At 32.8% G+C, this 72089-nt stretch overlaps 4 protein-coding genes across 5 annotated transcripts; all 4 read left to right on the top strand.

Moving 5' to 3' along the window:
- The first annotated feature begins 27284 nt into the window (after window positions 1–27284).
- On the top strand, window positions 27285–42307 carry LOC139501314 (uncharacterized). Of its 2 annotated transcripts, none has more exons than XM_071290346.1 (5): window positions 27285–27380; window positions 32594–32720; window positions 35371–35479; window positions 36527–36663; window positions 41921–42301. In XM_071290346.1, the coding sequence occupies exons 1-5, from the start codon at window positions 27326–27328 to the stop codon at window positions 42219–42221; spliced, it is 729 nt and encodes a 242-aa protein (XP_071146447.1). In that variant the 5' UTR covers window positions 27285–27325; the 3' UTR covers window positions 42222–42301. The 2 variants fall into 2 exon arrangements, with proteins under 2 accessions (XP_071146447.1, XP_071146444.1); XM_071290343.1 differs by lacking the exon at window positions 27285–27380 and adding an exon at window positions 27387–27642 and having other exon boundaries at window positions 41921–42307.
- Window positions 42308–43249: 942 nt separating this feature from the next.
- On the top strand, window positions 43250–45644 carry LOC139501552 (uncharacterized). The gene is made up of 3 exons (XM_071290668.1): window positions 43250–43862; window positions 44787–44974; window positions 45550–45644. Exons 1-3 carry the CDS (start codon window positions 43409–43411, stop codon window positions 45634–45636), a joined length of 729 nt encoding a protein of 242 aa, XP_071146769.1. The 5' UTR covers window positions 43250–43408; the 3' UTR covers window positions 45637–45644.
- Window positions 45645–45676: 32 nt separating this feature from the next.
- LOC139500687 (uncharacterized) lies at window positions 45677–49867 on the top strand. The gene is made up of 4 exons (XM_071289483.1): window positions 45677–45864; window positions 46820–46990; window positions 47686–47770; window positions 48749–49867. The coding sequence occupies exons 1-4, from the start codon at window positions 45725–45727 to the stop codon at window positions 49799–49801; spliced, it is 1449 nt and encodes a 482-aa protein (XP_071145584.1). The 5' UTR covers window positions 45677–45724; the 3' UTR covers window positions 49802–49867.
- Window positions 49868–62668: 12801 nt separating this feature from the next.
- On the top strand, window positions 62669–65207 carry LOC139501703 (E3 ubiquitin-protein ligase MIB2-like). Its single transcript, XM_071290851.1, has 3 exons — window positions 62669–63011; window positions 64000–64154; window positions 64908–65207. The coding sequence occupies exons 1-3, from the start codon at window positions 62958–62960 to the stop codon at window positions 65044–65046; spliced, it is 348 nt and encodes a 115-aa protein (XP_071146952.1). The 5' UTR covers window positions 62669–62957; the 3' UTR covers window positions 65047–65207.
- The last annotated feature ends 6882 nt before the right edge of the window (window positions 65208–72089 follow it).

The following is a 72089-nucleotide window of genomic DNA, read 5'->3' as shown; positions in this document are numbered from 1 at the left end:
CAATGTGAAAACAATCTCTCAGTTTGTATGAAATAGACAATAATGAATGTAAATTGTAAACTATTTAAAAATCTGCCTCGCACACCTAGGTCATGGTACAGGAACCATAATTAATCAATTAATTACGCGGTCCATCAGATTGTCTTATTTTCCATTTTCTGCCAATAAGCGACACATATCTCTGTGTTAGCAATTTATTTATATAAAAATTTGTTAGAATTATCATTTTCAAAAGTAACCATTGTGATGATATAGTACATATGGCGTGGCGATCAACTAAATAGTTATCAAAGGTACCAGGATTATAATTTTGTACGCCAGACGCGCGTTTCGTCTACATAAGACTCATCAGTGACGCTCATATCAAAATATTGATAAAGCCAAACAAGTACAAAGTTGAAGAGCATTGAGGATCCAAAATTCCAAAAAGTTGTGCCAAATACGGCTAAGGTAATCTATGCCTGGAATCAGAAAATCCTTAGTTTTTTCAAAATTTAAAGTTTGGGAAACAGGAAATTTATAAAAATGACCACATTATTGATATTCATGTCAACACCGAAGTGTTGACTACTGGGTTGGTGATACCCTCGGGGACGAAACGTCCACCAGCAGTGGCATCGACCCAGTGGTGTAAATAGTTATCAAAGGTACCAGGATTATAATTTTGTACGCCAGACGTGCGTTTCGTCTACATAAGACTCATCAGTGACGCTCATATCAAAATATTTATAAAGCCAAACAAGTACAAAGTTGAGGAGCATTGAGGATTCAAAATTCCAAAAAGTTGTGCCAAATACGGCTAAGGTAATCTATGCCTGGAATCAGAAAATCCTTAGTTTTTTTCAAAAATTTAAAGTTTGGGAAACAGGAAATTTATACAAATGACTACATTATTGATAAAACTATATGAAGTGAATAAAGGTAACAGTGGTATACCGATGTTCGAAAAAGCATTTTAAATAAAAAGCTTATTAACAAACAAAACAAAACGATTTTTAAAAGATGATCTTGTATGATTGCCAATGTGACAACTATCCACTAGAATAAATGGATGGTTTATTGTAGTGCAACCTGCATATATACAATAGATACATATGCATTCTTAGTGATATAAAAATTTGACACACAACTCACAATTGCACATGATCTGCTGGAAGATGGTCACAACTAAAATAATTCAATGTTCGATCTTCATTCACGCGCAAGACCCATTCACAATATCAAGCTGAAGAAGGAACTCGTGTGTGACAATTAAAATGGAAAACTTAACTATAAAGGTCTGTTGAAAATGACAAGAATATACACAGCAAAAAATAACTGTCAAAACACCGAAAATACAAATTATGGAGCTCGGAGTATTCGCTATAACTGCAAGCAATTTCAAACCAATGATTTTTTTATAAATAAAGGCAACAGTAGTATACCGATGTTCAAAACTCATAAATCGATAGAAAAAAACAAATCCGGGTCACAAACCAAAACCGAGGGAAACGCATAAAATATAAGAGAATGACAACACAACATTAAAATGTAACACACACAGAAACGAACTAAGCATTAGACAAAATCCGATGAGAAAAACAAATTTAACATAAAAACTAAATACATGAATTTGTGATAGAACAATGTTATATCTGTGATTACAATATCAATCAAAGTATGTGCCTGTCCTAAGCCAGAAGCTGTAATTCTGTTGTTGTCGTTTGTTGCATTTGCTGTGTTACAATTTTGTTTTTTTATTCTTTTTTGTACATTGATAAGACCGTTAGTTTTTCTACTTTGAATTATTTAACATTTCCTATATCTAATACTAACATGTTACCCAAACATGTGTTGCGCCTGTCCCACGTCAGGTGTAAGTAATTCAGTAGTTGTCGTTTGCTGCTGTTTTGTATTTCGTAAATTTTTTGTACATTAATAGGCAGTTAGTTTTCATGTTTGAATTGTTTTACAATTGTCATTTCGGGTCATTCATATAGCTTTGCGATATGGGCCTGTTGAAGTAAAACCATCCAAACGGGAAAACAAACGGTCTAATCTATATAAAAAACGAGAAACGAGAAACATTTATGAACCACATCAATAAACGACAACCACTGAACATCAGGTTTGTGACTAAGGACACTACTCTGTGACGTGATACCGTATCGCGGGGTGTACATTTTCGCTTATTTTCGCGGATAGAACAAAATCGCCAATTTAAAAGTGCACATGCAAAGGTATTGAAAAAAGTTTTGAATCTGCCAAAATAATAATCGCCAAAATATTTCGAATACCTTATTTAATGAAAATCGCCAAATTTGACTCCTGTGAAAATAACCAGATATACGATATTTCAGGCAGAATATAGAAAGGAGTAGATACCTGAATGAATAAATAACAACAGAAATTCGTATCTTGTGAAAGGGAACAACAGAAGATGAAAGATTACTTTAGTAGACCATTCTGTCCTTGAAAACTGTAAAAAGGTCAGTTATCAATGATTTTAATCATTAAGATACAATTGTATCAAGCATTCTTCGGAGATAACAATGAATAATTTATCATGTTAATGACGACTAAAAATAGTTATCTTATAAAGTTTATATCAAATATAACATCTGCACTAATACAAAATGTAGATCCATTACTAAATCAATGTCACATCTGAAATTTGAAATAATTGACATTTATATATCTCTTTGTCCAAATCTAGCTGGATATCTTCAAAGAATAATATCAACATTATTTTCTTTTATTAGTCTTTGTTCAATTGAAATTCAATTTAAAGTTGAAACAAATGCAAATTTTAACTTTTAACATTCTCAATTTCCATTCTCAATTCTATTATTAATGTGATGTAGAAAAGATAACACTTGAGGTCACAGTTCATCAGAAGTGTTGCATACATATCCTACTCAGTTAAGACGGACTTGCTATATGCAGATGTACCTTTGACGTCGAACTGTAACTTTTTTTTTCAAATGGGACAAAATGAGAAGCGAAAAATGATAAGTCGAAGAAAACCTTAAATATGCAGTTGAAGAGAGACAACTAATTTGTTTAAATTGATTATTGCAAAGAATGCACAAATTACTGCTGTTAAAATACAACGATTTACTTTAAGTTTATATTTGCTTGCACTGCTACATTGATTTTCATTTTAGTGATTTGAAATATAGAAGGTCATCGACTTCGTGTTCCTGTCTAAATTATAAAGTTATTGCTTGTTATGTCATGTCATTGCGCTTATTTTGATTTTTTGCTGGCCCTTTTATTTGAGACTTTCTGATTTTAATATATACTTTTACATTAAACTCTAATCGTGGTATCTATGATGAGTTTATTTCCTACTCAACATCCCACTTCCACCTCAATGTGTTGAGAACGAGGCAGTATAAGACGGAAGCTGTAATTCTATGATACATTACGTACAATTTACATTTTGACTCATGACTTGTGTTGACCTGTTTGTTGTAGCAAATGAATAAAAACTAAGTACCAAACTGTTTGCCCCCTCCCCACCAAGATGACTGGTAAATAGAGATATGGTAATCAATGACACAAAAGGGTAGCGGAAAATTGTATGTCGAAGAAAACTTAAATATGCAGTTAAAGAGAGACAACTACTTTGTGTAAATTCAGGGATTCCGCTGGCGGTCGTGCGAAAAAATAATAATTGTGGCGATTAAAATTTGTCATTTGCGAAAGTATTTGGCCAAAGAAATATATACAACGATTTATTTTCATCCATCCAGTTTATTTTCTTTTTTGTGAAGAAATCAATGCAAAAGGTTAGAAACAACCCCTCGAATGAGAGTAACCCTTCAATGTAATGACTACACTTTAAATGAGGGATCAATTTTAAGGGATAAAAGGTTTTGTTTTGTTGTAAAAACTACTTCTTAGTACAAAAGGGCACATATTTTTCTTTTGAAGAAACTTTCCCAAAAATTTGTATATCTTTCTGGTATTATAAGGTCAAACAAGATATGTCCAAGAATCTTGTGATATTCCGGGACTTACATCTTTTTTGAATGTTAAAAGTAAGTGGCCCCATCTTTTAAAAAAGTTGTTTAAAATATTTCCCCTTTTAAGTTAAAAAAAGATCTTTTTAAAAGTAAATGGTCAGTGTTTATTTATTACAATGTAGACTCTTAGATAAGTTTGAGAGAATAATCATAGACAACAATGAGGCAAACTCATCTTATTTAGGGGGAGGGGGTAGAACAATTTTTTATACGAAAAATATATGTATGTTACTTGGCGAAAAAAGAATAAAGTAGCGAAACATATATTGTTTTTTGGCGAAATAGGTGGCGAAAAAATAATTGACCCAGGAGAAACCCTGGTAAATTGATTATATTTAAAAAAAAATGGAAAGAATGCACGAATAACGGCTGTTAAAAAAACAACGATTTCACTTTAAAATAGCAAAATAACATTTTTTCTTACACAGCTGAATGGATTTTCAATCAAGTGATTTGGAAATATAGGAGGTCACCGGATACGTTTATTGTCTAAATTATTAGGTTATGGCTTGTTATGTCATATGTTTGTGCTTATTTCGATTTGGGGGACTTTTTATTTGAGACTTTCTAAATTTGATATATACTTTAACATAAAACTTCCTAGTCAAAATTCCACTTCCACCTCAACATGCTCAGTACGAGGCAGTATAAGACAGGAGGTATAATTTTATAAACAATCATGTACAACTTGCATGTATATTATAGCTCATGAATTTTATCTGTAAATTGTCGCGAATTAAAGAAAGTTTGGCACAAACTATCTTTATTCAAATTGTGTAGCCCCCTCCCCCTCGAAGATGGCTGGGGAATAGGGCTGTTGCCATCAATGAAACAAAAGGGTAGAGGAAAACATTTTTTTTTTATTTTGATAGATGTTTTTTGTGTTTTTTGTTTTGTATATGTTTGTTTGTCTAGAGATTGTAACACAGTGATGACTGCTGTAACACATACTTTGACTATTTTGACGATTATGTCTGTTTTGTTCACGCATCGTTGTAAAAATAACGGATTTTAAGCGACTGTCAGATTAGCGCTACAAAACCAGGTTCAATAGGTTGGACCGATTATTTCGTACACTGCTATCTTATTTTACATTGTGGTCATTATTATTCTTTTTAAGAAAACTTTGAGAACACCGTCTTCAGTTTTTTTGCAGGGACTTGCGTTGTCGGATGCTCTTACAGCACTATTCTCTTATGGATTAGAACCCTTTTTCAGAGATGTACAAATTGGAACAACAGTTATTTATTTTCAATTAAGCAAGTTACATCACTACAAGCTAATGATGATAGACCTTTTTCATTTATCATCCGTTTTATTGACAACAGCTTTAGGAATTCAAAAGTTCGTAGCTATCAAGTGGCCAATTTGGAGCTACATTAATGTTAAAAGGAGGGAAATGTTAAAAGTAGTTGTTGTGATGTTTGCTATTTCTGTCGGATTGCATATTCCTAAATTTCTTGTAGCAGATTTCAGACGGGGAAAATTTCGACGCAAACGAATGTAAAATATGTAGCAGCTAAATCAGAATCACTATTGAATTACACTTTTATATATTACTCTTCCATGACCGCAATATTTTTACTTTTAGCTTTTCACGTCTACATTTATCATATGGTCTCTTACACGTGAAAGAAATATTCAAAGCACTAGTAGTGAACATTTACAGAACATTAGAAGGAGATCATCTAGGTTGATTGCTGTTGTAACAGTGACGTTTCTCGTTATTGAGTTTCCTAGAATATGCATGTTTGGGATAATGCAGCTTTTTTCTGAGAAGGATTCGCATAGCAGTCAACTCCTTGTTGATCCAAGCACACACTTTATGATTTCAGTCTATGTAGTTTTTAAAATCGAGGATTATGATATAGACGTATTGTTCAAGCTGAAGCTGTTTATTGAAATGACAAGACTGTTGATAGTAATTGCATGGTTATCAAACTTTATAATATATGCTACAAAATGTATAATGAGTAAACAAATACGCTTGGATTCTGTAAAAATAGACACATCGTCTTTGAGCCAGCAGTGTCTACGTGCTTTGTATCTTTTCTTTTCACGTTTATTAAATGACTAATTGCACAGGATTAATCTACTTTTGCCTGTGATATTTAGAAGACAACGATAATAGGTTGTTGCACATCATACAACCAGCAAACCCGTCTACAAAAACAGAGATCGACTACTCGCCTTCCTTTCCTCCTGTTTGTTTTATTTGGCAAAGGACAAATAGAAAAATCCTATGTGACTACTCAGGGCGGACAGGGTTTGTTGTCGGATGATCCAGAGCCTGAGGGACAGACGAACTAAAACTGTAGAAATGATCTTTGACTGAATGATTTTGGGTTCTTCGCATTACTATACCGTCTACGTTTCGTAAGCAGGCTGAATTAGTTTTTTTTATTAAATTTGTCTTGATTTCATGACAACTTAGCCCAAGGCCAACTAGCACCACTCCATATTCGCTAGACAAGGGGGAACGATCCTCTCCGCTCCCACTTCCCCTTTACAGAGTAAGCCAATATGTGTTTCAACAATATTGCGCCACTTTTCGGTTAATTAAAGTCCCGCCCTTAATTTCCGAATACGTTATTCTTGACCAATGATAGCACTTGAACACTCTTTAATGTGAATGTGAAAACATGGTGAAGCAAGACATGAAAATATACGTTGACATTCCGACCACATATGTACAAGAAACATACACAGAAACTTCTACTAGATTATTAAATGAAACAACATTTTATTCATAAATATACAATAATTGCCATCAAACAAAGTCGGATAAAACAATAGTCAGAAAACTTGCTAAATTGAAGTTCAAAAATAAAGTAATTTCAAATGTAAAATAAAGTGTTTCTAGAGCTAGTCTTACAAGTGATCAAATCCTAAACTTGTCATTTAACAGGATAACTTTAACAAAGAAGGTGCACAAGAACTGAAGAAAAGTTGAATAAATGAATATTCTTAAAACATTATAAAAACATCGAGTTAAATACTAAAACAGCTAAATTAGCAATTCTTACTTGTATTTAAGTATGTTTAAACCAAATTAAACTTAAATACTAAATAGATAATGTCCAAATTAAGGGGAATTAACCTAGGCACATTAAGGCACATCTATTACACTATAAAACAAATATCTATAAATAATAAAGAGCCTGTGTCGCTCACCTTGGTATATGTGAATGTTAAACAAAGGACGCAGATAGATTCATGACAAAATTGTATTTTGGTGATGGTGATGTGTTTGTACATCTTACTTTACTGAACATTCTTGCTGCTTACAATTATCTCTATCTATAATGAACTTGACCAAGTAGTTTCAGTGGAAAATATTAGTAAAAAAACTTGCAAATTTTATGAAAATTTTTAAAAATTGACTATAAAAGACAATAACTCCTTTAGCTGTTTACAGGTTATCTCTATCTATAATAGTATTAAGGATAAAAACAGCAAAATTTCCTTAAAATTACCAATTTAGGGGCAGCAACCAGTTGTCCAATTCATCTGAAAATTTTAGAGCAGATAGATTTGGACTTGATAAACAATTTCTCCCACTGTCAGATTTGCTCTAAATGCTTTGGTTTTTAAGTTATAAGCCCAAAACTGCATTTCACCCCTATGTTCTATTTTTAGCCATGGCGGCCATCTTGATTGGTTGGCCGGGTCACTGGACACAATTTTTAAACTAAATACCCTAATCATGACTGTGGCCAAGTTTGATTTTATTTGGGTTAGTAGTTTCAGAGGAGAAGATTTTTGTAAAAGATAACTAAGATTTACGAAAAATGGTTAAAAATTGACTATAAAGGGCAATAACTCCTAAAGGGGTCAACTAACCATTTTGAACGTGTTGACTTATTTGTAAATCTTACTTTGCTGAACATTTTTTCTATTTACAGTCTATCTCTTTCTATAATAATATTCAAGAAAATAACCAAAAATAGCAAAAATTTCCTTAAAATTACCAATTCAGGGGCAGCAACCTAACAACGGGTTGTCCGATTCATCTGAAAAATTCAGGGCAGTTAGATCTTGACCTAATAAACAATTTTACCTTTTCAGATTTGCTCTAATTGCTTTTGTTTTTGAGTTATAAGCCAAAAACTGCATTTTACCCCTACGTTCTATTTTTAGCCATGGCGGCCTGGTTGGTTGGCCGGGTCACCGGACACAATTTTTTAACAAGATACCGTTATTATGATTTTGGCCATATTTGGTTAAATTTAGCCCAGTAGTTTTAGAGGAGAAGATTTTTGTAAAAGATAACTAAGATTTACGAAAAATGGTTAAAAATTGACTATAAAGGGCAATAACTCCTAAAGGGGTCAACTGACCATTTTGGACCTTTGACTTATTTGTAAATCTTACTTTGCTGAACATTTTTATCAATTTACAGTTTATCTCTATCCATAATAATATTTAAGATAATAACCAAAAATAGCAAAAATTTCCATAAAATTACCAATTCAGGGGCAGCAACCTAACAACGGGTTGTCTGATTCATCTGAAAATTTCAGGGCAGTTAGATCTTGACCTGATAAACAATTTTACCTTGTCAGATTTGCTCTAAATGCTTTGGTTTTTGATTTATAAGCCAAAAACTGCATTTTACCCCTATGTTCTATTGTTAGCCATGGCGGCCATGTTTTTTAATGAAATGGGAATTAAAACACAAACTTTATTCTAGATACCCTAGGAATCAATCAGATGAAGTTTGGTTTGAATTGGTTCAGTAGTTTCAGAGGATAAGATCTTTGAAATACTTTACGACGACGACGACGGACGGACGACGACGACGGACGACGACGGACGCCAAGTGATGGCAAAAGCTAAAAATGACTATAAAACAAATATTTATAAATAATACAAATACAAATTATGACGCAATAATGGATTAGATTATTATTCCATGTCAACTGAACAGTTGATTCATGTAAATAAACACCATTCATATAGCTGTGGAAATCTTGAATAACTAATTAAAAGTAAATTTTGTGTATTGATGTTGTTTTTGTTTACGGGTTGTAACAACTAACAGTATAACGATAATGAAAATCAAAACTAAATTAAAAAGATAACAAAGGACTGTTTGGTTGAACTAATCACATTATTACTTTATCTGATGAAAATTGAGACATAAATCACTAATTCCAAAATATCCCTCGGCTACTTTAAAAATTTTAACATCCTACTTTGTATTTAAATCTTGTAGTTATCCAAGTTTAGGTTTAGTATATACGGAAAAATAGTGTATTGGTGAAATGAACAACTAAAATTCAAACATTTTGATTGGATGAGGAAGAGTTATTGAGTTTAACATTGTAATGTGAATCTTCTTTAAAGTTTATTTGAACAAATCGACCAGAATGCCGCTAAGATAATTTTTGTGAGGATAAAAAGATTGAATAATTCAAAACGGATCCGATTTCAGGTATGATTGAATACTTTCATTGCACTTATTCCGGCCGTACGTTAAGGTTAATTCGTGTACGTGTAAAATAGCTACACACTAGTAATTTTGTAGGGGCCCTTTATTATTTTATAGCTTGTTGTTCGGTGTGAGCCAAAGCTCATTGTTGAAGGCCGTTTTTTTTTTACCTGTAATGGTTAATTCGTGTACATGTAAAATAGCTACACACTAGTAATTGTGTAGGGGCCCTTTATTATTTTATAGCTTGTTGTTCGGTGTGAGCCAAAGCTCATTGTTGAAGGCCGTTTTTTTGTTACCTTTAATGGTTTACTTTTTTTTAAATTGTTACGTGGATGGAGAGTTGTCTCATTGGCACTTGTATATATGCCTACAAGCTGTATTGATAGGGGGTAGGAGGGGTCCTGATCCCGAAATCCCGGGCTTAAAAACACGAAATCCCGAGGTCCCGAAATTCGACAAAAGGATTCCCGGATCCCGAAAGGGTCAATCCCGAAATCCCGAGCTTAAAGAAACACCCGATCCCGGAGTTCCGATAAAGATCCTATCCCCCCTCTGTATTGCTTTTAGAAATAAAGCTTTTGTATATAGTCTTCATAAAGACGAGGAGCTGATTGGTCAATTTAGAGTTAAGTATACTTAGGATGACGGAATACTATTCTTATCATATTTATAGGTTCTTGTTCTGATATGAAAGTTATATTTGCCACTGAAAGTTGGAACACAAATTCGTCAATGTATCCAGTAACTCTTTCACCGTCACCAGAGACATTTTTGTCTGTATTTAGGATTCTTACAAAATTCTGAGTAATGCCTATAAAGATGATCAGTTGAAATAAATGCCGACTACGCGGTATGGGCTTTGCTCATTATTGAAGATCGTACGGTGATCTATAATTGTTTATTTCTAAGTCATTTAGTTCCTTGTGGAGAGATGTCTCATTGCATGGCAATCATACTTAATCTTAAGCTGTACATTTCACTTGAATGCTAGTTTGATATACAATGGTAAATACATATTTTTGGGGTCTTGACATTTGTTTAAACAGTCCAAAGGATTGATTTAAAGAATATACAATCACGTTACAAAATCATGAAAAAAATAAAGATATTATTGTAGCGTGTGATTTTTAAGTGTGTACCACATTTTTTTAATGTTATTTCGAATAGACATAAACAATATTAAAACAAAACAGCAACAACCAGTCAGAAGACGCTTTTCTCATTATTGAAGGCCGCACAATGAATGTATTGCTTTCTAAAATATATTCTTATTTGAAGTCTTCTAGATATTTGGTTAAGTGGCAATTTATCCAATTTTCCTTATGTTTATATTAATGGTGTCGGAAGTCGGAAGTCGGAAGTCGGACGGACGAATGTCAATCATATAGAGTAAATTAAATGGCCGATGAAAAGGTAACAACCTAAAATCAATGATTTATTTCATTCGTGAATTTATATGACTCCATCTAGCAGGTGTTTTAATTACATTGATTTAAAAGTACAGTAGTCCATTTATACATTAATGTAACCAAGGGGTACAATCAAAATCACGTGATGGATATACACACACCGGAAGTTACAGTCGAACTCGCCGCTTAAAAGGTTAGAAGTTGCATTTTCTTGTTTATACCAAATAAATTTTGATTAATGAGTTGGCACACCGAATGTCGGATAGTATGTTGTTTTAAAATACACAATTGTTTTTGCTAGAAAGCGTACAGTTATTGCAAACACTTCGACACAGTTATCTGGTGAAATTTTGGAACTGTGTCGAAGTGTTAGCATTAACTGCACGCTTTCCAGCAAGGATAATTGTGTATTTCAAAACTATATTATATCCGACATTCGGTGCACTACCTTATCTATTAAATTTTATTGATATAAACAAAGAAATACGACTACTTATCTTTCAAGCGGTCTGCTCGACTGTTACTTCCGGTGTGTGTATATCCATCACGTGATTTTGATTGTACCCCTTGGTAACGGTCTTACAAATTTACGGATACTTAAGTTGTATTTCATAAATAATCATTGGTAATTTCATAAGAATTCTGAACTGACTATTACCCCGGTAATGTATCCCTTTCAAGTTGTTCGATGATAGAAAAACAGATCGAACGCTACTAAACATCGAACTGCATTTAATGTTTGCCGATTTGGAATACAGTTGTATATACTTCAAGCATGTCAGGTTTGTAAATCATGTTTTTATAAAAAAAAATCAACTTTAATTCTATCTCAAAATTAATAGTTGGACTTGTTGGTTTTCATTGGCTGGTTGTTGCTTAACGTCCAGTCGCTAGTATTTCATACATTTATAAGACCAGGACAAATTTTAAAATGCATGAATTTAGCTTAAACTCATTATAAAGAAGTTCATCAACATTATAAAAAATTAGAATGAAAATTACAACTATTGTTTCAATTTAGAAATGCACCGCCATGTGAAAGCGTGTTAATTAAGCTCGAGTGCGGGAAGTTGTGGATTCGAACCACGACACGGTTAAATGAACTTTAAAAACTTAAAATTTACTGCATCTCCGCCAACACGGTCAAACGAACTTTAAAAACTTAAAATTTACTGCATTTCCGCCAACACACAGCAATAACGAGTAAGAGAGTGCGGGAAGTTGTGGATTCGAACCACGACACGGTCAAACGAGTTTTAAAAACTTAAAATTTACCTCATCTCCGCCAACACGCAGCAATAACGAGTAAGAGCAAAGACTGGTCATTTGTTTCAAGATTAAACTTTTGTTAAATTGATGAGAAACATTTTTTAATAAATTGTTCTCATAATTCAAATATTTGATTAACATATTTTAATTACATTAACAGAGAAAGTAATTCATTTGCTAATCTCACTGACAATGACAAAGTCATATATATACTTAACCCATCAACACCAACACAAGTGAATAAACTAGGATCCTTTATAAATCAAAGTACTGAAGTACTGAACATCGGATGACCGCAGGTTCTTGTTGATGGTCAAAAGCGCAAGTCACAGAAACAGATCACATCTCTATACCTGAAACTTGGGTTAATTTACAGAGATATTTTTTTCTGATAGAAGTTCGTGCTTGGATGATGAATAAATGACAGGAAATTCAACCTCACCGTAATAACTATTATATTGTAGTGCAAGAAATCAGTATACCTTGGACTATTATACTTATATAATACTAGTAATAGTCGTAGAGAATACACTGGTTTGTTGTTATATATATTATTAATATTACGATTGCATGTATATATAATTTTCATCTATTTGTATATGATAATTGTATTCTACTATTATTATAGTGCAGTGCAAGTGCATGGTGGACACTCTTCTGTAAAAAAAAATCAAAGCCTTAAAGGCTGTAAAAGCAATTGCTGCCATGTTAATGTTTTGGGGACTTTTATTTTTCATCTACATATATAAGAATAAAACCTGACAGGACATGGTTGTCTAGTGAAAAGCAAGAAGGTTTTGACTTTATATCAATAAAAGACTTAAGCAGGAAATCAGTTTTAATATGTTTTATATTTCACAAGGAGACAACAAGTTTACCAGGCTAAAGGGGGTAATTATGGATTATCCCCTGGTAGTGTTTGTAACTGGGAAATAATTACTTTTATTTATTTAATTTTAACAATTTTCATAATTAATTTAAATTAACCATTCAGTTAAAACATTTCACCTTTCGAGACGCTAATGTTGAAAAATGGGACAGAAATAAAATAACTTACAAGACATATATAACATGTAAAAACTAAATATATATTTCAGCTTTCTAAAAATATTTTCATAGTGTTACTTTGACATCATTTCTTAAAACTGAGTCCCACACATAATTGTTCATTTGATATGTGTCATCCTCATGCGACACGCGAAGTTTTCAAGTCGCTAAATAGTCTTCTTGTCGCTTAATTTATTCTTCTTGTCCGTTCTTGACGCTTCTTGTCGCTAAAATTCTTCTTGTCGCTATTTTTAGATTACAGGTGGTCATTTACACTACACGTATAACCTGTGTAGTGATTTTTATTTTACGATAATTTATGAATGAACGATAATTTTATGAATGAACAAGAGCACCTGACCTCTTTCTGAAACACCAATTAAACATATAAAATCGTATTTATTAAGATATAATTCAGTCAAATTGTCACCACTAAATCAACAACTGAAATGATTCAATATTTTGTTGAAACATCGTACAACCGGAGAACAGAAATCGCAGGTATGAAAATGCACTTTTTTCACTGGTGTTGAAAACCCAAAACTAATTTGACTATAATTTATGAATGACGGAAATTTAAGCGATAACAATACATCGGAGTGACCTCAAGGTCATCCTCTGTAAAAAGTCAATGGAACTGAGGACAGGGGACCCTTTAACATGTTTAATATTTACCTGAATTTGTGTATATTTATTGAGTTACTTATTTATTGTCTTTATTGGTTTTTGTTGTTGTTATATGTCACAAACTGTATAGTTTATATGGCGATAAAACTTTGAATTGAATTGAATTGAATTGAATTGAATTGAATTGAATTGAATTGAATTGAATTGAATTGAATTGTTAAAAAAATACCGATGAAGTAACAGCTTAGGGTTTTTTTTTCGATTTTCTTGCGTAAAGAATTATTATTAATCTTTAGTTATTTTAATTAGTTTAAACAATATTTATTCAGATAAATCAACATTAAACGTTATTATACAAATGAAATTATATTAAGGATTTAGAAACAAGCATTAATTTTGCTTTTACAAATCGGTCTCCTTTATACAAAAATAATACACTTATTGGTCAATATATAGTAAATATAAATACAAGTATGCTCTGTAATAAATATATGAATATGAAAAAGATGGAAGAAGAAGGAAAAACCAGGGGCTCCGCAGGGCACAGTTTTATACGACCGCAGAGGTCGAACCCTGAACAGTTGGAGCAAGTATGGACACAACATTCAAGTTTGATACAGCTCTAAATTTGGATTGTGATCAAATTCTTGACATGATATGAGTTTCTGACACAAAACAAATGTCAAGATCTTACAAATCTATTATGCAATATTGTACAATTAATGATTACATGATTACTTCTTCAAACTTTTCAAAAATTTGGAATTTGAGGAATTTTGGAGAAAAAAAATGAAAACTACTACCACCCCTTTTTTTGTTGCAATAAGTCCAAAACCTGACAATTCTTTATACATTATTTACAAGTTGTGTAAGGAGGTAAATCCGAACATACCAAACATTGTATGTTAACTGTTTTTGAATTAACTTCCTCACACTGCTTTTAAATTGTCTTAATTGTCCATTGACCAGAAAAACATAGTTTCCCCCTTTTTTTTGCCCCTAATCTCCATTTTGTTGTCCCTAATTCCTAAACGTTTAGAGCCATAACCCCCAAAAGTCATTACTAACCAACCCCATATGGTATGGAAATTTGTGGTATAATTTCAGAGAGATTCATACACTTAAACACAAGTTATTGTTTGAGAACTACAAAAATGCTTATTTTTGGCCCCCTTTTTGACCCCTTATTCCTAAACAATTGGGATCAAAATCCTCAAAATCAATCTCAATCTTCCTTTAGTGGTATTTAACCTTCTTGTAAAAATTTAAAGAGATACATTCACTAAATCAAAAGTTATTGTCCGGAAACTAAATGTGTCATCGGACGACGCAGACCGACGACGACATGATACATGTACCATTATACGACGCAAACGTATAAAAATTAATGAGAATTTAAAAAAAAAAAAAAAAAAACATGAATCACTGTAATGTATACAGTGTGAAATGCTTAACATCAAGGGTTAAAAACGTTTACTTTTTTATCTTATATTTCTGCACCAAACTAAATAAAGACTATTTTGCTCATCTGAGAATACCGTTGATCCAAAAAGCAAAGTTTTTGTGTTAACTTGGATAGGAAGAACTGAAACAGAATCTGATAGTTCATGATGTCTTAAATTAGTGTATATAGGACAAGATAACGTGAAGTCATAATTTTTGTTTACATCACCACAACGACAATTTGGAGAGTCTCCTAAATTACGAACGAATAGGACACTGGTGAGAATTCAATGAACTTGAATCCATTCTTATCGAGCATGAAGAACTTGACCAAAACGATGTCCTATATAATAATACGCTGGGGTCTTGTTATTTTGGGTACTTATTTGTTTTTTGAATAATGATAGAGATTCACATTTTCGTATGTTTAAGTTCAGAGTGTTCCATAGTTTGTTGTTGCTGGGATGAAGTTTTGACTTGTGTAATATTATTTCTTTGTTTTGTATTATGATCATGCCTACTTCCTACTGAATCGGGCAATAAGTCTTGAGTTTTATTATTCAAAATTTTGTGATAATAAATAAGTATATGATTGCGTCGTCTTTCAGATAATTTTTCCCATCGAGGTTTAACATATAAATTGTTTATACTGGTAAGTGTAGTACCCCCCCCCCCCCCATCATTTTGTTAGTAATGTAGGTTCATTTTTACAAATAGTTATTTTTATTTTGAATACATAGGATTAGCAAAATTTGTATAGCAAATAGTAAAATAATAATAAATAGTCTAAGATTCCCATTTAGACTTGTTTTTTTGTACATTTGTGTCTACATGTTTCATCTCTGAACGTTTAAGGGAGTTCGCTTCTCAGTTTCAAAGTAATTAACTTTTTAAAATACTAGTTTATATAGATAAGGATTAATGAAGGAATCCAAAGAACAAAAAATATATATAGGTCACCGTGCTTGTTTTCGAGATATAAGCCATTGGAATTTTGGCGGGAAAATATTCTATCTTGACTTTTCATAGCTTTATCATTGACGAGTTGAAGTTCTCAAAAACTGTTAAAAAGTAATTAAAAGTTTATAAGACTTTTACAGATGGCTTATCATTATACATGTAAAAGATTTACCAAAAGAAAAATGGGGGTCACTGGGCAAATTTTTCCAAGTTATTCAAATGGATAAAACCAGAAAATTCCGAAAATCTGACAAAAAATCTAAAACATGACAAGCCAGCTTCCTTTGAACACACGCCTAGTTGATGCGACTACGTGAAGATTAATATTGATAACACCAGTGCCTGCAAGACACTTTTACAAGAGAGGAATAAGTTGATACAGATGAAATCATTGTCAATTTTCATACGATATAACCCGATTCCTACCCCCATGAGTTATGTTACATCTGGTTGAAATTGGTCAAACTGAGAGCGGCCGTATGTAAAGTTAAATAAACCGCAGCACTTTACCTGTTTTGTGTAAGTGTAAGTGTAAGTTAAAATATAAAAACATTGCGAGAACAAAAATTGAAAAACAATATGTTATATGCATGAAGCAAAAGAAAAACTATGCACATGTACATGGATTGAACAAATAGATTGGAGGGATAAGTATACACATGTCATCTCAAATTAAGTTGTGATTGCCTAATTGATTGTTTAATCGCTGAAGTGACAAGTACAATATATAGTTATAAGCATACAGTCACGTGACAATTACAATATATAGTTATAAGTATACAGTCACGTGACAATTACAATATATAGTTATAAGCATACAGTCACGTTTTAAGACAATTACAATATATAGTTATAAGCATACAGTCACGTGACAATTACAATATATAGTTATAAGCATACAGTCACGTGACAATTACAATATATAATTATAAGCATACAGTCACGTTTTAAGACAATTACAATATATAGTTATAAGCATACAGTCACGTTTTAAGCAGTGACAATTACAATATATAATTATAAGCATACAGTCACGTTTTAAGACAATTACAATATATAGTTATAAGCATACAGTCACGTTTTAAGCAGTGCAATTCGCTGTACGTGTTGTTTAAAGTTTGTTTGTATATGAGAAAGTGATATCTTCTTTTAAAAATTGTTTTAGGAGCGTGACAATGGTGAAGTTAGCCAAGTAAATTTCCTTGCCATGGATTTTAACATCATATAAAAAAGAAGATGTATAATAGACTACCGTCATAGTTTTACCATTCTCTACGGAAGTCTTTTAGGGCCATGGTAGTCTACTTTTTACAATTTGAGATAACAAATTATAAATTTGATATAACAAATTATTAATTTGATATAAGAAATAATTAATTTGATATAACAAATAAGTAAATTTGATATAACAAATTACCAATTTGATATAACAGATTTTCGATTTTGATATAACAAATTATTTATTTGATTTAACATATTATTAATGATATAACAAATTATTAATTTGATACAACAAATTATTAATTTGATTTTACAAATTGTAAATTTCTCTTCAAATAGTGTGATTTTATCATATATTAAATGATGATTAATTAAAAGTTGCATAACCCGAACTGGCGCATTTCGTGTATTAATTCATTGTTCATCTAACGTCCAGTGACAAATAAATAATGCATTTTCAAAAGTCAATTTACAGGTTTAATGTTTCTATTACCAACCCTCCTCCCCTCTCCCTTTAATTTGAGACAATTTTCGGGACTTGTTTCTCAATTTTGCATATGGGACCTGGTGCCTTAGATCAAACAAATATCAGAGAGAAAAAGGGGGGGGGGTCTATTTGATAACATTTATATTGCATATTTTCAAGTCAAAGCGAAACGAAGAGTTCTATTGAGATGTTGTTTTAAGGAACATAGGAACATGTAAGGATACAAAAATGCTTTTCCTTCTTCAAAAAACCCTGTCATGTTGTTTAATAATTTCAATAGGAAAATGTTTAATCCTGCTGCAAATGTTTGCACCTGTCCTATGTCAGGAATCCGAGGAACAGTAGTTTTCGTTTGTTTATGTAATTTATACGTGTTACTCGTTTCTCATTTTTTTGGTTTTCCAGTTTGAATGGTTTTACACTAGTACTTTTTGAAGGCCGTATACGTACATTGACCTATAACGGTTTACTTTTATAAATTGTTCTTTGGATAGAGAGTTGTCTCATTGGCACTTATACCACATCTTCCTATATCTATGAAATGATTTATTAAACATCCTTCAATTAATTCATCACTGCATTTGTCTTACATAAATTTGTTTCAACATACATATATATTTTTGATTTGGAATTTTATTATTAAAAGTAAAGAAACAATTACATGGGTGATATTTTGAATGATTGTGAATTTCAATTTCTGTTAAAAAAAAGTCCACACGAGTATAATCTAAGTGGGTCTCATTGGGGTCTAAGCGTGACGCGGGATTGCCGATTTTTTTGTAAGCGTGACATGTGAAAATCAAATTATTGTGCCGTGAAAACGGGAAATGAAGTCTAGCGGGACACGGGAAATTGCAAAAAAATGAGAATTGTTTACGTACATAGTGTAAGCGGGAAACGGGAATCTGACAAAACAGTAAACGGGATCCGGGATCAGAACCCCCCAATGAGACCCCCATCTAAGCACCTTAATAATGTTGTATATATAGAAGAAATTCAAATCATGACATTGTTTTAGCGTTTCACTTATATATGGTTTATGTCAAATAGAGAAGGGGGATAACCTTAATCCGTACATAAGTAATTTGACATATCAAATTTCCTTTTTAGTTATATCAAATTCATAAATTGTTATATCAAATAATTATAATATGTTATATATCAAATAATTATAATCTGTTATATCAAATTAATAATTTGTTATATCAAATTAATTAATAATTTGTTATATCAAATTAATAATTTGTTATATCAAATTAATAATTTGTTATATCAAATTAATAATTTGTTATATCAAATTCATAATTTGTTATTTCAAATTCATAATTTGTTATTTCAAATTCATAATTTGTTATTTCAAATTCATAATTTGTTATTTCAAATTCATAATTTGTTATATCAAATTGTAAAATGTAGACTAGCATGGCCCTAAGATGAAAGACTTCCGTAATTTTTTTTTTAGTAATTAATTTTACTATGAGAGTGTGTGTTGTGAACTTCAATACGTTTAAATTCGTCACGTGACAAATCATCTATCAAGTTAAGTTTTCCCGTGTAATTAACAGGACTGCGGATAAATTACAAATTAGAAGTAGTATGTACAAAAATTGTGTAACATCTTATTATAGTAAAATAAACAAATAAACAAAACAAACAAAACAAACAAACAAAAATCAAAAGGTCAATTGCAGACTATTTGACATCACTATATTTAGTCAGTGTACAGTTGTTTTTGCGAAATTCCGAAACAAGACTGTCAAAAAGTCTCAAGTCTGAATACATGTAGAAATTTGTATTTGAAGATACTATCTCTGCTAATTCCTTCGCTCGTCCTTCCACATATGTTATGAGTTGTGGTGGTGTGTACTCACGTCTGTTTTGTTTGTTGTAGTCTAGCCTATCAAGGAAGTCCATAGAACCAGGACAGTAGTATATCGACACAAAACGTAGGAACGCTGGCATTGTGTTAACAACATGGACTTGCATTTGATTGTCCTTTACATAAATTTTCCCATTAACTGTCCACGTGTGTCTTAGATGACGCTCAAAGCTAAGCTGTCTGGCTTTGTATGCAATGGCGTTCATCAGCTTGGCCAGGTCCTCATTAATTCTGACGTACTTGTATTTCATTTTCCCTTTTAGGAATTTTCTGCACCTGAGGATCCTCTTTTTAACATGATGATCCTTAATTTTGACAATTAAAGATGCTTTTCAAAACGCAATTACAGGGCGACGAACGGTTGGATAGCTTGACACTATTCAATGATAGGACAGTAACTTTTAAGGTAAACGTTATATTTTCTAAACCAATAATATTTCTTTTTCCAGGTGTGCATATACGACGATTTGTTTGATTCGTAAAACGGTACCACTAAAAGGAACGGATGAGGTGCACAACACCGATTAAACTAAGATATTCACACTTCGTAAAGAAAGTATACACGTGTTGTACAATTATGGATGAGATTTGCATTTGTAACGATGGAAACAATGAAACATGTGAACAAAGTTATTTATTTGTCCCATCTGCCTGGATAATCTTCACACAATTTAATTTGGCAGCTGAATGTGCTATAGTCAACACAATAGTTATTGTTATATTTTTACATCCTAAAAACAGAACGCCATCGACTATTTTGTTGTCAGCACTCGCCGCTACTGACTGTTTGACGGCAATTCTATCGCAGATACCATATTTTGTAGCATACATATTTCATTATGACGAACTCTTCGTTGACGAAGACGGATATTTCGGCGGATGGTTTTGGCCGGAAGTTTATTCCAGTTGCATTGTTTTTACACCACTTTCCAACATAGCGTTTGGATTCCATACGATATCCATTTGTCTAACGGTTATGCTGAACATTCAAAAGGTTGTTGCATTACAGTTTCCTTTTTGGACTATGCTCAACGTAGGAAATAAGACAACAGTATCCGTCATATGTTTAATATTTGTTGTTGTCGTTAGTATGTTTGCATGGGTTACTGTTTGTGACAGCAGAACGCTGTTTAAAGGAGAAGATGACGTATGCTGTTATAAAGATCCGTTGAACGCAAATGATATTGAAGGCTTTACTACAGCAACAAAGGTTTTTATGATAGTTGCTGTGCTTGTTGTTATCTTATGCACTGCATACATTTGTGTGAAACTTTGGACCGTTGGGAGAAATATTCAAAGGACCCGAAACCCGATTTCACAAAGAAAAACTCGCCGGTCTGCCTTAATTGTTGTCATTGTATCTGTAGTTTTCATTCTTTCTGAAGTATTAAATATTTTAAGGACAATCAATCAATCAAGACTGGTACCATTCGTCCTAATGATTGAAATGATTAATGATTCGTTCATTTTGTTAAGTTGGCAGATTGGATTTTCTTTCAATTTTGTAATTTATTTGATGATGAGCGGAAACTTGCGAAAAACATTGAAAACATTCTTCATTTCTTTATTCCAATGTAAAAATAAGACGCAACTACAAAATACAACTTCATGTGCTTCATGTGCTTCTATCAGTAACAATACGTCTACGCGCATTTAATTCCAGTTTCAATCCGAAACGATTTGTGGGATTCATTTTATATAAATAATTCTCCAGTAAATTTAAATAATTTATCAAGGTTATATACTTAATCCATTTTTGTTCATTTTTCATTATTTAGGAGATAACTGTATTGTATTTTAAGCTTGGCCTTCCCAAAACGTCCGCTAGGTAAACACAATTTGCGACAGTAAAATCAAGTTTTACGAAGGCCAAGCTTAAAGTACAATACAGTTATTTCCATTCTAATGCCACATTTAAAATAAATATCATTTAATAAATATTTTGGCTTAAAAATGCCATAAATGAAAAAGTCAGCGAAACTGTTACATCGTCTTTATCATCTAAACAATGAAACCTCATATGTGTACTCTGGATGTCAAACTTTTCGTACGCGTCCGAATGGTTTCAATATAGATAAAAAGAAGATTTTGAGGCTAAAAATGTGACTATCTTGTTTATTTTTTGAGATATTACATACCACAAAATAAATCGGAATTCAAAATGAACCATGGCAATGAGGTCAAGGTCAGATGAACAATGCCAGGCAGAAATGTTCAGCTTACAACCCTTCCATACACATACATGTATATAGTTGACCTATTGTTTATAGTATTAGAAAAACAGACAAAAACATGAAAACCTAACACTGAGCAATGCACCGTGAAAATGAGGTCAAGGTCAAATAAAACCTTCGAGACTGACATGCACATCATAAAATATTTCATTAAACCAAATAAAGTTGACCTATTGCATTTAGTATTAGAAAAAAAGACCAAAACTCAAACACTTAATAATGACCACTGAACCATAAAGAATGAGGTCAAAGTCAGATGACACCTGCCAGCTAGACATATACACCTTACAACTATTCCAAACACCAAATATAGTAGACCTATTGCATACGACATAAGACAAACAGACCAGATGACACCTGCCAGTTGGTCATGTACACCTTACAGTCCTCCCATACACCGAATATACTATACCTATTGCTTATAGTATCTGAGATATGGACTTGACCACCAAAACTTAACCTTGTTCATTGATCTCTGACGGGCATAAGGACCTTGCAAGGTACCAACATACCAAATATTATATTCATCCTATTACTCATAATGAGAGAGAAATTAACATTACAAAAAATCTGAACTTTTTTTCAAGTAGTCACGGAACCATGAAAATGAGGCCAAGGACAATGGACATGTGACAGACGGAATATCCGTTTCATGAGGCATCTATATACAAAGTATGAAGCATCCAGGTCTTCCACCTTCTTAAAAGCAAAACAATATAAAGCTTTTAAGAAGTTAGCTAACCACGCTGCCGTAGCCGCCGTAGCCGCCGCTGCAAGATCGCTATCCCTATGTCGAGCTTTCTACTACCTTCAAAAATACAAAGCTTTTAAGAAGTATGCAACGCCGCCATCACTATTTATATGTCGAGCTTTCTGCGACAAAAGGTTTGACAATTACATTTCAGGATTTGCACTTTACATACACTGATATAGACAAAATGACATATATCCTTAACCAAAGATCACACATTTAATCGTGGATCATTCTTAAAAAAATCTATAGAACTGAGGACAAATATATAATATGTTATTTTAGCTGTCTAAACCTCTCACTTGGAATAACCTTTTCACAGATGATTTCGGATATTTTCCTTATTTACAAATGTAGTAACACAATACTCTTCCCTTTTCACAAATGTGACCTACCGAATATAAGACTATTTACCGGATTTGTAATAACATAAGCAACACGACGGGTGCCTCGGGTGTGGAGCAGAATCTGCTTACGGAGCACCTGAGATCATCCCCAGTTTTTGATGTGGTTCGTGTTTCTTAGTCTATGTGTTCTATGTTGTATCTTCTGTACTATTATTTGTCTGTTTACTTTTAGCCATGGCGTTGTCAGTTTATTTTCAATCTATGAGTTAGACTGTCCCTCTGGTAACTGTCGTCCCTCTTTTATGCATATAATGTTCTTGTTGATATTGCTTGTTTTTAGATGTTATATTGTGTCACATAGAATTAAATTGTATCGACTACAGTATTTCAATGTAACACAAAATATGTATTTGACCGAGAATCTTTTAAGTTATTTTGTCAGACAAATAACAGTTCATAAAAGAAAACGAATTCGTCGTGCTGGTTACATCTCGCCTACGACGAAAATTATTGACTCAGATTAGATACATGTGTTGCGACAGTTATACAAGTGATAGGTTTGGGTAGCTATAAAACCGGGTTCAATCCGCCATTTTCTACATAAGAAAATGCCTGTACCAAGTCAGGAATCAAACTCCGAAACAGTGGTGACATCTGGCTACGCTTCTTTACAGAGAAAGGGAAGTATGACCCGAACGGTAACGCTGTATGGAGGTTGGTAAGGAACATGACAGTTGTTATCCATTCGTTTGATGTGTTTGAGCTTTTGATTTTGCCATTTGATTAGGGACTTTCTGTTTTGAATTTTCCTCGGAGTTCAGTATTTTTGTGATTTTACTTTTTCCTTGGAGACCGTTGTTTTCATCGTTATCAATAATGGTTAAGTTTTTTTTTTACTTAAGTCAATAAGATATGAACTATTTGTGACAGATCAATTATGATTTCTATAGAGGCATAATTTTCAGTTTAACGAGATACTGTCTCCTATGTCATGGTCCAAACTCATGTTCAATGTTAAGAGTCCTGCTTAAGTTAGTTTGATAGGAACACCTTGTGTTAATTTAATGATAATTTCTATAGAGTTGAATTACAACCAGTACATATTAAGGTGGTACCTAACACTACAGGGAGATAACTCTGTAAAATCAGTTAAACGTTTTAATTTCGTTGCGTTGTGAAGGCAATATTAAGCTTCTCACCGATCAAAATTAGTGGTTGTCAAACTGCTATATAACCAGTGTATTTTTTTATGATAAAACGGTTGGTTCAAATTTTTTGAAATTTTTTTTTTTGTCAAAGGGTCAAAGTAAATACTTTGTCAAAATTAAATTAATAGTAAAGGTGTTGGGTACCACCTTCATTTGACGATTATTTCGATGCCTTACTCCTAGGTCTTTACATTTCAATTTTAATGTTAACTTTTAAAAAAAAAAATTATGTAAACATAACGAGATGAGGTATGAGTGCCAATCAGACATGACTCAACAAAAAGTTATTTTTTAAATGAAGAGGATTTCAGCCATTTATACAGGCAACTGTACGGCCGTCAACAATACATTGAAGAGTGCACACACTGACATTTCTTGCATGCCTTCTTTGTTTTCCTGCGTTTTTTCTCTTTAAATTTTCCAAATTTAATCCTACCAACCCAATCCCTCTTCCCCACAAAAATCAATTGTTAGCTCCCCTACTTTTACATCGGACTCGGGCTGCTTTTAAACTGATTTTTTACTGTGCGAATCGCTGTGTTTGTTATTTTCAACTTTGGCTAGACGCCGCTAGAGGTACTGGGGTAAGGTTGAGAGTTCACAAAACATGTTTAACTCCTCCGCATTTTTGCACCTGTCTCAAGTCATTTTGTCTTGTATGAATTTTAATGTTAGTTCATTTGTATGTTTTGGATTTTCACTTTCACCGAGCTAGTACACATTTTGTTAATGGGCCAGCTGAAGCCCGCCTCTGAGTGCTGTGTTGAATATGCAGGTGGCTTTCGGCTGGTTTGTTTTTTTGCACTTTGGTGTATGTTGTCTCTTTGACAAATTCACCATTTCCATTCTCATTTATAAATCGGAATATGTAAAAGAGACGACAACCAGAACATTTTGCAACAACCGCCGGACAAAATGGATGGCTACTAAAATCCAATCTACTAGAAAAAAAAAGAATTATTACAGAAGAGTGTCCACCATGCACCTACACTACTATCATCATATTATAATAATAGTAAACTAGAATGATGTACAAATTGATGAACATTTTATATAACAGTTACTGTTATAAAAATATTAATATGATATAGAACAGCAAACAAGAGTATACTGATAACAAATAATTATATCATTTAATACAATACAAATAAGGCCGTTAGTTTTCTCGTTTGAATTGTTTTACATTGTCGTATCGGGGCCTTTTATAGCTGACTATGCGGTATGGGCTTTGCTCATTGTTGAAGGCCGTACGGTGACCTATAGTTGTTAATGTTTGTGTCATTTTGGTCTTTTGTGGATAGTTGTCTCATTGGCAATCATACGACATCTTCTTTTTTTTATATAGTTATTTTGACTCATTTGAAAGATATATAAAGTTAAAACATATACAGCTGATCTCCCTGAAAAATATTATCTCCCTATCATTTTTTATATACTGGACAACTAGTAATAAAATGTTTTTCATCTTCAACCAGATTTAGAGTACATTTCTTACAAAGCCTTTAGTATCTTTCTATATATAAAGTTGTATACTGTCTCTCACTCTATCTTGAGATCATGTGCACTGATTCGGATATTTTTTTTAACATGTATGGCACTTTTCAATTGAGAATTGTTTAAAGATGGATACATTTCTTTCGAAAAACATGTTTTGAGTTTGAAATAAGTATAACAAGCGATAAGGAATGTTATTTTGCGTTTGGATATCAGTCAAATACGAAAATCACGTGGTTAGAAATGCATGTGGCAACAATTAATACACTAAAATGCCCTCATGGTCATCCGATGTAAGAATGACGTAGAAGGCATTTAGAATCTGAACTATGTCACTGTTCGACCCTCAAAACTCATAAATACTGCAAAGCATTCAACGGAAGCCCGGAAAGTGCAAATGTTAAACAATTCAATCAAGAAATTAACGGGCTGATTTATGACACTTAAAACATCCATTGAAAGACACAAGACGATACAAAGTACTAAAAACCAATATAAACAAAAACGAGGCGAATTTGTTTTTTGAAGGGTTTTGGAGCCACTGAAGGCCCAAGAAGCTATAAAACAAACGATGCAAAATCATGCTATCTGGGTGTTACAAAGACCCTTTCTTAATCTGAAAATGCAAGTTTAGTTTTAACATTGTTTTGACAATATTTGGGTCTGAAAGCAAAATGTATAATTTCAGTGTAAGACTTAAGTTTCTAGGGACAACATCAAAAGACCAATGTGCATGATAAAGCAAAAATGGAATTCACATAGTTAAGTCTGTGGCTGCTGGTTTTATTTTTAAACTCATGATCAAGTTCATAACAAAATTACTATATTACAAAAGGAATGCAACACTAACAGAATACAGAAGGGCAATCAATGAACAAAAGACAAATAAATAAGAAACATTGATCCCGAAAAATCGGGGCTACGTCTGAGGGAAAACAGAACTTGCTTCTTGCAAGGCACTCGCCGTGGACACAATTATATGGAGACAAGCGTTTGGTTTTGAAATTTCTTACATGAGGCATTTGCCTCAATGTAGGTCCGGCCTGTTAAAATAAAAGTGAGGTAAGGTTTACTGAGACAATATACATCAAGTTAAATGAAACCAAATTTTCAGACAATGTCACATTTCAAGAATATTTTTTGGGGTGAAAAAGATGACTTTATGAAGAATCTGGTGCCATCTCATACTTTAGATTAGACCCTTGCTGAGTTATTTATTTTCAATACATTGCAAGTCATTAGACAGGTAATTTATTTTCAAACTACCACAGAACAAACCATTTATTTTCGTGATTATCAAGGCTGAGCTATTTATTTTCAAAATCCTCAAGCCCCCCCCCCCCCCCCCAAATATCAAATGGTCTTCCCCTTATAAGCCGTACAAAGGCATCAACAATAGGATAATCCGATTTACATTGAGAAACAATTGATTCTACACTTTCATTTGTCGAGAGACCTATACTATACAGGTTAATTACCGCCTGCACGTACCGGTCCTTGTTATGTCAACATTTCTAATAAATGTCAATAGTATTATCTACCCGACCATAAGAAAAGGTAATGTATAGGCACACAAAAATGTCTACCTGTTCAAAAGTGTGTATATATTTGACTTTTATTTCAAGTGTTAAAATTACTTTATCACTAACTTTAAACAATTCTACAAACTCTAAAGTGAATTGTGGTGCCGATATTTCTCACAAGGAATTCTGGGAGAAAGGAGATTTTCCTAATCCTCAAATTAATATTGATCTTTGTGGAAGACATTGTAAGACGTCATGGATCTGTGACCCTAATGCAGTTGTATCTTCTCAACAAGGTAAGATTTACTCACAACTTTTACTAAAAATAGTTTGGTAAACAGAGAAAGTAAAATTAACCGTCTGAAATACATGTATGGCGTTTGTTTCTTCTGCATGAACAGTCAACGGGTTCGCTTGAATACGTATTAATTTAACTTTTGGAACTATAAAAATATTATAACGTTGGAGACATCTATTTGACAACAATAGAGAATACTTTATCCTCAAACAACAGACACATACTAGGTGTACACATTTAAAACATAAGTAAATGAACGACCTTTAAACACATAGAGCACAACGTTTCGGGTCGTCTCTGCTACACGGCCGACACTCAAACCGAGAGTTTGGTCGGTTAATCTATATTGAGTATGCGGCTATATCGGCGGTTTGTCTGTTAATCGGGTTGGCTGAAGTCTGTTAATCAGGTGTTATCGAGAAAATCATTGAAAGTTCAGCATGTTTCATTGTATAACTTTTTAAATATATTTTTATCATAAAAAATATTCATGTCTAACAAAACAATTCAATATACTGAATCCAGTGGTGTAATTATTATTTTTCTAGCTTCAATGTACGATCTATAAAATGAAAAGGCGGGTTACTCATCAACAAATGTATACACATTTTACACACACAAACTGTACACAAAATGACACGTTGGTTGAATTTACGTGCATGCAATATTTTGAACATCGAAAAAAAAAACAGGCATTATGTTTGTTAACCATACTGAAATCATTGTGTGCAAAATCTTCACGAAAATCTGTATTTGGGTGACATAAATCAATCTTTATTTAAAACCTGGTCTGTTAATGGGTCGGATGTATAAAACCCGGTCTGTTAATTGTTCTGTTAAGAGTTATGAATGGCAATAAAAGTATAATTTTATTGCTATATGGGGTGTTATCGGATCAAATGGGTAGGCTCAAGACGAGCGGCTAAAATATACGGAAACAACACATGAGCAATGAAAAATAAAAGATACGGAAACAACATGAACAATGAACAATTTAAACAAATGAAATTGAAAATTGATAAAAACGGTTTCAAAAAGTGTAATATTAAAGTAGTGTTAATTTCATCCAAGAATGGTCGCATATGTCATGTGGATTCTGTTTAATTGTCATGAATGACACCAACTTGTCATCTACATTGGTAACCAGTATATAAATCAGAGATAAATGTCGTAATGTAACTAAACATCAGTAAGTAAAATATATTGGGATGCTAAAATATAGAGAATAGAGAAAGAATAATAAGTAAGATGAATAAAAGGTAAAAGGAAAAAAAGTCAATGGGAGAAAAGTGACATATAACAATTTAAAGAATACAGAAATGAACAACACTCCCAATCCGAACCCTCATGGTATACACGATAATCTGGATGGAGTAGCAGAATATAGAATAATAGATAAGGACAGTAGAGAGTGATGCATTGCTAAAAAAGAGAGAAAAAATAATAATTGTTTAAGAATACAGACATGAAACACCCCTGGGTGTTGAAACAGTAACGGATTGCGATGTACTCACATTGGTGACAAATGCTAGAAGTTTATATGCGGACAAATGTCGTGTCTACACATACATGTATGCAAAAAGGAACTAAACGGAATAAAATGTATTAAAACTTAAGATGACCAAATGTAGCTGCATTCGCTCCTTTCCATTTACTTCTTGGGAATGATTGTAAACAACATATGATTAAATAATAGAAATAAAGAACCAATTGGATGATGCTTACGAATTAGGGTTTAACGTCCAGTGACAAATATCATGTGCATATGAGAATGACAACACGTTATATGCACTGGACAGATGAACAGTTTATATTTATTTTACCGGTACCCTGTGTTGTATTAAAAAGACACTTTCAGTCGGATTTGAGAACGTGCTACTTTGAACAGACACAAAAAATGAGGCTGATTGAAAACGTTAATAATAAATTCATGCATATTCCAGAGGCCAATCCATATCACGCTATATTGAAGTGACACACCCTTTCAATAAAATGCAAAGAAAGTGAAAATAAAAATGCTCTTACTAGTAAATCACAACCGAAATGAATGACAGACGGACATTTGTTTTTACAAAACTTAATGAACAATTGAAATCAAGATATTTGAGGTTTGCGTTATTTCGCAAAGGTTTGCGTTACAACGCAAAGTCTGCGTGTTATCGGAAAGGTTTGTGTTAAACGCAAATATAGGAAGAAAAATTCAAAAAAAGTGTGTGGCGCTAAATCGCTTCAGTAGGATACTGTTGTACCGTATTATCATTTTTTTTTACTTAGGATCATCTCATTCTTAACTTTTTCTATTGGAATATATAATATAAAGGTAGCAAAAATAACTGTGGCTAAATGACTCTTAACTGACACAATTTCAATTGTCCAACCCATTAACAGACTTTATTCCCATAATTTTCACTAAAACGTGGTAATATACACGCTATATTACAATTATGAAATATTTACTATTTTGTGTCCTTTAAATGATGTTTAAATTGTTTGTTTCGACCTTTATTAAAAAAATTGCTATGCGTATAAGCATAAATACTACATACTTGCGCGACGCCTTTTAATTTTACTGAAAACTGTGTAGACTATGAAATGTTTTTACAAGTGGAAAATGTTCTATGATAGATATCATTTTGTCAGACACTTTTCTTTTTTTTTATTTGGTTCTTATAATATGCCAAAAATCTGTATATTTGATAGAGTTTAACATTAAATTGTGCGTTTTACTCTTAACAGACATATAGCCGCATACTCAATATAGATTTACCGACCAATCTCTCGGTTAGCCGAGTGTCGGCCGTGTGCTAGGGTTAGTTGGAAACTTAGCAACCTAGTATGTAAGTATAAACAACATACTAGATTGATGTACAAACATGTAAAAAGCAAACTCCGGACCGACATATTTTTCTTATTTCACAAAATATTTAACACTGTGCAAGGTGCAACACCACTACCTAGCATGTTTCTTATTACATAAACGTTTATTTACTTGTTTATCTATAATTGATAAATATTTTAATGGGTCTCAACACCTTTGATCTCGCCCGTCCATGAAGATTTAAATCAAAAACAAAATAATTCATTTCGTTCTTTGTCATCATGGTCATGTACCTTTTATTGAACGCTTCTTACGATCGATGTATAGGTGTATTCCAAATCAAACTTTGACTACAATGTGCATAGTATTAATATTTCATCAACGTTGTCTTCACACGACCATGGATGGGTATTTGTTCGGCAGATTTTTATGCCCAACCTACGATAGTAGAGGGGCATTATGTTTTCTGGTCTGTGCATCCATTCGTTCGTCCGTTCGTTCGTCCGCATGTCCGTCCGTCCGTCTGTCCCGCTTCAGGTTAAAGTTTTTGGTCAAGGTAGTTTTTGATGAAGTTACAGTCCAATCAACTTGAAACTTGGTACACATGTGCCTTATGATATGATCTTTCTAATTTTTAACTCAAATTAAACTTTTGACCCCAATTTCACGGTCTACTGAACATAGAAAATAAAAGTGCGTGTTTCAGGTTAAAGTTTTTGGTCAAGGTAGTTTTTGATGAAGTTGAAGTCCAATCAACTTGAAACTTAGTACACATGTTCCTTATGATATGATATGATATGATACAAATTAAACTTTTGACCAATTTCACGGTCCATTGAACATGGAAAATGATAGTGCGAGTGGGGCATCCGTGTACTTTGGACACATTCTTGTTGATAATTATTTTGCAAAGTTACTCCAGATTTTACACCAGATATATTTGATCGTGATACTTAAGGATTTATACGGATTTATTGTGTTATTAAAATTTGCTGTTACAAAATATTAGAAATATTATAAATGAAGGAATGTATCTCCCTCATGCAAAGCTCTGATTCCTTTCACGGCTTTGGCTATACTTTTTGGACCTTTTGGATTATAGCTCTTCATCTTTTATATAAGCTTTGGATTGCAAATAGTTTGGCCACGAGCATCACTGAAGAGACGTGTATTGTCGAAATGCGCATCTGGTGCAAGAAAATTGGTACCGTTAATTTTATTAAGGAAGTCCATGTAAACATGTAATCCTGTCAGAATTTTTGTCAGATGTTCGGACTCTTTGTTTTGTCTTCCTACGATACAGGGTAAAATATTTGGCCCCATATCACTCATTTTTCTTTTCATAGAAGACTCAGACTCCAATAGCTCTTAATAAGTAGATATAGGAAGATGTGGTGTGGCTGCCAATGAGACAACTCTCCATCCAAATAACAATTTACAAAATTAAACCATTATAGGTCAATGTACGGCCTTCAACACGGAGCCTAGGCTCACACCGAACAACAAGCTATAAAGGGCTCCAAAATTACTAGTGTAAAACCATAAAAACGGGAAAACCAACGGTCTAGTCTATATAAAAAAGGTCTTAATCAAATTTGAAACTAATTTAAGAAAAAGAAAATTCTCACACTAAATTTGAGACCAATATTATATATTTCAATGCTAAATATAAGGTAGTCCGAATCATCTTTTTCCCGCCATTTTTTTAAAATCAAATATCTCAAAAAGGAGTTCAAAAACCTAGCAATATTTTTAGCTGATTTTTGTTCCATAACTAAACCAATTCTCTTCTGACTTATAGTTAAATTTTTAATTCTAGATAATTTTTTTTTAATTTTCACCTAACTACAATTAAATCTTTTCATTTAAAAAATCCTGTCTGGCGTTATTGGTATATGAATATGACCACCTGTGCTCTCAGTCATACAACAGTAAACAGTCCTCTGGGAACAATTTGAAAGTTTGTGCTCGAAACACCAGATCCAGTATTTTGATTGGCCGAATTCTGAGTCAGAACAAGACGCGTACGCTTTGCGGAAGGGAACATTTAACTCGGGTTTGAAAACAACATTTGTGATTTTATTGATTCATTTGCTGAAATATTAACATGAACATTTTAAACACATTTCAGCGGATGAGCTTGATTCTATTGTTAAAACAGTTGCTGAATCGGGAAAATGCAGCTGCCAAAATTGTACAAGTACGGACGGATACAATATATCAATCGCACTTGTTCCGTCGTTAAAGCCTTCTATGACGTGAGTATTGAAAATGAAGCAGTCTAGGAAATTAGTTGATACCATAACTTTTTCTCATTCAACCTTAATTTATGAATAAAAGTATTAAATACGGATTTCGGCAGATTCTATCTGATTAATATTCAGATTTATCGCATCTAGCTTATTCAAATGAGCATCGCAACTCGCTTATTCAAATGAGCATAAAGAAATCCGAGATCTGTATTTAGTTTGATTTCATTATTGTACATGTAGATCTGTATTTAGTTTGATTTCATTATTGTACATGTAGATCTGTATTTAGTTTGATTTCATTATTGTACATGTAGATCTGTTTTGACTACGGCGCATGTTAAAAATAAAGAAAGACAATGTTAATCAGCTTTGGCCGCCACCCCTGATCCAGAAAAAATGGTGTCAAAAATTGCCATATCACCATAGACGTCTTCTGGGAGCAACACATTTTGAACCGTAGGTTATGCAATAAAAAAGATTATGGTTGTTTGCCTTAACCCTACACACACCCCAAAAATAGCTGCCTACTCAAAATATTTTATTGTTCTGATGTAAAAAAGTGTTTTTTAATCAGATAGGCATGGCGAGTAAAAAGTAAAACCTATGACACTTTAATTTCTCTTTAAAAAAAAATGCCAACTTACCTACCTACCCCCTGTTTTAACCTTTGGGTAGGGTTTGGACAAACCAAAATATTTTTAAGTGTGGCCTTGCGGCCTAGGGTTTTCTGAAGATTTTAGGTTCGAAAATGCACACAAACTCATCACAATTTGACAACAACAAAACTATGTTTAAAATGTTTTGATCCAGAAGTCGTGAATCTTAAAAAAAGACATTATTTTTTTTAAGTGAAAGGCTTTTCAAAATGATCCATTTGATAACAAAATTATGGCCATTTTGACATTTTACGAGAAATGCAAAACCATATTTGGCCTAAAGTTTGGTGTGTTCAAAAAAGGTTCTGAAATCAAAACAAAAAAAAATTTCATAAAATGAAAGCTTTAAAATTATACAAAAGCTTGAAAACATGAATAGCTATATATACTCAAAAGTACTGATCACTCGTAAACAACTCTGTCTAATCTTAACTCATGTTGTTACCGTGGTCACCCAACTTGAAGGTTTAAATAGCCGATTGTGATTATCGAATTAAAACAGGATTATCTCCCGTTTGTCAGTTAAATGCCTACGGAAACACGACTGATATAAATGAAAAGTACCGAATACTCAATGCCATCAAATGTATATAAATAATATGCATTTATCAGTATTGACCATAAAATCAGGCGATATATGATACTAGTATATCTGTTTACATTTATATCTGACCTTGATCTATCTCTAATAGTGATATGAACATGCATCTTATACATGTATGGTATGTTCGATACTTAAGAAAGTAAATTTTGTAACTTTCCGGATATCTTTTAAAGACAATAAATAAATGAAATGACATTTCAGTAATGTTTTATCACTAATTTACACAAATTACTTGGATATTAAACGTTGTTTTATGCTCCACCTACGATAGTATCTAAGGGTTTTATGTTTCCAGTCTGTGCGTCCGTTCGTTTGTCCGTTCGTCCGTCTGCCCCGTTTCAGGTTAAAGTTTTTGATTAAGGTAGTTTTTGATGAAGTTGAAGCTGTGAACACAATCTTGTTCTTTATGATATGAACTTTCTAATTTTCATGCCAAATAAAGGTATGTATTCCAATGGCACGGTCCATTGAACATAAACATAAAAACATAAAAAAAATTATAGTGGGAAGGGGGGAGGGCATCCGTGTACTATGAACACATTCTTGTTATAATCATAAAAACTGGCGTATGAAAGGACTAAAATATGACGTTAAGTCAATTTCCTTTTTCCTTTTTTTTTTGGGGGGGGGGGGGGGGGGCAATAATTGTGTTTGGTCAAACAGTTACGCGTTAAAAAGAGTTTTAGGACTTGCGCACCGGCTCCTACGCTCTTTATTGATCATGTTATATATCCAGGTCATATTATTGGTGATCAGTTTTCATTCAATTTGGTCAAAGAAACCGGAGTGTCCAGAGAACCAACCACCGGTAAGAAAACTGACATGGTAAACATTGAGCGCACCTGCCAAGTGCGGGATTCGAACTCTCAACATTAGAGCCGACAAGCTAGTGATAAAAGTAGGGTTCGATTTCTTAGACCACTTGACCCCTACTAAGCATCAAAATTACTGTAATAAGACTTATACATGATCATTATAAAACGTAGTCCGAGATTACTCTGACGTCCAACGGCTGTTTTGCCAGACAAATTGGGGCCCCACAGACAAGCTGGGCTCGTCTGGGGCCCTAGCTTATATGAAACACATCTGACTTTAGAAATGTGACAAAATGATTATAAAAAAATATTTATAAAAAAAATCACAGCTAACATTTATTCAATCAAAGTTGAAATATACATGTAACTGAATATAATCCTGTAAATATTCATTAATCCAAGAAAAATGTACATATAATTTATTGATAGGGAAACTTGTATGTAAATTATCAATCTGTGTAACGAACGTTATTTAGTCGTATTTTTAGTTGGGGAAGGGGAAGCAGTTAGGGGTTTGTTTCTTTTACAAATATCCCATCTCTTCTTGTATTTATATAAACTGTTTAATATTGATTTTGCAGGAGTCTAAAAGATTCTGCTGTGGACTTCATTCACTTCATACGAGACAGCTGGAACTTTCAGAAATGTAACAATGATATAGTAATATTACTATCAAAAGATGACAGAAAGGTATACAATAACAAATATATCGATTGATGGATTATAGGTTGATAAACGTCCAGTGACAAATATTTCATACCCTTTGATGACGAAATAACTGTTTCATTGAATTACTGTATATTAAACTTATTAATGAATTAAAACCCGAATTTCAAGATAAACTGTTTCACCATATATCATTTGACTTATGCTTAGCACCGTTTTACAAAATTTGCGTGCGAGTACCTCCCTGTATACCGGCACTATTGGAATAATCTTTCATTATGGATACCGGTTTACGGTTACCAGTACATAAAACTGAGAATGGAAATGGGGAATGTGCCAAAGAGACAACAACCCGACCATAGAACAAAACAACAGCAAAAGGTCACCAACAGGTCGTCAATGTAGCGAGAAATTCCCGCACCCGGAGGCGTCCTTCAGCTGGCCCCTAAACAAATATATACTAGTTCAGTGGTAATGAACGCCATACTAATTTCCAAATTGTACACAAGAAACTAAAATTAAAATAATACAAGACTAACAAATACAAATAAAACAAAAAAATAATACAAAGACTAACATGCATCAGTACTATAATAAAATTGAAAGGGTATGGGGTATCCAAACATGACACACAATCAGTATGTGCACAGCAAAAACACAAAAGTAAAGGAACAACACTTGTATTGCTGTTCTTCATCTCAAAGTCACAATAAGGAACTCAGCACAAAACAAAAAAATGCATACAAATGTCTCACTTCACTGTGAATTGATGAACAAAGCCATGATGGAATATTAAATAAAAATTCTGGCAACGAAATAAAACAAGTTAATTTATATTTCAGTGGAATTTCAGTCTGGCAAGAGAAAAGAAAAGTAAGAAGACACAAAAGCGATATTGAAACTAATAACCCATCGAAAGACATTTAATTCATCATAAAACTAAAATTTATTTATTCAGTTACTTCACAATTAATGAACTTCAAGGATTTTTTTCCCCTTTCATTTATTTATTTGATTTTCAAAAATACACAATGCTGTTACAATATCATATTCTCCAACTTCTCTTTGAAGGTATACACAAAAGCAGGAACGACAGCCAATAAGTTTCTTACAGACGATTGTATCGATCAAGTCCACGATATCATTGAATCTGAACTGTCCGATGGAAAGTATTATGAAGCATTAAAAGAAATGACAACTCAATATAAGTAAGCACGTTGATATTGCATCTTTTTGTAGAACAGAAAGAGTTGTTTTCCCTTTGTGTTGGTGTATCGTGTAAGATTTCTGTCGAAATTTTGACATCTTTTTTTCAAATCGTGCAGCAAGGATCGACATCCTGAATGTGATCTCCAGGATCATTGAACTTAACGAACAGACTTATTTGTGAAGCCTACGAATCTCTCATACAATTTCTGTCAGGAAGTATGAATATGTAATGAAATTGAGAATGGAAATGGGGAATGTGTCAAAGAGACAACAACTCGACCAAAGTGCAGATCGAAGGCCATCCACAATGGGTCTTCAATGCAGCGAGAAACTCCCACATCCCGAAGGCGTCCTTCAGCTGGACCGTAAATAAATCGATATATACTAGTTCAGTGATAATGAACGCAATATTAAACTCCAAATTATACACAAGAAACTAAAGTTAAAAATAATACAAGACTAACCGGCAAAGGCCTGAGGCTCCTGACTTGGGACAGGCACAAAAAGGCTGCGGGGTTAAACATGTTTATGAGCTCTGAACCCTCCCCCTATACCTCTAGCTATATAATGCAGGAAAGTAAACGCATAACTACGCGTTGCATCTTTTCATTGAACAAGATGATTTGTTTCCCTTTTAAATGACTGTTTCGTGCATAATTTATGTTGCAAAGAGGTAGGGCCAGTTTGTCAGGATATTTTTTCGTTCGTTAAGATAGATAAATCATGTTTTAAATAGCCCGATAGATGCTAATTATAGTACATGAAAATACGTCACATCATCTATTTTCATACCTTGAACAGGTATTCCTACGAAAACAAGGCCAAGACTATTTGAAGATTTTTATGCAGTTGAGCTGCATTATGTGAGCACCCTAGATTTGTGTTCTACCCAATAAATGCTGAAATACTTGCCATTGTTATTATCTAGCTGGCTACTATGTTATATTTAACTAATTGAACACTTTTTTAATACTTTTTATTCTGGATTACAAAAAATATGACCAGAAAAACCTTAAGCGATCGTCCAATCACCTAAAAGTTTTGAAGTTACACATAGGAGGTAGTGTTCGTTGGGAATACTTGTGTAGTTTAATAGTATGACCTGTGCTTTTGGCTAATATGTCAAAGAACAGTTGTATGAAATATTTAATCACCGATAATCTCTTAAGACAAGTAGTTTATATTTCCCAAATGGCAAAAGTCGTAGGAATATTGTTTGTCATCAATACGTAGTACAACTACGTCAGTAGTCTATTATATAATAAGTTCAACTGTACATACTGTTGGCGGCAATTTCAAATTAGAAGACGAAATTTTCGTATCTTTTCAATTTGGAGGCAGGGGTGCAAATTAGCGGTGTTCCAAGGTCCGCGACCTTCAACTTTTGCAAGCGGAATTTCGAATTGGACAGTTGGTTTCTAGCTACGCCCGACGTAGTCACCTCCTACTTGAAATGAAATAAGAAATAACTTTGCGAACCTTTTCACCAAATTCTCCATATAAACGATCTTATCTAAAAACTTATTTGTATCATTATTATTCATGACAGCGATGTTCATTTTGCTCAACCGCTAGCTTTATACAGAAAATCGCCGACAAATAATGTGTAAATTCGAGTAAAATCGTATCTGATTGACAAAAACAACATTGTAACACAATAACAATCAATGGCTGCCGTGAAGACAAAATTTTACAATATCGGATCAAGTTCCGGAAACGGATAAGTTTAATTGCGGTTTTTAGCGATCAACTACAAAAAAAATCAAAGCAGGTGAAAAAATACATCTATGCATAGTAAATGAATATCAACACTATAATTCTAAACCAAAAGATTTTTGTAAAAGAAAGAAAAAGCAGAAAATATTTTATACAGACACTCAAAATTACTTTTTGACAAATTTTAATGTCAAAATCCAATACAATGTGACAGCTAGGAACAGTATATCTAACAATATATATGTTCATGGTCACAGTATAAATTTTCTTTATCAGTGATAAATGATGATAATGCATATGAGATGCGTTTAAAGTGTAAACATATTACTGCAATTTTGAAGTTTCTGACTATTAAAGTCAATATTATACAATACCTGGATGTAAGCAAATCATATGACATACAGGTGGCGTCCTTTTAGTCACTCTACCCCCTCCTGTTTGATAACTTGGAAACGATCAAGATCCTCACTCCTAAACCATATATACTCATGTATGGGACAATATAACAAATCAAATGAAATATAGTGGAAGTCCCTGTGGTCACCCACCCCTCCTGTTTGTGATGTTAGAAACGGTCGAGATCCCCACACCAAAACAATATATATTCATGTATGGGCCACTATAACTAATTAAATGAAATATAGGGGGAGTCCCTGTGGTCACCCTACCCCTCCTGTTTGAGCACTTGGAAACCGATGAGATCCCCACCACTAAACCATATATATATTCATGTATGGGACAATATAACAAATCAAATCAAATGTAGGGAGAGTCCCTAGGTTCACCCTACCCCTTCCTGTTTGAGAACTTGAAAACCGTCGAGATCACAAACCCTAAATTATATATACATGTATTCGTGTATGGGACAAAATAACAAATAATTTACATTTACTATGGGCAAGTCAGTCAAACCTCACCTTTGACCCCTGTAGTAGTGAACATTTGTCTTATTCGTGTCTCATAACTTTTGTACTATAGAACACAAACTCAGTTTTCTTTTCAGGGAAACTAGTCCATTCATACTATTACATGTTCGTATTAAGTCAACTTGTACTATTAGCAGTCAACTAAAACCAACGTTAACTACTAAATAGAACAACTGCAATCATTGTAAACTTGTACCACTGCAGACTCACCATAAACAATATATACGTTGATATATGCATTGCTTTTGAAACCTTGATAACATATAAATTATTTGCCTTATCTATGAATGTTTAATGTTGAAGCAACATTGCCACAGTTTTCATAATCACGTCAAGTTGCCTTGGTTTTTGGTTAACTGCCTTCAGCGCTTACAGCGCTTTGATTTAATATTGATTTTATTTTATTATTAACATCCTTTATGCAATGTACCATACCACGTAACTTGTCAAGGAGCCAAATAATATCGAACAAGTTCAAATCGTGTGTTTCTCGTTCTGAATATATGTATGTCTGTATTTGTCCTGGCCTTTTAAGGTTTTCTCGTCTATAAGATAAGATAAGATAAAAACATTTATATTTTAACCGGAGAACATCTTACATCAGTTGGTCATAGATCAACACTAACACATGTTATATTGCCTTTTCTGGCATTTTAACAAATCGGTCCTTCGTTGTGATACAGATTCAACAGCTTCTTGATGTTTTACCTACAATCACGATTTGTAGTGTAGTTGATATGTTCCGTTGTGGTTTTTTTTTTCTGATGACTTAGGTACCGGTGTAGGGACGGTGGTAAAAATGTCAGTACTAGTATCTACACAGTTGGTGAATGGGTGACAAAATTGCTGTTTCGAAAAAAAAATGTTTGTGTTGTTTTGAAACTTGTATACAATGGTCTTATTTTAAGTTATGTGTATATTACACCCGCAACATTTGGGCTTCGTTGCTATAGAATCAATTCTCGTGTTATTGGTTATGTACAGGCACCTACATTAGTTTGACGGTAGTTGTTCCTTGAATATATGTAATAAATGTAAACACGTGAATAGAAAGTAAGTCAAGAGTATGGACAGTCATAGGAATGCACACAATAAGTGATACATTATTTTTTTCTTTAATACATGTAAAATGATATACTAGTCAACTATATAGTCAAAATGAACCAGAATGACTCTATGAATGAAGCAAACATCCGAAAAAATATGATAGAAACATTAAAATCAAATATAACAACACAAACAATGCAATTTTTCTGAGCGAGATTCGAACCCTTTCTTGAAAACCATTATGTATGAGTAGGAGATCTGTGCTTTACTGATGGAGCCACGGCGATACTTATCCAAAGATTTCTTATTAAGGAGCTATATCGGTAGAATTTATCGATGTTACATTTTTTTCTTTAAAAAGTTTTTTTTTATGATAAGGACACACCAAACCAATTTTATTTTTGAGGGAAAAAGCAGTATGAATTACAACAGTCATAAAAAACATAACTTTTTGGGGGTTTAAAATGTCCTTCTGCGGGGATTCCCTGTTTTTGCCATATAAAAGCACCCGAAATTCCGCATATTGGACTTTCATACTTTTTGAGGGTTAATTTAACTATTGATCACACATACATTGTATCATAATATAAGTAAATCGAGATATTGATCAAAAAAGCATTTTATTTTTTGTTTTTGTAGTACATTTTATTCTGTCGGCACTTTTTTTAAATTGGCCCTTCTGTGAAAAAAATCCCGACAAATTGGCCCTACCTCTTTTTGACCTGCTTTTTTACCAAAACGTGAGACAAGTACGATATCCTTCAAGTTACGAATGTGAAACCCCCGATAATCAAAATTAGCGAAAAAACATATCCACATACAATGTATGGAGGTATCGATGGAAGGTTATTTGTGTGTAGAATCCGTATGAGGGGAAAACTATTATTGAGGCCTACGAACCCCTCGCTTGATATGTGTTGTACTAATATATTATAATAGATAAAAATATAAGATAATTGTAATTTTGATAAAAAGGGGATACATTAATCATACCTCATCTTGTCATCATAAAAGCAGTCTCACTTTCATTCGTGAAATATACGAATATACTAAACATGTTAATTTTGGAGTTTAACATAATGTTTCCTCTTGCCTTGGCTTCCGACAAATCAATAAAGTCCTATTAGGTACAGTTAACTTATTTAATACATTCAATACTTATTAAACAAAAAGCTTACTGAATTGTATTATTTGATATAAATATCATTACAAAATATTCAAATTTTCAAACATGTTCAAAATTTTCATAAAAAGGTCTAACAGATTTCTTATGCCTTGATAGAGCATTATTGTTATTGGCACGGAACATTATCGTCATCGTCACATAATTATATGACTTTTCAAACTTTCTTTTTCTCTTTTTTATCTCTCTCCTCATTTTACCTATGAAAGCTAGTATTATATTATACCATTATTGCAATTGTATATTGTATTATGGAAAAGACTTCATAAGTATGATTTACTTGTGTCTAATCCATTTTGCTTTAATCATGTTAATTCAGCAAATAAAATATGTTTGAATAAACTAATTTTAAAATATAAATGTCATGTATTTCTTGTTTTTTAGAATTATATTATCAGAAGGAAACTGTGAATACATTTCCGAAAAGAGGACAATGACAATAGTAGCTTTTACAGTTGGTGCTGTGTTTGGAACGATCGTCCTGACATTTTCTGTATGCGCATTAATTCTTAACCGGAAACAAGGGCGCTATCAAAAACAGTTGGATGATGAAGAAATTGACAAAAAAGTAGTTCGTACTAGTCGAACTTTGTACCATAGCAACCATTCGTTTGACGGAGCCGCTGGTGAGGAAAGTTGTAATATTGACAAAGACAATAATGAAGGAATAAAAGACAACTGCTGATATTTAATTTAATAAATATTTATTTATGATGAGAAAGAAAAGAATTGATTGATTTCTGTGCCAGATTGATCAGTACATATATATGACTGCTTATTCTTTATACTAAGATTTTGTTAACTATAGATATAAAATAGGGAGACTTTTATTTGCATTCCAATGAGACAAATCTTTATTAAAAACCTAGGTCAAACACTTCAGGTCACTTAAACAATTAAGCTACTCTCTTTACGATCTTCTTCAACAGTGAGCATAATTCATATCGTACAACTTGCTATCAAGCGAGCAATTTTCCAGTGCTAGTGGTGTAACAATACACGTTCAACCAATATTATAACGTTACAAAGACGTACATGTGTGCTTGCAAAACAAACAACTATCCACATGGGAACAAATGAATGAGATGTAAATAAACTTTAGATAGGTCATCATACGGCCTTTAACAATGAGTAAAACCAATGCCGTATATATCAGTTATAAATTATGTCAAATTTATTGTAAAACAATTCAAACTTGACAACCAACGGCATGAATTGTGTAAAACAAATACCCAATAAACAAATGACATATTTTGGACATAAAACGAAGACAAACTACTGAACTATAGGTCACTGACCTGGACATTCACATACCGAATGTGACAGTGTTGGAACATATTTTGGAGCACCCAACTCGTCCCTAATAGAGCTTTCTTACAAATTGACGAAAGGTACGAACGAACGTAAAGGGAGCACGTATTTCATTTGTACAATAACAGTTAAAAGAGTTTTGTTTTAGTAAAACATCATTATTTTCTAAATCAAGTTTATTAAAAAAAAAAAAACGAAATAATATCGCAAATAATGCACGATTTTATTATAATCAAACAGAGAAAAAAATAGTGTCAAATACACTTACATTGTACGTCCGATACGTTACTTACGTAAACCACGAGTACACACATTTCCGCGGGAATTTTTTAAGCACGAGTTTCGATCACGATTAACATTTTAATGACATTATTGAAGTACGTTAGTCTAAATTTTATTAAGGGGGTACCGTACACCTAAGAAAAGATAACTCTTACTAAAATTCTGAGTTAACTAACGTCAATTAAGTGTTTTAAAATACGCCTCATATTACAAGCGTTTTATTGACATGGAATAGTTGTTTACCTGTTGTTATGAAGCAGACGGTACATCACTGTCATAATGGAACAGCGTAAACGTAATACGTTTGGTAAATTTTCAAGATCTAAATCTGCCGATAAGAAATCGAGTCGTTCAGATTACTTCAAATGGTTAAATGATGGCAGGAAATTGGAAGATTCTCCGCAAGTCGGCTTGCGTAATGATCATGGCAATTACGTATACGAGTATCTGGATGTTGGGGCCGAGGCTGAATTGGAAGGTGATAACACGTCTGATGTATCAAAATGTTGGACAATTGGGAGAAGAATTGTAGAGTGGAATATGCTGTCGGAAGGAATGTATTGCTGTACTTGCAAGTGTCCACTTCACCTGTCAGATATTGTAGGAGAACGATTGTTTGGGCTAGGTGGTCTACTGATGGTAGATTGTAAACTGTGTCATACTGTTACTGATGTGCATTTTGGGAAGAGAGGACCATCTGGAAGTTATGACATCAACACAAAAGCTTCCATAGGTATGATTATATCACATGATTGTAAATTATAATACTAATTAGTCTGTATGATGCTAATATTTACAATTTTTGTTTTACTGTTTACAGGGGCGGATCCAGCCATTTTAAGAAGGGGGTTCCTAACCCAGGACAAATGGGTGTTCCAACTACATGTCCCCATTCAAATCCATTGATTGTCCAAAAAAAAGGGGGTATCCGAACGCCCCCCCCCCCCCCTGAATCTGTGCCTGGTTTACATTTAACATGTTGCATTGTTTATTTGACATTTGACATAATTATATTTAAATGCATTCATGATTTTTTGTTTAAAAACTAAAAAGAGTCCTTGGGGTCAATTACTACTAATTAATGTATCTAACTTAAACAGTGCATATATATATATTGCTTGCAAACTTGGGCAAATTGTTGTGTTAATTGTGAAAGCTTTTTAGATTAAACATGATTAAGGCATATAGGAGACAAGTGCCTGTGTTACATGTATAGCAAATTAATTGTTGAAAATATTGTTATTGTTCAATAAACATCAACAACTTTCAACCCCTCCATTCTTATCTTCTTCATAGCCTAATTAGGCTTTGAAAAGAGTTAAAATAACTAATTATAAGCTGTGAAAATTTTTTTAGGGCTTCACCATTAAATGTACAACTACATGTACATCATCATATCATGTTAATATTCTTAGATATTTTGTAAGCCAAGTGAGAGAAATTAGCACAGGACTGACAGCTTGTGTCCTGTAAATTTATCTTCAGTTTAGGAAATTTTATAGAATTTTACAATTTTAAGAGAAAAAAATTACCATCTTTACTAAAGTTTATAACACAACTGTTTCTTAGTCTTAAAAATGCAGGTGTGTATATTTTCCATAATTAAGCAATCAATTTTCTTTCTCAATTTTTGATTATACCTCATATTCTATTAAAGGAATGATACATGCAGGGATGGGCCCAACTCATCTGCAGAACTTTCTAGCAGAATGTAACCTGCCATCCATTACAGAGAGCACATTAAGGAAAAAAGAGAAAGAATTAAGTGGACAAATTAAAAATGTAACAATCCAGTCCTGCAATATGGCACAAAGAGAGGAAAAGTCACTCAGCACTAATGGCAATGTAAGTATTAAATGTATGCATACAAAGTGGAATATCCAGAATATTCCTCTTTCTAGAAAACTCAGTCCTTTTTAACCCCCCCCCCCAAAAAAAATATCCTTATATTGTGTAACTTCATGGAGAATGATCATGTGATGCTTCATTGTTTATTATGGACTATAATAGGACTGTGTGTCTTATGAAAGTAAAAAATGTATATATATAACATCAAACATGTTTTTAAAGTTAAAAGCTGATTTTTTATTATTTCATAAACAGAATAAACAACCATACATGTACATGTACATGCATATACAGATCAAGACTTTTCACCACCTAAAATTGCATAATAAGGACAGCAAAATTTTTATTTGATTTAATAGTGAGGACCAGCAAAATTTCTTTAAGGACCACAAAAACAATAATTTCTAATTTCTTGCAAATATATGCACCCAAAATATTTTTTTGTGTTCTTAATAATGTATTTGCAGCTTACTACACAACTAGGTATCCTAAAGGTTAAGGTACATGTAAGGTCAATTTATAATAAACTTGCTGGGACTTTTTTTTTTTATAAGAAATGCAATCTTTTCTAGATTGAAGCAAGTTTTGATGGTGGCTGGCAAAAGAGAGGCTCTGGTTGGAATTATAATAGTAATACAGGTAAATACATAATTATATAATATAATGTCTGACATTATTTGTTTCTTATTTTGCAGTTACAAAGAATTGCAAAAGGATGAAACAAAACAATATATATTGAGGTGCTTTATGTATGCCATTAAGGGAGGTGACAATGAAGATGACATTAAGATTGGGCTGCAAAGAATTGTACCACATATTTTTGGATCACATGAAAATTGTAAAGATGCTGACTGGTGTAGCTATCATCAAAATCCAGAAAAATTTATGTAAGATCTTCTATACTGGTATTGACAACATATTATTTTCTGTATTGTCTTGTTTCTCAAAAAAATAATAGATATAAGAAGATGTGGTATGAGTGCCAATGACACCTCTTCCATCCAAGTCATAATTTTTAAAAAGAAACAAATTATACATATGTCAATCTTAAAAATTGATTCTTTAATATGCTGAACCTAACCGTGTATTAAGTTTTTGGATTTATGGCACGGTTTTTAAACTGGTCTACATTGAGGTCCAACAGGTCAAAAATAAAACTTTGTTTGATTTCATTAAAAATTGAATTATAGGGGTTCTTTGATATGCTAAAACTAACAGTGTATTTAGATTCTTAATTTTCGGTCCCGTTTCCAAATTGATCTACATTAAGATCCAAGGGGTCCAAAATTAAACTTTGATTGTTTTTAACAAAATTTGAAATCCTGGGGTTCTTTGATTGGCTGAATCTAAACATGTATTTAGATTTTTGATTATGGGTCCAGTTTTTTAGTTGGTCCAAAATTAAACTTTGACTAAAAATTTAATATATACCATGTATAAGGGGTTCTTTGATATGCTGAATCTAACCGTGTATAAGTTTTTATAATTTTTAAATTGGCCCACATTGAGGTCCAAAGGGTCCAAATTAAAATTTATTTGATTTAAAAAAAAAAGAGGAATATATCGGGTTCTTTTATATGCTGAATTTAACCATTTATTTAGATTTTTGATTTTAGGTCAGACCTCTGCAGTTGTATTAAGCTGCGCCCTCTTTTTTCTAAGACCTCCCCTTTTTCTTAACACCTCCTGGCACTATTTTAAAATTTCTTGATCTGCCCATTTACAGAAATATAGAGCATACATGTATATCTATGCTAACACTAAAGTTTCAGGTTAAGTATTTTGTGCAAATTCAAATTTGAAATGTAAACTTTTTTTTCATTTTATTCATCTCCATTTCAGGTATAAAAGTTTACCAAATGGGAAACCACTCAAGTCTGAGGGATTAAAGGTTGAATTGAATAATTTAGTGACAAAAATGATTGGTAGGAGTAATTCTTTAAATGATCTTGGATCTACACAGTCAAATGAAAGCTTTAACCAGCTTGTATCTGTAAAGGCACCTAAATCAAGGTAATTCATAATTATGTGGTATTAAATTAAATGCATTTCAGTTCCCATTCTTAAGCAATAATGAATATAACTTAAGTATAAAAAAATATGTCGTATGATTACTGTACCAAAAAAACAACTCTATACAATAGACCGAATGACTCAGAAATTAACAGCTATGGTTACAGTAAGGCCTTTAACAATGAGCAATTCTCATATGAAAAAGTTAGCTATAAAAGGCCCCAAATCACAAATTTATATAAGAAGATGTGGTAATAGTGCCAATGAGACACCTCTTCTATCCAATTTACAATTTGTAAAGAGAAACCAATTATACATATGTCAAAGTACAACAGTCAACACAATTTAAACAAGAAAACTAAAGGCAAAATTTATGTAAAAAATAAAATAAATGAAAAACAAATATGTAACATTGCAATTACTGACAGCTAGTTGAAAGCCAATATCAATAAAAAAAAAATACATGTAAAACTTAATTTTCTTGTGAGACAGGTTGCAGTTTATTAGTTTTCAATGAAGGGAGTTAATACTATCATAGTAAAACTTTATATGAAAATATTAATCTTTTGCAAAGAGTCTTCATATTTTGTGAGTTGGTATGTTACTGTTACCTGCACCTTTGACATCAAGTTCAAATAAATGAAGAGGGGAATATATTTTAATGTACTTAAATAGTTCTTCATACTCTTTTTTAGACATTATGGTGGATCATGCTCACTTCAGAATAGGCTATCTGCAGCTGTGCTTCAGAAAAATGAAGGATATGGCTACTTATCCAAGGTAACTATGAAAATGTTTACATCTTATTTTTGAATGAAGGATGACATAGTGTTTGAATACGATTTCTTCATTTTCTTCATTTTCTTTCCTTTTCTATTTCTTTCTTCTTCTTCATCTTTTCAGAAAAGCCTGTTCAGACCATAACTTTATTAATCTGATGTAGCATATAATGAATTTAAAGTATGTGGGTATATTACTTGTCTCAAGTTCCAGGATTGGTAACTAAGACCTTGACCTAAAGTTCATGAAAATTAAATTTCTAGTACTCCCTGTATGTCCACTCCATGACTTTTCGTCCGTCTGACCATACATTCATCCTCTTTCCTTACCTCACTCTAACTGAAGTTTTAACTGAAGTTTGCCTAATCAGGGAAAGTGAGTCACTTAATGTTCTAGAGTCATGCCCCTTTATAACTTGGAAAAATGCAAATTGTTTTGTTTCCTTACTCTAACATTAGTTTGACTTTATATAACTGATACATATAAGAATCACAACACTCAGACAGAGTTCAAATTTGTGTTGTAACTCATTTGTTAATCTATAGTTCTGTCCCTTTTTAACTTGGAAAATTGCAAAGCTACAGTGGAGGCATTTATGACATCTTGCACATTCTCCCTTCATAAATTTTATCTTTTTGAAACCATGTTACATGTTGCATCCAATGTTTATATACAAGGAGATTACTGTAACGGTATTGCTTTTTTAGCCCTGCAGATGTAAATTGTCACAAATTATGTTTATCTAGTATGTAACTCAATTATCTTTGACTTTCTTCTCAAATTGTTATCTTTATAAATAAGAAGATGTGGTATGTGTGCTAATGAATCAACTATCCATCCAAGTCACAATAAATAAAGAGTTACAATTATAGGTCAAAATTTGTGTTCAAGATGGAGATTACTGGGTTTTTTTCATGATTTTTAATATTTTAATGCATATATGTATTACATTTTAATTATGTTGCAATTTTTGTTTAGATCAATGAAGCAGCAAACCTCTCTCCAGGAGAATTTACGATGGCAATTTCGGCTGTAAGAGATCAAAAAATGGAAAAACGGAAAGAAAAGAAAAATTCAAAGGAATACAAAGTCGACCGTATACAAAAGAAAAGGAACCGCAATACAAATGAGCGTAAACATCTTGTAAGAGAAGGTAAAACCTATGGATCTCAAATGGAGTTTGATCAACAACAGGACCCTGAGCTTACCACAGAAATTCCACTTCCCTTTTATCTTGATGGCACTGAATGCAAAGTTTTTTTTGATTTAGAAACAACAGGCTTGGGAAGGAATAGCGACATCATTCAAATAGCAGCTAAGTCATATTCAAATAGTTTTAATAGGTATGTCATTCCAAGAGTGGACATTCAAATTGAGGCCAGTAAGATAACTGGTATAACTTACAGCCATGGAACGAATAAGATGTATGTTCGAGGACAAATAGTTGAACCGGTATCACTTCATAAAGCTCTACTTGATTTCATACATTTTTTAAAGGAACAGAATCAGCCAATACTATTAGGTCATAACATTTGTAACTTTGACATTCCTGTAATTGTTAACAAATTGAAAGAATATAATTTGTTTTCTACATTTTGTAAAACAGTGAAAGGTTTTATTGACACAATGAAAGTGGCTAGAAAGTATATTCCCAAACATGATGTAGAAAATTTTAAGCAGCAGACTCTTGTCAAACAGTTTGTAGGAGAAAATTACCTTGCCCACAATGCAATAGAGGATGTGGATTCATTAAAAACATTATATGACAGTAAACTTGCCTTACTTGTGAAATCTGATGATGTATTTGCCATTTCATACCACAATTGCATGGACTCCTACTCTGGCTTACTAAGTAGTAAAATTGTTTCAAGGCCAGTTTGCATCCAACTAGCAAAAGATGGTATATCGTTGAAACACCTCAAACTGGCATCTGTACGAGATGTAAATGGATTGAAATTTGTCTTACAGGACCATAAGATACCACCAAAGAGTGTGAAATGCATTCAGGATTTCTTTCAGACTGAGGAATGAATTTTGTATGGCCAAAAAATAAATATCTGTCTGCGTTTTCTTATAACCTGACTGTGTCAACCCGAATACTTGTTTTATTATTCTCCCAACACAATGAATTTGCCAGGGTTAAGATGTTTCAGTCAGTCAGTTTGTCTGTCCTTTTTTTGTTAGTTAAACTCCTTAAAAACGGCACAACATAATTTAATGAAACTTAGAAGGTGGTAAGAATGCAATTAGTGTGTACATAAAACAAAGTTATATGAAAAATTGATTCCCTGCATTATAATTTTATATTTTGAGTTATTGTCCTAGTTCAATTGACACTGAATAATAAAGAATTTGCCATTTTTCGTCTGCAGAAAAAATGACCGCCAAAGTCAAACATTCTTATTACTAGTGGTTGGATATTGTACCCTATCATATAGATATGCCAAAAACTATTTCTCTGAAGCTACTAACAAAAATAAGAACCAAACTTTAAAGTCTCATGATGGTCAAAATTGCAAGGAACACACCACTTCATGTTAACCCATCTAATAGACCAAAGATGTAAGAACAAGGTCAAAAGTTATGGCTTGGTAATTTTCATGCAAAAAAAACTACATTAAGTTGACTTTATGGTCAAATTGAGAACACATGAAGGTCATCATGGTGCAACACACATTATCTGATGATGATTCATCTACATACCAAAGATCTAAGGCCAAGGTCAAAAGACAACATGTCATGGTAGAGTGTTTATAGTAAAAAGTAAAATTGACCTTGAGGTCAAATATAAGGTCACATGAAGGTCATCACAACACAGGACACTCCATCTCATTATTATACATCCTCATACGAAAGATGCAAGACCTATGTCAAAAGACAAAAAAATGCATATGGCCTTGTTTTTTTATTCTATCAAAAAATACATTTATTTGACCTTGAGGTCAAATTACAAGGTCACATGAAATCATCATGAAATGTGACACTCTACCTCATGATATTACGTCAACATACAAAATATCTAAGCCCTAGGTCAAAAGACAAGAAAACTATGCCCCAAATATACTATCAGAATGGAAATTGCTCTTATTTATTGAGGGTGGTGGTATTATAAAAAAATAAAATTGAAAAAAATCTGGTGGTTAAAAGTTTATAATATTTTACAAATTTAACAAACTAATATAGCAGTACAAATGGTTAGTTTTTAAAAAAAATTAAACGACACATTTTTTTTTTTTTTTAATTTCGTCTTCAAATACTGGACCCAAAATAGTCACTTTTGCGGGCTGAATTTAAGACCCCCCTTTTTTAAATCGGACAAAAATTTTAATCCAGAACAAAAAAAATACACGCAAATGGAACTGGTGAACTAATATTTGCCTTAGTTTTCACTATTAACTATGCTTTTGTCAATTTAGGATAATTTTTATTTTTTTTTAACATATATACCCCTATACCCATATTTCTAAAACCTCAAAATTATGCTAATATTAGCATGTAAAATATGTCATATTCAAGTTGCCAAAACTTTTTAACGTATGGTTCAAATCCTTCGAAATTTTTACAAAATGTTTAGCTTAACCTTGTTTATCAATGGGATAAAAACAAGAAAAATTAAACGACAGGTTTTTTTTTGTGTTTAGTGTTGGGTACCCCCTTAACGACAAGATTCACATTTATTTTTTATTTGTTACAGTACACTTTCAGCATTGTCAAAGTGGAATATCGGGATTTTCTAAAAAAAAATGATGCTACAATGTTTTTAAAAAGTAATGTTGAATAAATCTAGAAAAAAAGACTCTGTATATTTCAAGAAAATATATAAATCTACAATTTTGCACCATAAATATTGTGGATTTTATAATGACGATTTAACAGTACACATATTTGGAAGATAGACGCGCAGTTGTCACTTATCGTCCAGTGGCTAATATTTCATGAATGTTCAGGACTATAGACAAAACGCAGTTATACGCTAAAATAACCGTTCCAATGCTCCGGTGTATCATAATATACATTAAGAGGGGGGGGGGGGGCAATGAATATTACCAGGGGAGAGGCGATGATTCAAAAGTTATGAAACAAGCACCAGTATATGGCATAGTATGAAGATCACCTTTTTTTCTTCAATTTCATTTCATTATTTTGAGCGTTGCAAATTTTTAATCAAGGAAGTATTTGTGTTTCTGTTAGGGAAGAAGACAATGTATTTGCTTTCACATTTTCTTAGGTTAAACAGTGCAACATTGCAATATTGAAGAGTGTGGGTTTTAGACGTCTAGGGGCATTTTTTTCGTCTGACTACTCTATATTTATAATATTTTGTAGTGTTATCTCCTCCAACCTGGTGGTATTAATAATCATATTCTAACCTATCGTACGTCCCGAAATCCTAAATATCTCAAGAAAAATCCTATTTAATAAGTGTCGATGCAGGCACGATAATTGTCCAAAGTTCCACGACTATTATTTAAATATTTCAAAATAAAAGATCCCTAAAACGAGTCTTACGTATGATTCGTCAAGCATACATGTGTACGTATCTTTCGTCAATTTGTAAGAAAGCTCTAATAGAGGTTTCTCAACATCTTACGAACGAACGAAAATCGCCCTAACTTGACGTAACTTGCCGTAACGAGAAAATAGGGAGCAGTAATTTATCTTAAAATATTGGATTATCGGCTGTGCTCTTCTTCCCTTTGAAATGTCTTTTATATGTAAAATATGCATGCTTGATTTTTTTAAACACATTTTGAATCAAATACATATTATATTTATTTGATATTATATAATATATAATATACAAGTTACTGTTCAATCAACACAGTTGAAAGTCTTACTGATCTATAAATTTAAGCGAAGAATATATAATATTTAATCAAAGGACAGTAATTGTACAAGAAATTGTAATTAACATGATGACAACATCACTATTTAGTATATGTGAAAAAGGAAAATATAGATCTATGGATGGAAAGGGATAAGAATCTTTTTGAATCTTAGATAGAAGTTGATTAACGGTAAAATTTCTTTCGTGGACATGAGGTAAAATAAATCTAGAAGTGAACGCCTTTCGATTTAAATTTGAAAAGAAAACATCCCAATAAGCTCCGGGATAACTTCTTTGCCCCAACCACTAAAATCCAAATGATCTCTTCTTATTGATATATTGTTATAAATTGGTAGACTTAACAAGAAAAATAAAGGAAAATATTGAAATATATATTTAAACTTATATATTGTGTCTTTTTTTGTTTTGTTATCATGGCCTTTCTTATTATATGTGTGTAAGTTTCCTTTGGCATACTGTGCATATTTCCTCTGTTTTTCATATTTTTCATTTTTCTTTTTAGTTAGGGGTGTAATATATAAATATATATATTTTGATAACTATGCGACTACCAGTTTTGTTAGGTCTGTAGCTCTCATAATTTCAACAAAAACACACAAAACTCTATTTCTAACGATAGATAGAGTGCACCTTTAAATTTCTTAAACTGATATCCAATAAATATCAGAAATAAAAAAGCTATGTTACGACGTATCTATCCAAGATACTCTCCGACACGAAAAAATGAAACTCATAGTAACTCAAACCAATTGGACACATAGCAGGGACGTGTGGATATATGAAATATATTAAAGTTGCGTTACTCAATCACTTATCAATCCTTTATCAAACGCTAAATTCGCAATGAAGTGAATGGAATATTTGCCAATGAACGTTAAACACCAAACAATCAATCAACCAATTGCAAACTAGATGTTTTGATTTTTTTAATGAAGGACATTATAAAAAAATGTTCTTTTTTGAATAAATAAGGGAGATAAATCGAACGCATATATACGACATGTCAACAAACGGAACTCGACGTAAGAAAACGAATCAGTCAACAACAGAAAATAAATTGGAACACGGATGTTTAATGATAACAATAAAATGCAAGGTTGCAAAAAGGGATATTGAGTTGTTTACTGTTGTCTTTTAAACACACTGCAGTATCGTAAGACATTTATTATGGATTTTATTATAACAAAATTACTGCTCCATAACGATACGTTCGTAGAGTTTCGTCCGTTCGTAAGATGTTGAGAAACCTCTAATATGAGACAGGGTTGCACTAGCGCACCCAACATTCATTACTGAAACACTCAATTTGCCATAAATGAGTGTTTGATGCAGGCCTGCAGCAAACATTAATATCCAAATCTGTGTTTGCCACGTACCTGCAGCAAATATTTTTATGCAAATAAGTGTTTGATATTCTTACAATGAACCAAATTTACTCAATTAGTACACAAGGTCATGAATTTGAAATGAAATGACTAACAAATTTCAGTCACTGTGAAGGAAATTTTCATTTCGGATTTGAGTTTGAAAATTTCAACATTTTCTTCGTTGCATATACTCTTGAGAACATGCTATACAAAAAAGTGTCAATAAAAATTAAATCACAAAAATACTGAACTTCGAGGAAAATTGGAAATGAAAAGTCACTAATAACATGGCAAAATAAAAAGATAAAACACATCAAATGGATAAACAATAACTGTCATATTTCTTACTTTGTACATACATTTTCCAATGTAGACAATAGTGGATTGAACCTGGTTTTAAAGCTAGCTAAACATCTGACTTGTATGACAGTTGCATTAAATTCGATTATATTGACAACGATGTGTAAACAAAACAAGTAGACACAATACTGATAAGTAAAATTGTCACATATTGGGATAAACAGTCTAATTTTTTAGGTCACATTCGTAAAAAGAGAATAGGACTGTTGTTACGACATAAGGAACATACCGATAACATATTAGTATATATTGAACAACAAATAAGCAAACTACAAAATGTATAAAGAAATGGTCATGTCATCTCATCCGTATAAATCCGCTAGACCCAATATATCGACACGAGTTTTGCTCGAGGAAATGTATTGGTTGAGTGTTGATACAGTGTGTGATATTGAAACATTCAAATCATGTTTAGTCCTCAGTGCTCTTTGATAAAATTGAGAATGGAAATGAGGAATGTGTCAAAGAGACAACAACCCGACCATAAAACAGACAACAGCAGAAGGTCACCAACAGGCCTTCAATGCAGCGAAACATTTCCGCACCCGGAGGTGTCCTTCAGCTGGCCCCTAAACAAATATACATGTTAGACTAAATTCGGCGTCCAGCCTTTAATCAACGTACGTTCCTCAAATCGACGTATAAATATGACGTCACATTCTCAAATCGACGTCCAATATATTGATACTCTAATCGACGTCCAATATATTGATACTCTAATCGACGTCCAATATATTGATACTCTAATCGACGTCCAATATATTGATACTCTAATCGACGTCCAATATATTGATACTCTAATCGACGTCCAATTTGATGTCATGTATTGCCAAAACGACGTCCGATTGATTGCATTCTTCAGTCTGCAATTAGTGAAGCCAAAAAAAAATCTCAATGATAAGTTAACAATGATATTAACAGACCTCCGAACAAAAAGGGTTGTTCAGATCCACGAGCCCGAAGGGCGAGCGGATTTGAACAGCCCTTTTTGTGAGGAGGTCTTTTAATGTCAATATTAACCAATCATTGAACTTTTACTGACCTACAAACCGTCAAAAACATAAGAAAAGTACGCAATAAAACACTTGCAGAAACCTTAATCCCCTGAATTGGACCAGTCTAAATATATCGAACTTAAATAGTACTCATACTGGTCTATACAAATAACCGTTACCGAATTGCATTTGAAACGGACCGATTAAATGGCAGCACATCATTTTATTGTCTTTTTATTATCAAATTTTAGCATTTAGATAATACCATAGGATAGTTTTATAAAAAAATAACGGAGAAATTTATATTTTTGAAATCCAACTTTTCTAAATTACTATTTTTCATTTAGACCCTATACAGACCTCATTTACAACTGACCAATGAATTTTCTGTACATAAATGTCTTGTTATATATATTCAATGTTTTTAAATTGTCAGTAATCATGATATAGATTCGTTATGACCAGACCAAATGAAAACTGTAAGTAAAGTCTTCCAACAATAAGTTATTAGATGCATAAGGTCCTGCACAATATTCAGGTATTTTGATCAGGGGCGGATCCAGAACTTTTTATAAAAGGGGGGGGGGGGGGGGGGGGTAGCCGCTGACTAACCTAAGGGGGGTCCGATCCAGTCATGCTTCAGTGATTCCCTATATAATCAACCAAATTTTTCCCACAAAAGAGAGCCAGCCCTACGCATGTAAACTTCAATGCATACTATTGTATTGAATACCCTAAATGTAACAACTTTAGCAGCAAGATATGTAGGTTGGAGTGGCTCGATCAAAACGGGTATAGATGAGAAATTTTCATAATTCTTCAATTGAATTACAAAGTATTAGATAAGATAAGATAAGATAAGATAAATTTTATTTTCCAAATAGGTCCCCAGAGGGGCATATACACATAACATATATAATTGATACAACATACAGTATTTTACATATAACATTGTAAAATAAACTAGTACAATAGTCATACAGGTATTATTTGTTAAATAAAAAAGTATTTCAGAGTTGCTACTCCAGAGATGTGGCAAACCCCATTTATTTATTTACTTTTTTTTTTATATGAGTATTATATGAGAACAAACACTTTTATTTAAGTCGTCCGTCATTCCCTTTTCACGGCTATAGATGAAGCATAAACACGTTGAAAAAAAACATTTTATCTTTCTTAGTTTTATAATTATCGCCTGACATAATCATATATTATAAATAATAACAAAACGGTAGATATTAATTTAAAGAACCATGCATGGTTAAGAAGTGTTTAAAAGAAAAATAATTGTTCAGTCTTGTGGTAAATTGCACAAAATAACAAAAAAATGTTTGAACTATTATTCAGTGATTTAAATGGATACTACAGCATTTAACAAGATCGTGTACTTTTCACATGAAATCATTTTTGAAGTTGATTCATTGTTGTTTGCATCACGTCCAGTGGCAAATGTTTCATTCATGTTCATGACGAGAAAACATTAATTTTAAATACAATAGGTAGGACTTGCAATAGTCGGTCGAAAGTAAGGTTGGACGTAAACTTGTAATACCACTGGAAAATGTGGGTAGATTTAAAAGGATCGACATTTGGCCTTGCAACAGCTCGCCAGAGTGGGACCCCTTAAAAAATTAAGGCAAAGCAGGGTTAATTTTCATATTATATTTCCATTACATGTTTTTGTCCTGAAAATTCATTTAATTTGTCACTGGACGTCATCCATAATCATTATTTATTTTACGGTTACTATACAGTGAAGTGTTTTTCTTCTACGGATTTATTACACCTTCTATAATTTCCACCGATCGAAATTAAAAAGGGGCATGGGAAACTTTTCAACCAAACACTTGTCTTAAAACTCAACTCCGTATTATTTAGTCATGTTGCGGTTTTGGGCTTTTTTGTTCTGTATAGCATGTATATTCTTCTTTCTATTGCAAAAGTCTGTATGTTGACTCTTAATGTTGATATTTATGCGTGTCGTTGGGTTGCTGTCGTATTGATGTATACCTTTATATGCGTTTTCAAAACCAAAGGATTGATTGGCAATATAAATATTGACATCTCTGGATTTCTCCCTTCCGACAGTATATCTTTGCTAAAAATGGGTGCGGCCGTTTAGCTGTTCGGATGTATAAAATATGCAGCCATGTTTGGTCGAAAGAAAAATGTCGTTTATTCGATGCCTGGTGTAGTGAGAGTTTCACGCTATCTATACGTTAAAGAACCACCTGGATAAATCGTTGAGGGGGAAATACGATCTACCGTACGATTGAAATTTCTAAAAAAAAAAAAAAAAAAAAAGGTCACCTGGATCTTCAAAAAAGTCGCATGGGTGATGTTAAAACATCTTTTGCGCCTTTTGCAAGGTCAATTATACGTAAAAAAAACCTTTAAATATCAAAACCGAAACTTTTTTCATCCGATTTTGCTTTTATGACAACTATACCAGATATATATATATATATATATAAAATTGACACAGCAAATTTTGCCTCCTACACAGGCAAATTTCATTCACATGAATTTCACGTGAATTTAAATTCATGTGAATCTCACGTGAATTTCACCTCAAACGAGCTTTTACGTGAAACTCACGTGAAATCAGTTTATGTTAGTTTCACATTAATCTCATGTGATTCTCACGTGAATTTCACATAAAAATCACATGAATTTTGTTCACGTGAAATTCACATGAATTTTGTTCACGTGAAATTCACATGAATTTTTGAAATAAAGTAATTCAAATAACATCTAAATTTTCATACTAAAGTAAACTCATTAAAAATTCCAATTTTTTTTTTGGAAAAGTTCATGTGAAATTCATGTGAAATTTTTGACGTGAGAAACATGTGAATCTCAATTTACGTGAAAAGCATATGAACATTTTTACGTGAGTTTCATGTATAAGCTTGTTTGAGATGAATCTCACATGAAATTTTTCACGTGAATTTCATGTGAGATTCGTGTGAAATTCACATGAGCAAATGTTGCCTGTGTAAACGAGACTGCCGTTGTTTTACGTTTCAATATATGAGTTATTGTATGTACTCAAGGGAGATTTTTTTCTGTTCTGAGCCCCTCCTCCTTGTTTAGCTGGATACAATGTAACTCCTGATGTGGACTACGCCGGTTACTAAATTTTAACAACAAAATAAATTCAAAGAGAAAAATGTCGAAAGAAATTCTAAAATGTAGGCTTAAAAACTCAAATAGAAATAAAAATTGAATACACAAAAAATGGAAAACGTTTTTTAGACAATTATCAACTGAGAACTAATGATTATTCATCACTTAATGAAGCTGATATATTAATTGCTCCCGTAATGTCCAGTGGCAAATACATCACGCATATTCACGACAAGATGCAAAGTGGATCGACCTGAAGCAAATGATTGACACATAACTAATATATAGAGTTTGCTAGAGGTAAAACGTATGCTGTACTAGAATAAAGTTGAAACATGATCAAAATCGTAAGTTAAGCTATTAGCCCACCCCCTTTTTTTTCTCCACAGAAGACGCACGCCAAAAACGAAACGACATGAATTTACGATCAATAAAGCCCACTTAAATTTAATGAAATATGGACAAACTTTGTAAATAAATTCCTATTACAGCTAGCATTTCCCTGTTTCGGACAGGTTTGTGTTTCCACTCAAATACCGTCTGATTATTGACCGAGGATATTTTAAAATTAACCAAAAGCACTTTGATGGTATTTTTTTTCCTTTCCTATTATCACGGTGGGTATGGTTGTCCTGCGAGAGAACGTTCTGTGCTGGTGATTCGGTCCTGACGGGTGCTGGTGATCAATGAAAAATGTAAACAAAGACGAAAATGATGATTTTTGACGTTTTCACTCATAAACAGTTGAGATTTTTAAATTTTGTTTTTTATGGGTTCATATGTAAACCATTAAAAAGTTGACCCTCTAAACTGTTTCAGTAAGCGTAACACAAAAATGCTCATTTTCAGAAAATCTAGAGCTGAAAAAATAAAACAAAAATGCTCATAGAGTCCGCTTTCTATACCGCAAACCACGCGACAAAACTATTTTGTGAAAAAACATTGCAATTTAGTAAAATTTAGCATTTTCTCAATTTATTCATGTCCTGATACTGTGCTGGTGGGTCCTGTCATTTTGCTGGTGGGTCCTGATACGGTGCTGGTGATTTTGGATAAGAAGTTGGACATATATCTATGACTCCTATTTTAGCTCTTGTGCATCCATTTGGCTGTTTAATATGTGTTTTCAAATGATCGTAACTTGTATTACATAATAACATAAAAGGGCAACATCTTTCGTCCAATATCAGATAACAGTATATAGTATCTAAAATAAGAATAGTTTTATTAAGATATTAAATGCCCCTTACATTGATGCTTCAACAATGATCAAAGCCCATGCCGCATAGACATGTTTGTTAGTGCTCCGCATACCCTCCCCACTTCCACCCAACCAACCCTCCTCATTTCCTCCTTTATTGTTACAGTGGTGTACCAACACAACAATTTATCACATAAAATAATAACACAAAGACACACATTATTGAACAACGAATGCTCGCAGGTACTGAAAGTTAGTTCAAAGCTGCATTTTCAACTAATAGATAAACCATGTTCTCATATACAAAAATCCCAATCGTGTCGATTAAAAAAGTCTCAAAACTTAAGTTCACATTTTAATGTTTGGTGAAGCAGAACTTTAAAAGTGTGCAGTGAATCTTGTGCTCACAACAGTTATTGTCATGATTATGTTTACATAAGACTTATAAAGGAATTAAGAAGGTTCCAAGAAATATTTTACAGTTCAATTTAATGATCATGAATGGAAGGAAATGGTACGGAAGTTTACATAGGACAAAAAGAAATTTATAGTATTTTTGGCGAAAGACTTAAACGCTTCTTTGGTTTATATAGTACAGCTCTTTTATAAAAGCATGCAAAAAAAAAAAAAAACTTTGATTGACTTGCTTGCTATGTTTGCTTGGATGTTTTCAAACAATAGGTAGGCGGAGTTTCAATACATAGTGGGATTTGATTGGACAAATACAAACTGACAGAAATTGAATATAATGTTGATTGTCCAAACAAATTCTAGTATATAGTAAACAGACTACTTACCTGTAGTTTACAAACATCCAAACAATCATAGCAAGCAATTTGATCTATGGTTTGCTTTGCATATATTTATAGAAGAGCTGTAAATTCTAAAAAGAAAATTCTTGTTGTCGTAGATGGTTAAATCCTCAACAAAACTCTCAATAACTTTGTTGGAACAAATAAAGGTTTTAAATCAAATTTTCGTGGACTTTTTAGCTTCCACCCTGACGAGGCATGTTAGCTGTTCGTATGTTGTTGCACCTGACGCACGGAAACTTTCACATTTCCATCTTCTTTTCTGAAATATTTTACCCAGCTCATACTTGACAGGAGTGTTATCCTAGTAAAAGGTGTAACCAATGAATTGAACACAAGTTAAAAAAGTTCCACAATACTATATAAATCATTTTATGTGTCAATTTGTTCGAAAAAAGTCGAAAAGAAGAGGGTTTTTTTAATGTCATGATTATCTGTCGCTTTCTAGATCTATGCTTAGCATTTATTTCAGATGACATGGACTCCTCACCCTGGTGACCCTGCTACCTTTCATAACTTTATCCGTATACATATATTAATACATAAACAAAAGGCTGCAACTGGTATTTTTGTATTTAAAATGATTCGTTGTAATGAGAATATTTGTGGTGAATGGAAACTGTGAGGGTCAAAATCTTAAATTGCTTATAAATGTTGCTGGACCTAGTTTCGTTATCTGATCTGAATTTTCTGAAATTTGTAAGGTAGATAGACATTGGCCTTTTGATTTTTTTTACTCGGTAAGTTTTGCCCTAATTGCTTGAACTTTTGCAATATTAAAGCCGATTTCAATGAGTGTGTAGACAAAGTGAATATCTTTGGTTATCTTGCTTGCTGAACAGAAAAGTCATTGTTAGGTTATGTAAACTACCCTACTTTAAGAGTAGACTAGTCCGACAAATGACACATCTTTCTGTCTGTAGGACCAGGCTACTTCGAAAGGAGGGTAGTACACCTTACCTAACAATGACTTCACGGTTTAGCTAACAAGCAAGCTAACCAAAGATATTACCTTTGCCTACATACTCAATGGAATCGGCTGTAACTAAAAACTCGAATACATTTTAACAGACAGTAGTCATGTTTGTTGATGAATATTGTATCCTAGATTCACTCTTGAAAAATCATTTGGTAACATTTGGTCAAGTAATTTCAGAAAAGATCTTTTTGTAATTGCGGACTCCAAGACAATACATGAACCTCACACGACCCCTCGACACAGGTGAGCTTATATATGATCTTGCAAAATGATCGTAATCCCGAAAATCGTAAACATATTTTCTTATCTTAAAAGGGGGCAAGAAGGGTTTCATTAACAGGCCAATAAATAAGATTACAGTTAATTTGAAAAAAAAAAAAATTAATAAATAGGGGTATTTTTTCTCTCATAATAACAGTAAACAGATTCACAACAATGTCAATTTCAAGAAAGCAGACAACAGTTAATTAGTCAATAACAGTACAGCCTCAATGATCTTGAATATATGCCACTTTTAACTAAAATATAAAGGCACAGAACCAGGACATAGGAGCACAGAACCAGTACCGTTTTTCTTATCACCAGCACAGCGTCAGGACAATTCCGTTTAACGAACTTGCACGACTTTTGCAATATAATATTGTTGTAATATACTTTGCATGGTACTTATGACGCATCAGAGAAAAATTAAGCAACAAAACAGTCGTTTTATTGCCGTTCTGATACAATGTAAACAAACCCACCAGCACAGAATCAGGACCCACCAGCACCTGACAGGACCAAATCACCAGCACAGAACGTTCTCTCGCAGGACAACCATAACCACCGTGATTATGGACCCCTTAAATGTAAGACGGCGTGTCTAATTAGTCATGCACGATTAACTTTTAGTAAATTGAACCTGCAACTTAATGACCTACACCGGGTTAATAAGTTTGAGGTACAATAAGTAAACAAAAGAAATCCTATTTGAAATGGGATCGTCCCAAGTATCTTAAATAATTATTTTGCGTTGAATCAATAACAATGAAAAATGCACAATCAGGTTTGTAAGTACAAACAACATATATGTCTTGTATATAAAAAATAATATATGAGTATCCGATGCTTTCAGTTTGTGAAATTGCTTTAATAAAAACTGATATGCACAAAATATTTCGCAACCAACCACTTTTTTTCTTTCTTAAAATGCCCTGTACTAGGAAAATGGCCATTGTTATATCATAGTTCGTTTCTGTGTATGTTACATTTTAATGTTGTGTTTCTGTTGTGTCGTTGTATTCTTATATTTGATACGTTTCCCTCAGTTTTAGCTTGTAACCCGGATTTGTTTTTTCTCTATCGATTTATGAATTCCGAACAGCAGTATACTACTGTTGACTTTATTTGCAGTAAGAAAGAAATGCTGGCTTTGTATTTGGTTTCCCAAGGAGCTACTGTTACAGAAATTGCTAAAAACGGAAGAAGTCTTGCTCATCACGCCAGTTATTGAGGAATGTTTGCTCTTTTGAAAGCTGTTTTAAAAAAAGGGTGTGATCCCAACGTGCAGGTAAGTTAACAATCTGATTGAATAATTTGTCAGGGCTCTTTGTTTTGTTGTAACGTAACATAACTTAAAAGGTAATAGTATAGCAGTTTGTATTGGAATAGTTATTATCAGAATAGTATAGCAGTTTGTATTGAAATAGTTATTATCAGAATAGTATAGCAGTTTGTATTGGAATAGTTATTATCAGAATAGTATAGCAGTTTGTATTGAAATAGTTATTATCAGAATAGTATAGCAGTTTGTATTGGAATAGTTATTATCAGAATAGTATAGCAGTTTGTATTGGAATAGTTATTATCAGAATAGTATAGCAGTTTGTATTGAAATAGTTATTATCAGAATAGTATAGCAGTTTGTATTGGAATAGTTATTATCAGAATAGTATAGCAGTTTGTATTGGAATAGTTATTATCAGAATAGTATAGCAGTTTGTATTGGAATAGTTATTATCAGAATAGTATAGCAGTTTGTATTGAAATAGTTATTATCAGAATAGTATAGCAGTTTGCATTGAAATAGTTATTATCAGAATAGTATAGCAGTTTGTATTGGAATAGTTATTATCAGAATAGTATAGCAGTCTGTATTGAAATAGTTATTATCAGAATAGAAAATGCAGCATTTCAAGATCCTGTAAAATACAAAATGATCTGTATTTAAATCTGATTTAATATACAAAATAGCTTTGATTTAACGGGTTTTTATTTGCAAGATTTCATGTGAGACCTAATTTAAAAAGATAGGACCATAGAAAAAATAAAACGACGAATATTTACAAAACACAACATAGAAGCTAAAGACTAAACAACATGAACCCACAAAACACCTGTCCTATGGGTTTAAACTCGGTGATAAGTCTAATTTGTTATGTTGTATGCGATGAAAAGTGGACGAGAACGGGAATGGGTTTTGACAATTGGAATATATCAATCATTAAAAGTTTATTATGAATGTGTGTGGTGAGGTTAATAGTATATTAATATTTCAGGATATTGAGGGTGATACTGCTCTTCACGACGCCATTGCTAAAGGACACGATAGAGCTGTGAACATTCTACTGAGTCATCCGAATATCAACATGACCCTTGTAAAAAAGAAAGATTTTCATCCACTTATGTTTGCTGCTCTTAAAGAAAATGAGTTGTAAGTTTATTTACCATAGCAAAGTACAACAAAGAATAACACAAACATGACAAATACTCGACTCTAAGGCAAAATACTAAAAGATGAAGTTCATTGAAACTGACAAAAAAAACAACGTTATCAACGAAATAATTGATAAATAACTGCTGCAGTATTAAATAGTTGGCATTTGAAACAGTCATATTGAAAGATTTTACAAGAATAGCTCATCAAACATGTTTTCAAAAATGTAAATTGATCCCTATTTGTAATATGTTCACTTCGGCCTCATAAGCTGACCAACAGTACCAATATTTTAAGCGTTCTCTTCCAACTCCAAGTTCATTAAATCCTTCAGTATACATTTGATTCTGAGTGCGATGCTTTGCCTGCTGTTTTCGTAGTTGCAAAGCTCGTTGTAGGACGCCTTTGTTGAGCGTGACGACTGTGAGTGGTAATTGTATCGCTGTAACCTGTATTCGTGTCTCATAGAAGTAACAAGTAAGGAGGAAGATAGGCTCCAATCATGGGTTTATACTTCATCGAAACTATTTTCATATAAACTTTTGATAATAACTTACAGTAACTTTACCTTTTGGATTATAGCTCTTCATCTTTTATATAAGCTTTGAATTTCAAATATTTTGGCCACGAACATCACAGAAGAGACATGTATTGTCGAAATACGCATCTGGTGCAAGAAAATTAGTACCTTTAATTTTTACAGTAGAGTAAATAAATTTGATGATAAATTACTATCACATCTATCAACAGTGCTGTAGAAAAACTTCTTGACAAATCTCAAAGTTTAATGAAAATGACAAAGTCTGACGGGAAATCAGTACTGCATTTTGCTGCATTCAATGATCATCGACAGGTTGCGTCTATTCTTATATTGAAGGTTTGTATATAACAACTGTAGATATTAGGTGCATTTAAAACATAACATAAAGGGTATATGGTAAAAATTGCTTTAGTTTACAACCGGTTCAGTGGATTCGTTGTAAAATGCTGGTTTAGTGTGCGATATGTTGACGATAAGGACCCAAATCAGGCAAAACAGAAAACATGAAAATGATTTCCCACTACGCCCTGAATATATATAGTAATACTTTATCTTACCTACTATAGATTTATAGAGATATGATTGGTTAGAGGACTCAAGTGGTGACTATTTATATTTGATATAGGGTGTCCTAAAAAATATAGGGTTAGCTACCATACATGGTCAGTTACCAAATGGGGTTAGTAAGGAGTATCTTCCCTTTCAAAAGATGGCACAACCCTTAATAAAAAAAAACCCACGGTGTTGGGGAAAAAAGACGAAGACATTAATGATGAAAGGTTAAAATAAGTTCATAAAACACAATTAAAGCTAACAAGTTACTATTGTTGGCATAACGGAGTTACTTCCCTTACAAAAAAAAAATAAAAAAAGGAAAGGATTCAACAGACGAAGAAATTGATACATGAAATGGACGATTGAAATAAATATTTGTGTGTATGTCCCTTTATGGCTTTCTCTTGGTCACAAATTTATCGTTTTCTGTATTAATTTTATATTAAGATCCATTTTGTTACATCTCGTGATCAATTTTATTTGCAGCCAGCAGGGTTTAAGAACATCAGTTGTTCGACCTGTTAGTCAAATGCGTTTTGTTTAAATATACTTTTTCATTTTTTTGGTCTTTTGGAAAATGTTGTTTGTGCTGTATTTAGACCCTTTTACAACGAAATTTGTTTTACATGCACAGGTATAAAAATTGCGGTTTTTATCCAACGCAATCATAGGTTTGAACGTAGCTTTCAATTTAGACTCCTTTATGGCTTTCTTATATATACGACTAAGTAACAGTAAAATCGAGAATGGAAATATGGAATGTGTCAAAGAGACAACAACCCGCCCAAATAAAAAACAACAGCAGAGGGTCACCAACAGGTCTTCAATGTAGCGAGAAATTCCCGCACCCGGAGGCGTCCTTCAGCTGGCACCTAAACAAATATATACTAGTCCAGTCATAATGAACGCCATACTAATTTCAAAGGCCAGAGGCTCCTGACTTGGGACAGGCGCAAAAATGCGGCGGGGTTAAACATGTTTGTGAGATCTCAACCCTCCCCCTATACCTCTAACCAATGTAGTAAAGTAAACGCATAACAATACGCACATTAAAATTCAGTTCAAGAGAAATCCGAGTCTGATGTCAGAAGATGTAACCAAAGAAAATAAACAAAATGACAATAATACATAAAAAACAACAGACTACTAGCAGTTAACTGACACGCCAGCTCCAGACTTCAACTAAACTGACTGAAAGATTATGATTTCATCATATGAACATCAGGCACAATCCTTCCCGTTAGGGGTTTAGTATCATACCATCATAACATATATGAGAAGAACATAACCCGTGTCATGCCAACAACTGTTTTTAGAATAAATGTGTTTAGTTCCGATGCAAAGACCTTATCAGTGACTCAATATTAACGCCAACATATGCAATCTTTAATGACTTGACAACAGAATCGTAATTATATCCCTTCTTAATAAGTCTATTTAAAGGTTTTGTAAGTTTCTGAGGTGAATACTGACACCTTTGTGCTTTATAAAGAATATTACCATAAAAAATTGGATGTGAAATACCTGAACGTATTAGAAGTCTGCATGTTGAGCTATATTTACGAATGATGTCTTTATACCGATGATAAAATTTAGTAAATGTTTTGACTAGTTTGTGATATCGAAAACCCTGGTGTAATAATTTTTCAGTAATACATAAATTTCTCTCGTTAAAATCTAAAACATTGTTACATACAAGAGCGAATCGTACAAGTTGAGATATATAAACACCGTAAGATGGTGACAAGGGAACGTCACCATCTAAAAACGGATAATTAACGATAGGAAATGAAAAATCATCCCTTTTATCATAAATTTTAGTATTCAGCTTTCCATTAGTGATATAGATATCAAGATCGAGAAAAGGGCAGTGGTCATTGTTAGTGTTTTGATTCCGCCTGTGTATTTTATCCGGAGAAAACAAATCCCCCGTGATTTGTATCCACCAACAGAAATTCACTCATTTTTTTTTCTCTCCGGGTCCATTGTAAAACCTCCACCAGTCATTATAAGGTTATAAAAAGTTTATTTTGAAGAGGAAACATATATAAAATGTGGCTGTATAGTTTTTAACGTATTTGAAAATTGCATAAATGATTTATGTAAAAAATTTACACCATTTTACCTTATTTTTACATGATGTTAAAACGAGATAAATTATTCACCAGACTTTTCTGTTCCTTAATAATTTGATCTTCTCCTGCGTACTCTAACAACTAATATGGGAAGCTGTACATGCACTCTAACAATTGTTTAAGATTTATCTCAGCGGTATCAAACACGTAACAGGTAACACACATATTTAGTTTTTGTGCTCATTGAGATGGTCCCCTCATCATATTGTATTCATCTTCCATCCAACTCGACCGCCAGCAGTAGCGTCGAATTACCTAACACGTCTATTAAAAGCGTTTCATTACGAAACGCTTAAACCGAAAAATAGATATACTTGAAAACAGAAATGTGTCAAATCAATATATGAACTTTCAGGGTAAAGCTAATGTAAACTTTAAGGATAAACAAGGATTGACACCTCTGCATTTAGCTTACCATGAAGCTTACTTTGATATGGTCAAGGTGTTAATGCAGAACGGTAAGTCATTGAATTTTAAGAGGATTTTATTTAAATTTGAAATGTCATTACTTACTGATTATTTGATATTGTAATAAATGCAAAGCTGAATATGTCTGATAAAAAAATGAAATAGATAGTTAGATCTGAGCCAACAATATGATCATGTATGATTGTTTTCTTTTTTTTTTTGGCCCGGAAAGAACTAATAAACAAATAACTTTGCAAATGACAGGATGATACTGGTTATTCTGCAACACAAAACACCAGAATCAAATGTATGATAAAGTGTAAAATAAAATGCGTAGCAACAGATGAAAAAAATCAATTCGTGAAAACTCCTCCTGTCCCATGCCCCCTCCCAAACCCCCACCCGCCAAAGTATCAAATGGTAGTTCCTCACGTCAATGAAAAATGAGATTGTTTTAGTAGAAATCTCTACATATACAAACTATAACACTATATTACGTACAATATGCATTTTTTAAAAGTTATCCTATGCTGCCTACATGTAGCTAGACAAACAGTTATTGCTGGTTTACTCGATTTGTATTATATATTTTATTATATACTTAGTAGTAAATACAGATAAGTTGCATGTGTAATACGGTCAACGGCAATCGTGTTGTATCAGCCATCCGTTATAATGTCGATATCAGTCACGGTTGCATATGCTTTATAAGAACTTCCATCAGCATGACGTCACGACATCGATATCAGTGTTAAGTGTTCTTTTATTTGTACCATTACTGTTTGGTCTGTTTTTGGTGATATACATTTGACATGGCGTTGTACTTATGCATCCCGTCATTGTATTGTTTGTATTATTTTTCATTTTTATTTGTGTGTTTTGTCTGTGTGACTTTGTTTCTTTGATACGTATTGCGTGTCTCTGTACTTTAAACATCCCGCCATTGTGTTATTGTTCTATTAGAATTTTTGCATACTTTGAACGACAAAACTATTTTATATATCTACCTGTGTGACGTTAACATTCTGACGTCAAACACGCGTTTCCATGCCAGACTAAATGTCAATGTTAAAATTACGATTCGGTGCCAGTGCTTAAATTCCCTCGATCCTTTATTGGTTGATTTGGCAAACATAAATAAAATACAAAAATAAGTAATCAATGCACGAGGTTGTTAAATGTGATATATGCTTTGTTGTGATTATTTGTTAAATGTTTGTTTGTTTTTGTTGTGATTAAGATTGTGACACGGTGTTGACTGCTGTACCCCCATTTTAACAATTTTACCTATTATGTCTGATTGTTTTATTCACGCACGTTGTCAATATAATGGAATTTGATGCGACTCTCATACAAGTGAGAGGTTTAGCGCTATAAAACCAGGTTCAATCTACCATTTTCTACATAAGAAAATGCCTGTCTCAAGTCAGGATTATGACAGTTGTTGTCCATTCGCTTGATGTGTTTGTGCTTTTGATTTTGCCATTTGATTAGGGACTTTCCGTTTTGAATTTTTCTCGGAGTTCAGCATTTTTGTGATTTTCCTTTTGACTGTTGCAAAGGCTTTATCAAACCCCTTATCTGTATATAACGTCATGTCACATAAAAAATATCTATATGTTGATTTATATAATAAAGCGTATATGATATGGATTTTTCAATATTACACAACGCTCAACCAATATAATCTCTCGAGCAGAGCTCTTGGAATTATATTGGTGTCTCGGGTTGATACGGGTATGCTATTGAAAAAGTCATATGATATTCTCTATTTATTTAACTATACTTCTTTGACCGATTATTTGTAGATTCGAAAAAGAGTATAAAACCAACGAATCGCAACAGTTCTAAAACGAACCAATTAAAGGTTTTAAGTAATTTATGGTAACGATATCTTTGGTAAATCGTCCCTTTTCATGCTTTTGTCGTAAATTTTAGTGTGGAGTTTTCCGTTTAAAACCGAAATATCTAAATCCAGGAAAGGACAGTTATTACCGTATAAATTTGATTAATTAAGAGTAAGTTCCTTGGGGTAAATTTCAGCAGTATTTTGAGAACATTCTTGATTATTTAACAAAAACATATCATCGGTAAGTGAATATCTGGACTATATGAACAGAATACACAATTGTATTCCGACCATCGTGAACAGTTATAATCGAGAACACTATTCTTGTTGTATATTGTACATGTAACGTATTGCTTACATTAGATAAACCCAGATAAGGGGGTTTCTATCGCTGTATTAATGACCTATTGGTGACCTTTTGCTGTTTTCTGCTCTTTCACACATTTCTTAATTTTGAATAACAAGCTTTTAAGTCGTGCTTTCAGATACAGAACTTTTGAAAATCAATTGGTTTCTAGTATGGTGGATACACTATAATTACTGGAATTAAAGTGTTTACTAAAAATAAGAGAAAGGAGCAGGTCCAGTAAGACCCCTTTTTGGCCCCAAAATATAGCAGTTTTACAAAGTTGATAAAATGTAAACTATTAGTTATTCATTGGACAGTAGAATGCTTCTGCTACATAAATTTAGGTTGATTTTGAAAATACAATGCACATATATCAGGTACTAGCACCATTAAGTCATGCTAAATTACTGAAATCTTCACAATTCTAGCATTTTTGTTAAATTTTAGACGGTTTTCGTGTAAAACGAAAGTGGCCGCATTCGTGTTCATCCTTAATATTGAAATGTAAGTTGTATTTTATGATAATACATAACATATATAAAGGTTGAGGATGAACACGGATGCGGCCACTTTCATTTTTGACAAAAATCATCTGAAAAATGACATTTTTTGTCATATTTGGTAGATTTTTCATATTTCAGCTTGAATCGGAGCGTTTTTTATGACTAAATCAGTTAAAATCTTTCACATAAACTAATTGATTCAAATAAAATAGACACTTAAGTGTTTAAAAAGTGGTCAAAATCTTTCGTCAGATGAACATGAAATTTGAGGCCAAAATCGGTCCTTACCGGACCTTCTCCTTTAAATCTACAGGTACTAAAATTTGTTTCCCTATTAATTTTGATTTGTTGAAAAGCTCATGTATCCACGAAAAATGCCCTACCAATTTTGGTAGCAAAAAGTGAGATACTAAGTTGCTATCTTATAGGAATTTTTGCCTTTAAATGGCGATTCTTTTTATACCTTTTTTGGGGAGGGGGATCTTAAGAAGATAGAGAGTTTAAAAAACCATGAGTATTGTATCCAAAGTTTACAACAGTAGCGATAAAAATTTACAGTTGAAAATAACATTTTTGCTTTTTTAAGTGTAAGATCGAATTCTAGAAAGCAATTCGGTATGATAAATTACGGGAAAAAAGATCCGATACTTTAAAATCATTTAATCATTGTTAATTAAACATGGTAAATTGGCTGAAAATTCCCAGCTAAGAGACCCAATATGTGTTCCCTCTCATAAAAAAAAAATTAAATTGTACTCTGAATATATAGTTACTTCGAGTATAGCATTTAGATCAACTACAGAATACATTACACTTAGATTAATCCATATCATTTCTGGAGAACCGTGTTTTCAGCTTTCTACATTGTTCTATTAAACATTGCAAATTGTCCATCTTCTGGAAATGTAAATACTTTGATCAATCTAAAATCAATGAGCATATCCATTAAAAATTGATATCTAAGAATGACCGTGAGGTCATGTGTCGTATGAAACCATTCTCTAACCAATGAACAAAATGCCAATTGTCGTATGAAACCATTATTTTACGAAAGAACATGATGCAAACTATCGTATTATGAAAAGATGAGCGAAAGATACCAAACGGACATTCAAACTAATAAGTCGAAAATCAACTGAAAACGCCACATATTTTTCTTTTATTTTTTTGGGAAAATAGATAAGGCCGAGAAAAAAAAATATATACCGTTAATTTTCTCGTTTTAATTGTTTTCTTTGTTCTTTCGGAGCCTGATAGCTGAATATGCAGTATAGACTTTGCTCATTGTTGAAGACCATACGGTGACCCATAGTTGTTAATTTCTGTGTCATTTGGTCTCTTATGGAGAGTTATCTTATTGGCAATCAAACCAAATATTCATTTTTTTTTATATTTCACGGATGATCGTCATGTCAATTGTCGTATGAAATCATTCTGTCACGAATGATTGTGATGTAAAATACCGCATGAAAGAATGATAGTAATGCCCATTGTCGTGTGAAACCATTTTGCATCCGGTTGCCAATAAAACGTTATTTCAATTTTCGTATGATACCATTCCGTAACGAATGAACGTGAAGTCAGTGGTCGTA

Source organism: Mytilus edulis, chromosome 13, assembly GCF_963676685.1.
Source record: "Mytilus edulis chromosome 13, xbMytEdul2.2, whole genome shotgun sequence".
Taxonomy (NCBI): Eukaryota; Metazoa; Mollusca; class Bivalvia; order Mytilida; family Mytilidae; genus Mytilus; species Mytilus edulis.
Note: the sequence above shows the minus strand (reverse complement) of the source record. Positions and strands in the feature narration are given on the sequence as shown.

Excerpts from the sequence above, each read along its gene's own strand:
- LOC139500687 (XM_071289483.1), top strand. The coding sequence starts at position 45,725 with ATGTATGCCATTAAGGGAGGTGACAATGAAGATGACATTAAGATTGGG. Across the intron at positions 45,865-46,819 it reads CAAAATCCAGAAAAATTTAT|GTATAAAAGTTTACCAAATG; the intron begins GTAAGATCTTCT and ends TCTCCATTTCAG. Across the intron at positions 47,771-48,748 it reads GATATGGCTACTTATCCAAG|ATCAATGAAGCAGCAAACCT; the intron begins GTAACTATGAAA and ends ATTTTTGTTTAG.
- LOC139501552 (XM_071290668.1), top strand. The coding sequence starts at position 43,409 with ATGGAACAGCGTAAACGTAATACGTTTGGTAAATTTTCAAGATCTAAA. Across the intron at positions 43,863-44,786 it reads CAACACAAAAGCTTCCATAG|GAATGATACATGCAGGGATG; the intron begins GTATGATTATAT and ends ATTCTATTAAAG. Across the intron at positions 44,975-45,549 it reads CACTCAGCACTAATGGCAAT|ATTGAAGCAAGTTTTGATGG; the intron begins GTAAGTATTAAA and ends AATCTTTTCTAG.
- LOC139501314 (XM_071290343.1), top strand. The coding sequence starts at position 27,402 with ATGTCTACCTGTTCAAAAGTGTGTATATATTTGACTTTTATTTCAAGT. Across the intron at positions 27,643-32,593 it reads AGTTGTATCTTCTCAACAAG|CGGATGAGCTTGATTCTATT; the intron begins GTAAGATTTACT and ends AACACATTTCAG. Across the intron at positions 36,664-41,920 it reads GAAATGACAACTCAATATAA|AATTATATTATCAGAAGGAA; the intron begins GTAAGCACGTTG and ends CTTGTTTTTTAG.
- LOC139501703 (XM_071290851.1), top strand. The coding sequence starts at position 62,958 with ATGTTTGCTCTTTTGAAAGCTGTTTTAAAAAAAGGGTGTGATCCCAAC. Across the intron at positions 63,012-63,999 it reads GGTGTGATCCCAACGTGCAG|GATATTGAGGGTGATACTGC; the intron begins GTAAGTTAACAA and ends TTAATATTTCAG. Across the intron at positions 64,155-64,907 it reads GCTCTTAAAGAAAATGAGTT|TGCTGTAGAAAAACTTCTTG; the intron begins GTAAGTTTATTT and ends ATCTATCAACAG.